At 38.7% G+C, this 50601-nt stretch overlaps 2 pseudogenes across 2 annotated transcripts; both read left to right on the top strand.

Annotated features, from left to right (window-relative positions):
- The first annotated feature begins 2642 nt into the window (after positions 1-2642).
- On the top strand, positions 2643-45170 carry LOC148110972 (NADH-ubiquinone oxidoreductase chain 2 pseudogene; annotated as a pseudogene). Its single transcript, XR_015730953.1, has 2 exons — positions 2643-2784; positions 5269-45170. The product of XR_015730953.1 is annotated as an NADH-ubiquinone oxidoreductase chain 2 pseudogene (transcript).
- On the top strand, positions 19825-45170 carry LOC148110971 (NADH-ubiquinone oxidoreductase chain 2 pseudogene; annotated as a pseudogene). Its single transcript, XR_015730952.1, has 2 exons — positions 19825-19966; positions 22451-45170. The product of XR_015730952.1 is annotated as an NADH-ubiquinone oxidoreductase chain 2 pseudogene (transcript).
- Positions 45171-50601: the final 5431 nt, after the last annotated feature.

Raw genomic sequence — 50601 nt, 5'->3', positions numbered from 1 at the left:
CTCGTTCCACCCCTGGTTGTCCTTTTTTTCTCTACCTTTCATCTGACACTCACTTGCCCGTTACCGTTCCCCTCACCGGGGCGTAGACCATCTAGTCCGGGTGGAGCTATATTCTTGGCCTGGCACATTCCCTACCCGTGGATATACTTTTCATGTTTGTTAGACATATTTTTTCCTTGACCACAAATCATTATTAATCGATTATTATAGGTTTGTCCCAATAAATTATTTTTCAAAATTCAATTTTTAAAAGTTGAAAAAAAAACATGCGACAAAAATATAATATTCCATCCTGTCCCAAAATTCCATAGAGTTATTTTTACACCAACCTCACCCCCCCTCTCACGCCCCGTGAAAATTATTTACTATGAAAATACCAAACACAATTTTTTAATCCGAGATTTTAACTTATTTTCTCGGAGAAAAATTTCAAACGTGAAATTCTCCCCCTTTCAAACATAGTCATTTCCGGGTTAATTTTAAAAATCTCCCGTATTTTTATATTAAATGTTATCATAGCTTATCTAAAGCATAGCACTGAAAATGCTAAGACGGTTCTACCTGATCACACAAGGTCTTGGTCTTAAACCCCCTATTACTTCATCCCCTAATTATACATGCAAGCCTCACCATTACAGTGAAATAGCCCACCACACCATTGGCCGGAGCAGGTATCAGGCACAAGCCCACAACGCCAAGCAAAATAAGCCACGCCCCCACGGGTCAGCAGCAGTAGATAATATTAGGCCATAAGCGCAAGCTTGACCTAGCAAGAGGATATCAGGGCCGGTTAATATCCGTGCCAGCGACCGCGGTTATACGACAGACCCAAAATAATACTAATCGGCGTAAAGCACGACTAATAGCATGTCTAAACATTAGGAACGAAGCTAAACTGGGCTGTAAAAAGCCATAAGTCACACTAACCACGCCCTAATAACAAACAACTTCCACTCGTGAAAGCTAGGACACAAACTAAGATTAGATACCTTACTATGCCCAGCCTTAACACAACAATTAAATTACCCATTGTTCGCCAAATAACTACGAGTAAAAACTTAAAATTTAAAAGACTTGACGGTATCTCAAAACAACCTAGAGGAGCCTGTCTAATAACCGATACTCCACGATCACCCAACCCGCCCTAGCCTAACAGTCTATATACCGCCGTCGCCAGCCTACCTTGTGAAAGAAACAAAGTGAGCAAAATAGTCATACACTAATACGACAGGTCGAGGTGTAACTTATGGGCGGGCCAAAGATGGGCTACATTTTCTTAATCAGAAAACACGGATAAATCTATGAAATAGAAACTGAAGGCGGATTTAGCAGTACAGTGGGAATAACATACCCAATAGAAACTAACGCAATGAGATGCGTACACACCGCCCGTCATCCCTGCCAACACAACCAAAAAATTCATAAACACAAACAACCACCCAAAGCAGGGCAAGTCGTAACATGGTAAGCGTACTGGAAAGTGCGCTTAGAAACAAAAAGTAGCTTACTTAAAGCATTCGACCTACAACCGAACGACATTATAATAATCTTTTTGAGCCTATATAAATTTACCCGAATATATCAAACCAATAAAACAAAACATTTGACCTACTAAGTAGATGTGATCGAAAAGTAAATTATCCCATTAGTACCGCAAGGGAAACTATTAAGCAACAAACAGCAAAGATTAACTCTTGTACCTTTCGCATCATGGTCTAGCAAGAAACACAAGACAAGAAGAATCATAGCCTACACCCCGAAACCAGATGAGCTACTTTAAAGCAGCCAAAAGGGCACACCCTTCTCTGTAGCAAAAGAGTGGGAAGACTTAAAAGTAGATGTGAAACGCTTATCGAATCTGGAGATAGCTGGCTACCTAAAAAAGAATATAAGTTCAACCTTAAACCTAAAAAATAACTATTTATTACATAAGGGCAATCAATAGGGGTACAGCCCTATTGAAACAGGATACAACCTGAATTTGAGAGAAAAGCTTACACCCCAAAACCAGTAGGCTTTAAAGCTGCCAACTAACAAAATATCGTTAAAGAATTCTAAACAAAATTCAAATATTTAACATAAACTCCAAACCAACTAAGGGTAAACCCATATCAATGGGTACTATTATGCTAGAACTAATAATAAGATAACCTCTCTATATGCACCTATCCACTAGACCCGGATAAACCACTAGTCATTAACAGACCACAATAGGCATTAAATCAACCACTACACATCTTAAAACTAACTGTGAACCCAACACAGGCGCATTATAAAGAAAGATCAACTATTATAAAAGGAACTCGGCAAACAAAGATCCCAACTGTTTAACAAAAACATAACCTTTAGCTAAACAAATATTAAAGGCAACGCCTGCCCAGTGAACAATTAAACGGCCGCGGTATCCTAACCGTGCAAAGGTAGCATAATCATTTGTCTACTAATTATAGACCTGTATGAAAGGCAAAATGAGGGTCCAACTGTCTCTTATAATAAATCAATTAAACTGATCTCCTAGTAAAAAAGCTAGAATAACAACATAAGACCAGAAGACCCTGTGAAGCTTAAACTAAACTATTAAACCATATAATAAATACTTTCGGTTGGGGCGACCTTGGAAAAAAAAAGAACTTCCAAATAACATGATTATACCTCATACTATAAAACAGGCCAACAAGCCAATAAATGACCCAGCACAGCTGATAATTGAACCAAGTTACTCCAGGGATAACAGCGCAATCTTCTTCAAGAGCCCATATCAAAAAGAAGGTTTACGACCTCGATGTTGGATCAGGACATCCTAATGGTGCAGCCGCTATTAAGGGTTCGTTTGTTCAACGATTAACAGTCCTACGTGATCTGAGTTCAGACCGGAGCAATCCAGGTCGGTTTCTATCTATGAATATGCTCTATCCAGTACGAAAGGACCGATAAAGCAAAGCCAATACTACAAGCACGCTTTAATAACAATTAAACACCAACACATAAATTACAGCACTAAACCAAGATAAGGTTAATTAAGGACACCCTTAACAACACCCATGACCACACTAAACATCATCAACTCCCTACTATACATTCTATCAATTCTTATTGCCGTAGCATTTCTAACCTTGCTAGAACGAAAACTCCTAGGATACATACAACACCGAAAAGGGCCTAATCTAGTAGGCCCAATTGGCCTACTCCAACCAATCGCAGACGGCCTAAAACTAATTACTAAAGAAGCAACAAAACCCACTATATCATCACCCATCCTATTTACGCTATCACCAATCATAGCACTAACCCTAGCCCTCTCATCCTGAGCACCAATACCAATACCCTCCACACTAACTAACATAAACCTGGGGTTGCTATTTATTATAGCCATATCCGGCATATTCACCTACACCATCCTATGATCTGGCTGATCCTCAAACTCAAAATACCCACTAATAGGGGCTATACGCGCTGTAGCGCAAATCATCTCCTACGAAGTTACCCTAGGACTAATCATCATCTCAATAGCTGTAATATCCGGAGGATATTCACTAATACTATTCATAGAAACACAAAACCACACATGACTATTATTCTCTTCATGACCACTAGCTATAATATGATTCACATCTACACTAGCCGAAACTAACCGATCACCGTTTGACTTAACAGAAGGAGAATCTGAATTAGTATCGGGCTTCAACGTAGAATTCTCAGCCGGCCCATTTGCACTACTATTTTTAGCAGAATACACCAATATTCTGCTAATAAACACCCTATCTGCCACAATATTCATAAACCCGGGAACAATAAACCCCCAACTATTTACCATCAACCTTATAACCAAAACAATAATACTAACAATCCTATTCCTATGAATTCGAGCCTCATACCCACGATTCCGCTATGACCAACTAATACACCTCCTATGAAAACAATACCTCCCCCTAACCCTAGCCATATGCCTACTTAATACCTCCACCAGCATAGCATTCCTAGGTACACCCCCACAATGGGAGCGTGCCCGAGCAGGGACTACCTTGATAGAGTAGACACGGAGCCAACAATCTCCCGCCCCCCAAAGCCAGTATTTTACTTAAACTACTCTTTGCAAAAAAATAAATAACTCTCCTAGGACCCCCCCCCTACCCCCCCCCAATGTTTAATCCCGAATTCGACTATATGTACCCCTTAGCTTATAGTCTTTATTTCACTATGTATAATTATACATTAATGATTTGCCTCACGCCTAATAAACGGGAATTATACTATAATTATTTGTATAAAAAATCTGTTATCAAACATGAAATTTACCTCCTCATTACCCTAACTTTCCATGTTATCTTCGGCTATCCATTCTTAGTAACCATGACTATCCTGTTCCGAATGGTGTCCCATGATGTAACCCAGCCCGTGAAACCCTCTATCCTTCCACTTAAAGTACACAGTCCCGCTTTTCACGTCCATATATTGTAACTCCTCCCTTGGTGTTCTTTCCAAGACCGCTGGTTACACTCTCAAGGTCATCTTAATGGCCCGGAACCATCCCTCCCTACTTGCTTTTTAAGAGGCATTTGGTCGCACCCTTTATACTGGTACATTCACCCTCATGTTCTTATCAGCTATGCTCGTTCCACCCCTGGTTGTCCTTTTTTTCTCTACCTTTCATCTGACACTCACTTGCCCGTTACCGTTCCCCTCACCGGGGCGTAGACCATCTAGTCCGGGTGGAGCTATATTCTTGGCCTGGCACATTCCCTACCCGTGGATATACTTTTCATGTTTGTTAGACATATTTTTTCCTTGACCACAAATCATTATTAATCGATTATTATAGGTTTGTCCCAATAAATTATTTTTCAAAATTCAATTTTTAAAAGTTGAAAAAAAAACATGCGACAAAAATATAATATTCCATCCTGTCCCAAAATTCCATAGAGTTATTTTTACACCAACCTCACCCCCCCCTCTCACGCCCCGTGAAAATTATTTACTATGAAAATACCAAACACAATTTTTTAATCCGAGATTTTAACTTATTTTCTCGGAGAAAAATTTCAAACGTGAAATTCTCCCCCTTTCAAACATAGTCATTTCCGGGTTAATTTTAAAAATCTCCCGTATTTTTATATTATTAAGGTAGCAAAGCTAGGCCATGCAAAAGGCTTAAAACCTCCACACAGATGTTCAAATCATCTCCTTAATAACCTAGAAAGCTAAGACTCGAACTTAGACTAGAAAGCCCAAAACTTTCTATACTACCAATATACTACTTCCTACAGTAAGGTCAGCTAATCAAGCTATCGGGCCCATACCCCGAAAATGCCACACGGCCCCTACTAATTAACCCAATATCCTGATTAATCATCACAACAAGCATCATCTTAAGTACTACAATAATCACATCAACAACACACTGACTAATAACCTGGGTCTGTTTAGAAATTAACACTCTCTCCATAATCCCACTTATCTCAAAACCAAACCATCCACGAGCAACCGAAGCAGCAACAAAATATTACCTAATCCAAACCATAGCCTCAACAGCCATCCTATTCGCAGCCACAATAAACGCCATTAACACCTCAAACTGAGACATCCACCTTACAACAGAACCTACAGCAACAACTATAATCACCTTGGCCCTAATAATAAAAATAGCAGCCGCCCCCTTCCACTTCTGACTTCCAGATGTATCACAAGGCACAACAACACTAATTACCCTAACCATCTTAACCTGACAAAAAATTGCCCCCCTAACAATCTTATTAACAACACACGATAAAACCAATATCACACTTATACTACTATCTGCAATACTATCTATCACTGCTGGCGGTCTTGGAAGCCTAAATCAAACCCAATTACGAAAACTAATAGCCTTCTCATCAATTGCCCACACCGGGTGAATTCTAGCAACTATAACAATAGCACCAAATATTTCTATAATTACCTTCATAATCTACATCCTAACTACAACCCCGGTATTCTTACTAATAAACACCACAACCTCAACAACTATCAAAGACATGGGGGTTATATGAACCAAATCACCATACATTATAATAGCCCTATCAACAACGATCCTTTCAATAGGAGGACTACCTCCCCTATTAGGGTTTATACCAAAATGGTTAATTCTTAATAACATAGTATCCAACAGCATAATTACAGAAGCTACTTTAATAGCTATAACATCCTTACTCAGCTTATACGTATACATACGACTAATATATGTATCATCAATAATCCTACCACCACACACTACACTTATATCATTAAAATGACGAACATCAAACAAAAAACACCCAACAATAACTTCAATCATAACATTAATAACAGCCTTTCTATTACCCATATCACCAAACATATAGAAACTTAAGTTATATAAAACTAGGAGCCTTCAAAGCCCCCAAAAAAGAACACTTTAGTTTCTGCTAGAGCATGCAAAAATCACATCTCCTGCTTGCAAAGCAGATATTTTAATTAAACTAAAGCTCTCCTGGATCAGTGGGCCTCGATCCCACATAAAGCTAATTAACAGATAGCTGTCCAAACCGGCGGACTTTAACCCAGCTTCTCCGTTTTTGTCACGGTATAGAAAAACGGAGAAACCCCGGGCAGCTGCCAACTTCAGATCTGCAGTCTGACATGTTCGTACACCACGGGGTCTGGTAGCAAGGAATATCCTATACATAATTTTACAAATTACCGCTTTAATCAGCCATACTACCTGTGTTCATCACTCGTTGATTATTCTCAACAAACCACAAAGACATTGGAACCCTATACCTTCTATTTGGCGCATGATCAGGATTAATCGGGGCCTGCCTAAGCATCCTAATACGAATAGAACTCACCCAACCAGGGTCACTACTAGGCAGTGACCAGATTTTTAACGTCTTAGTTACAGCCCACGCGTTTATCATAATTTTCTTTATAGTAATACCAATTATGATCGGGGGATTTGGCAACTGACTAATTCCACTAATAATCGGAGCCCCCGATATAGCCTTTCCACGTATAAATAATATAAGCTTCTGGCTCCTACCCCCGGCACTACTTCTTCTACTATCTTCCTCCTATGTTGAAGCTGGGGCTGGCACAGGGTGGACCGTCTACCCCCCACTATCAGGAAACCTGGTACATTCAGGCCCATCAGTAGACTTAGCAATCTTCTCCTTACACCTGGCAGGCGCCTCATCCATCCTGGGGGCAATCAACTTTATTACAACATGTATTAACATAAAACCTAAATCTATACCAATATTTAACATTCCATTATTTGTCTGATCCGTGCTTATCACCGCCATTATACTGCTATTGGCCCTACCTGTGTTAGCAGCAGCTATCACCATACTTTTAACTGATCGAAATCTAAATACTTCTTTCTTTGACCCCTGCGGAGGAGGGGACCCAGTACTATTTCAACACCTATTTTGATTCTTTGGCCACCCAGAAGTATATATTCTAATCTTACCGGGGTTTGGCATCGTTTCAAGTATTATTACATTCTATACTGGAAAAAAAAACACATTTGGATACACAAGTATGATTTGAGCAATAATATCCATTGCAATCTTAGGCTTTGTGGTTTGAGCACATCACATATTTACTGTGGGCCTAGATATTGATAGTCGAGCCTATTTTACAGCAGCAACTATAATCATTGCGATTCCAACCGGAATTAAAGTGTTTGGATGACTAGCCACTCTAGCCGGAGGCCAAATTAAATGACACACCCCAATTTACTGAGCATTGGGGTTTATTTTCCTGTTCACTGTCGGCGGAATAACCGGGATTATCCTAGCAAACTCATCACTAGATATTGTACTACATGACACCTATTACGTCGTAGCACACTTCCACTACGTACTTTCAATAGGCGCAGTATTCGCTATCATAGGAGGACTTACTCATTGATTTCCACTATTTACAGGGTACACCTTAAATCAAACTATAACAAAAACCCAATTCTGAGTTATATTTACGGGGGTTAATATAACATTTTTTCCACAGCACTTTCTAGGACTATCAGGAATACCCCGACGATACTCAGACTTTCCAGATGCCTTTACCCTATGAAACACACTATCCTCTATTGGGTCGACCATTTCAATAGTAGCAGTACTTATATCTCTATTTATTGTATGAGAAGCATTAACATGCAAACGAGAAATCAATATACCACTAGGAAAAAAAACACATGTGGAATGATTCTTCGGATCTCCACCACCACACCACACACACACAGAACCCACATTTATACTAAATAACACCTACGCTCCTATTCGTAACCTTATTTCCTACATAGAATGACCTTGACCCGAGAAAAGACAGGTTTAATCTGCCATCTGTTAATTTCAAGTTAACCGCATATTATGCTTTCTTCCCGAGAACCTAGTAAACACAATTACATAGCTTTGTCATGGCTAAATCACAGCACCTGTGGTCCTCATATGCCATATGCAGGACAACTGTCACTACAAGAAGCCATAGGACCAACCATAGAAGAAGTAATTTTCCTACACGATCACGTCCTCCTACTTACCTGCTTAATAACCATAGTAATTACAATATTCACACTAACCGCAACCACAACAGCCCTTACACATAATGACCCAACAGAAGAAGTAGAACAATTAGAGGCAGCTTGAACAGCTGCCCCAATTATAATCCTAATTCTTACAGCCCTACCATCAGTTCGATCTCTATATTTAATAGAAGAAGTGTTTAACCCCTACCTAACCATCAAAGCAACAGGACACCAATGATACTGAAACTATGAGTACTCAGATGAGACTCAAATTTCATTTGACTCATACATAATTCAAACAAAAGACCTACAGAACGGCTCACCACGACTACTAGAAGTAGACCACCGCATAATTATGCCGGCAGGCCTACAAACTCGTATTGTCGTTACTGCAGAAGATGTCCTTCATTCATGAACAGTCCCCTCGCTTGGAGTAAAAGTAGATGCAGTACCAGGACGATTAAATCAACTTCCACTAGCCACATCACGAGTTGGATTATTCTTTGGCCAATGCTCAGAAATCTGCGGAGCAAATCACAGCTTTATACCTATCGCAGTAGAAGCAACCCCACTACACTATTTCGAACAATGGCTGACCTCAGAACAATCACTGAGAAGCTTTATACAGCATCAGCCTTTTAAGTTGAAGAAGAAACACTGCTTTCCTCAGTGACATGCCACAACTCGACACAGTCTATATTCTTATAATCTACCTATGAACTTGAACGATACTATATCTAATAACACAAAAAATTAAAACCATCTTAATAACAACAAATCCAACAACCTACTCCGCACCTAAAACATCAACATCTACACTATCATGACTATAAATATATTCGAACAATTTATAAGCCCAGAACTTCTAATAATTCCAACAGCCACACTATCAATATTAATCCCAATCCTACTTATCCACCATAAACCAAAACTTCTTGGAAATCGCACAACAACTGCAATCACCCTATTTCTAAAAATAGTCATAGTAAACATAACCAACCAGCTAACCCTAAGCGGACAAAAATGATGTAAAGTACTAATAAGCTTGCTAATTATAATCCTGCTATCAAATCTGCTTGGCCTACTACCATACACCTTCACATCAACCTCCCAACTATCGATAAACATAGCCATAGCCATTCCACTCTGAATAGCCACAATTATTACAGGAATAACTAAAAAATCATCAACCACATTAGCCCACATACTTCCAGAGGGCTCTCCAACCCCATTAATCCCATTCATAATCATTATTGAAACAATCAGCCTACTAATACGACCACTAGCACTAGGTGTGCGACTTACGGCTAATATCACAGCCGGCCACCTTCTTATAACCATAGTAGGCACGGCCACACTAAACTTTATCAGCACCCACATTACCATAGGAATCATAACATGACTACTACTATTTTTACTTTCCATCCTAGAACTAGCAGTAGCCTGCATCCAAGCATACGTATTTGTACTATTAATTATCCTATACCTACAAGAAAACACATAATGACCCACCAACTTCATCAATATCATCTAGTAGACCCCAGCCCATGACCACTAACAGGAGCTATGGGATCATTACTTCTAGCTTCAGGACTAGCCCTTTGGTTTCATACAAATACGACCATAGTACTAAAAATAGGACTACTCACCCTCCTACTCACAATGTACCAGTGATGACGAGATGTGGTACGAGAAAGCACCTACCAAGGACATCACACAAAAGGCGTACAAAAAAATATACGATACGGTATAATCCTATTTATTACATCAGAGGTGTTCTTCTTTCTTGGGTTTTTCTGAGCGCTATACCATGTAAGCCTGGTCCCCACCCCAGAACTAGGGGCAGAATGACCACCAACTGGAATTACCCCACTAAACCCAACAGAAGTACCACTATTAAACACAGCAGTGCTCCTCTCATCAGGAGCAACCATTACATGATCACATCACACAATAATGAGCGGTAATAAAAAAGAATCCACTTACGCCCTTATCATCACCATCATACTAGGAATTTATTTTACAGCACTACAAGCATCAGAATATATAGAAACTCCCTTCACCATCTCAGACAGTGTATACGGATCACTGTTCTTTGTAGCTACTGGATTTCACGGACTTCATGTTATAATCGGAACCACCTTTCTAATAATCTGCATAATCCGCCTTATAAAACACCACTTTACAATCACCCACCACTTCGGATACGAAGCAGCTATTTGATACTGACACTTTGTTGATATTGTATGACTATTCCTATACATCTCCGTCTACTGATGGGGGTCTTATTTCTTTAGTATAATAGTACAAGTGCCCTCCAAGCATTAAGCCCCATTAGGGAAGAAATAATGAATCTCACTACCCTTATTATAATAGCCATAATAACAGCAATAGCGCTATACACAGTCAATATCCACATTATTATAAAACCCGATATTAATAAACTATCACCATATGAGTGCGGCTTTGACCCACTAGGAAATGCTCGAACCCCTATTTCTATCCAATTCTTCTTAATTGCAATTTTATTCATTCTATTCGACCTAGAAATCGTACTTCTACTTCCCATCCCTTGAAGCATAAACACTAACCCGCCTACAACAACTATTACACTAACCATAGTACTACTAATAATCCTTACACTAGGACTGTTGTATGAATGACTACAGGGCGGGCTGGAATGAACAGAATACTACGGTAGTCTAATAGATATTTGATTTCGACTCAAAAGAACTTACCATCATAAGCCATAGTAATGGAATTAATAAAAACCACTATATACCTAACATTTATGGTTACTATAACCGCCCTATCACTACAACACAAACATCTAATACTAGCCCTAATGTGCGTAGAGACAATAATACTTATTGTATTTACAATACTAGTTATGTTTACCTCCACCTCATTAACCATGTCACAAATCCCAATACCAATTATCTTACTGACAATTTCAGTCTGCGGAGCAGCCATCGGACTAAGCCTAGTAGTTGCAATTACACGAACTCACGGAAATGACTTCTTAAAAAACTTAAATCTTTTATAATGCTAAAAATTATCTATACTACTATAATACTTATCCCAATAATTCTAATATTAAAACCAAAAATAATTTACCAAACTACAACATCATACTCATTCATTATCGCTCTGTTTAGTCTCAGCCTATTAAAACCAAACTCCAATATATACCTACACCTTGACTCCACATCAGCCCCATTATTATCACTATCATACTGACTCCTGCCAATAACAATTTTAGCTAGCCAACACACAATAATTAAAGAACCCCTACAACGACAACGAACATTCCTCACAACACTTATCATACTACAACTATTTATCTCACTAACATTTATAGCCTCTAATCTAACTCTTATATATGTTATATTTGAAGCTACCCTGATTCCAACCCTTATTATTATTACACGATGAGGACAACAAACTGAACGCCTAACCGCAGGCACATACTTCATACTATACACACTAATAACCTCAATACCACTATTAATAACCATTCTATTCTTAAACAACACAACAAACACCCCAACCTTATTTATACAAATAATACAGCCAACTAGCCCCTGGACGGAACTAACACTATGAGTAGCCTGTCTGGGGGCTTTTTTAGCAAAAATACCAATCTACGGCCTCCATCTATGATTACCAAAAGCCCACGTAGAAGCCCCAATTGCTGGCTCCATAGTACTAGCCGCAATTCTACTAAAACTAGGAGGATACGGCATTATCCGAATAATACAAATCCTGCCAACAATAAAAACAGATCTATTCCTACCATTCATTGTCCTCGCCCTATGGGGGGCAACACTAGCAAATCTAACTTGCCTACAACAAACAGACCTAAAATCCCTCATCGCATACTCATCCATTAGCCATATGGGGTTAGTAATTGCTGCAATCATAATTCAAACACAATGAAGCCTATCAGGAGCCATAGCCCTAATAATTGCCCATGGTTTTACCTCCTCCGCACTATTCTGTCTAGCCAACACCACTTATGAACGAACTAAAACCCGAATTATAGTCCTCACACGTGGGTTTCATAATATCCTACCAATACTTACAACCTGGTGATTACTAATTAACCTAATAAACATTGCAACCCCACCAACTATGAATTTCACAGGAGAACTGCTAATTGCATCCTCATTATTCAATTGATGCCCAACAACAATCATTATATTTGGATTATCAATACTTATCACAGCATCATACTCCCTGCATATATTTCTATCAACACAAACAGGCACACCACTATTAAATACATCAACGCATCCAACACACACACGAGAACACCTCCTTATAATTCTTCACATCATCCCATTAATACTAATCTCTCTTAAACCAGAACTGGTTATTTAAGTGTATGTAATTTAAAAAAAATATCAAACTGTGACTTTGACATTAGGAACAACCCTCATACATCGAGGGTGCCATAAGACCTGCTAACTCTTTAATCTGGGACTAAACACCAGCCCCCTCTACCAAAGGATAATAGCATTCCACTGGTCTTAGGCACCAAAATCCTTGGTGCAAATCCAAGTGGTAGAAATGAGCTCAATTACCCCAACAATCATCATAACCATTTTCCTATCTCTTACCATATCCATCTTAAAACCACATAACGCCAAAAAGAATCTCATATTATTATTCCTAATTAGCCTAATCCCAATTAACCAACTATCAAACAACAGTGAGCTTACACTATCACTAACACCATTAATCATTACACCAACAGAAAACATTAATATTTCCATTAACATAGACACCTTATCATTAACATTTATACCAATCACCCTATTTATCACATGATCCATCACAGAATTTTCCAGCTGGTATATAACAACCGACCCCAACAACAACAAATTTACAAAATACCTTCTATTATTCCTAATTACAATACTAGTAATTATCACAGCAAACAATATATATCAACTCTTCATTGGCTGAGAGGGTGTTGGAATCATATCCTTTCTTCTAATCGGATGATGGCACGGCCGTCAAGACGCCAACACAGCAGCCCTACAAGCAATTATCTACAATCGCATCGGAGACATCGGCCTCATTATAACAACTGCATGACTAATAACCTCATCATCAATCAACATACAAGAACTCATAGCCCAACATGAAACAATCAACATTCTCCCAATAATGGGACTATTAGCAGCAGCTACAGGAAAATCTGCACAATTCAGCCTCCACCCATGACTACCCTCAGCCATAGAAGGCCCAACACCAGTATCAGCCCTATTACACTCAAGTACAATAGTAGTAGCCGGAGTATTTCTTCTAATCCGATTACACCCAATTCTACATAACAACAACACTATAATAACCATCTGCTTACTACTAGGAGCAACAACAACAACATTTGCTGCTGCAGCAGCAACCACCCACCTAGATATTAAAAAAATCATTGCACTATCTACTACAAGCCAACTAGGCCTAATAATAACAATAGTCGGACTAAACCAACCAACCCTAGCATTCCTACACATAATCACCCACTCCTTCTTCAAGGCTATATTATTCCTATGCTCAGGCTCCTATATCCACAACCTAAACAACGAACAAGATATTCGAATAATGGGCGGACTACTAAAAACTTTACCAATAACCTCATCATTCCTAACCATCGCTAATCTATCACTTATAGGTATACCATTTTTATCCGGCTTTTACTCAAAAGACACTATTATTGAAACATTAATTAACTCACACACCAACTCCTGAGTAATTATAATTACTGTAATCGCAACCATCCTGTCAGCCTGCTACAGTACACAAATTATATTAACTACTATAACAGGATACCCACGAACTCATCATTACACCCACAAAGAAACAAAAACCACTATTAACCCATTAACCCGCCTAATACTAGCATCAATCCTAATAGGCACACTAACAAAAATCTCAACCCTACAAACCACCACAACAATTACAATACCAAAATCAATCAAACTCATAGCACTGATAGCCACCCTTATAGGCATCATTTTATCAAAAGATTTATCATACACAACCTACCACATAAAACCAAAAAAACTCAATAAACAAAACCTATTCTTTAACCAATTGGCCTTTTTTAACATTCCCCATCGAGCCATTACAATCAGCACATTAAAAATCAGCCAACAAATATCTACCGAACTAATAGATCTTTGAGCCATAGAAAACTGAGGGCCAAAAGGCCTAACAAATACAATCAAACCCTCTATTCATCTTTCAACACAACAAAAAAATATAATCAAAAACTATATAACTATATTCACCTCTAGTCTAATATTAATCCTGTTAATTATCACCGTCTAAAATGGACGAAAACCCCCAAGCCGAGACCAACCCAAAATTACCAAAATAGAAAATAACACAACTAACAACCCCCAAGAACACACAATCAAACCAACCCCCCCACTAAAATAAAAAACACTACCCCCATTTACCTCTAAACAAACTAAATCCTCCCAATTAGTATAAACCAATAAACCACCAACCCCACCTACCAGCAACCATAAAATAACAAATAATACAAAAATAAGAATAACAAAACTCTTAACCCCACTAATCTTTAAAACAACACTATCCTTCTCCACACTCACACAATACCCAAAAATAACCACCAACCCCCCTAAATACACAATATACATTACTAATGCCGCAAACGTACGACCCAGAGCAACCATAAAAATACAACAAAAAAAAGAAACCCCTATCAAAGCAATCACCCCCTGATAAGGCACAGAAATCACACTCAAAGCCACAACACTTAAAACCAAAAACAACAAAATCAAACCAAAAAAGTAATTCATTATAATCATAATTCTTGCTCAACCGAGACCTGCGGTATGAAAAACCACTGTTGTAAATCAACTACAAAAATGTCCAACCAACATATACTCATACTATTTAACCTCCTACCAGTAGGATCTAATATTTCAACTTGATGAAACTTCGGGTCTATACTACTAACCTGCTTAGCCCTACAAACCATAACCGGCTTCTTCCTAGCAATCCACTATACAGCTAATATTAACCTAGCCTTTTCATCCATTGTACACATTACACGAGATGTGCCCTACGGATGAATCATACAAAATCTCCATGCAATTGGAGCTTCTATATTTTTCATCTGTATCTATATCCACATCGCTCGTGGACTATACTACGGGTCTTTCCTAAATAAAAATGTCTGACTTTCAGGGACAATACTACTAATCATTCTCATAGCAACAGCCTTCTTTGGCTATGTATTACCATGAGGACAAATATCATTCTGAGCAGCAACAGTAATCACAAATCTATTAACAGCCGTACCATATATTGGTACAACACTAACCAATTGACTCTGAGGCGGATTTTCAATTAATGATCCAACTCTAACACGATTCTTTGCTCTACACTTCATCCTCCCATTTGCTATTATATCAATATCTTCAATTCACATCATACTGTTACACACAGAAGGCTCCAGCAACCCATTAGGAACAAACTCAGACATTGACAAAATTCCATTCCACCCATACCACTCCCACAAGGATATACTAATACTCGCTGTTATAATAACAACACTATTTATCATTATATCCTTCACCCCAAATATCTTTAACGACCCAGAAAACTTCTCAAAAGCCAACCCACTAGTAACACCACAACACATTAAACCAGAATGATACTTTCTATTTGCCTACGGCATTCTACGATCAATCCCAAACAAACTAGGAGGAACTGTAGCCCTTGTACTATCAGTAGCCATCCTGCTAACAATACCATTTACACACACCTCACATATACGATCTATAACCTTCCGCCCACTAATACAACTAGTATTCTGAACTTTAGTAGCCACATTTATCACAATTACATGAGCAGCTACTAAACCTGTAGAACCACCATTTACAACCATCGGCCAAGTAACCGCTATTCTATATTTCACGTTCTTTATTATAAACCCCCTACTTGGCTGACTAGAAAACAAAATCTCAATTACTAGTACATGCTCCAGTAGCTTATTATTAAAAGCATTGCCCTTGTAAGACAAAGCTGGGTCTACCCCTAGAGCATCAAAGAGAGATTATCCATCTCTAGCCCCCAAAGCCAGTATTTTACTTAAACTACTCTTTGCAAAAAAATAAATAACTCTCCTAGGACCCCCCCCCTACCCCCCCCTAATGTTTAATCCCGAATTCGACTATATGTACCCCTTAGCTTATAGTCTTTATTTCACTATGTATAATTATACATTAATGATTTGCCTCACGCCTAATAAACGGGAATTATACTATAATTATTTGTATAAAAAATCTGTTATCAAACATGAAATTTACCTCCTCATTACCCTAACTTTCCATGTTATCTTCGGCTATCCATTCTTAGTAACCATGACTATCCTGTTCCGAATGGTGTCCCATGATGTAACCCAGCCCGTGAAACCCTCTATCCTTCCACTTAAAGTACACAGTCCCGCTTTTCACGTCCATATATTGTAACTCCTCCCTTGGTGTTCTTTCCAAGACCGCTGGTTACACTCTCAAGGTCATCTTAATGGCCCGGAACCATCCCTCCCTACTTGCTTTTTAAGAGGCATTTGGTCGCACCCTTTATACTGGTACATTCACCCTCATGTTCTTATCAGCTATGCTCGTTCCACCCCTGGTTGTCCTTTTTTTCTCTACCTTTCATCTGACACTCACTTGCCCGTTACCGTTCCCCTCACCGGGGCGTAGACCATCTAGTCCGGGTGGAGCTATATTCTTGGCCTGGCACATTCCCTACCCGTGGATATACTTTTCATGTTTGTTAGACATATTTTTTCCTTGACCACAAATCATTATTAATCGATTATTATAGGTTTGTCCCAATAAATTATTTTTCAAAATTCAATTTTTAAAAGTTGAAAAAAAAACATGCGACAAAAATATAATATTCCATCCTGTCCCAAAATTCCATAGAGTTATTTTTACACCAACCTCACCCCCCCTCTCACGCCCCGTGAAAATTATTTACTATGAAAATACCAAACACAATTTTTTAATCCGAGATTTTAACTTATTTTCTCGGAGAAAAATTTCAAACGTGAAATTCTCCCCCTTTCAAACATAGTCATTTCCGGGTTAATTTTAAAAATCTCCCGTATTTTTATATTAAATGTTATCATAGCTTATCTAAAGCATAGCACTGAAAATGCTAAGACGGTTCTACCTGATCACACAAGGTCTTGGTCTTAAACCCCCTATTACTTCATCCCCTAATTATACATGCAAGCCTCACCATTACAGTGAAATAGCCCACCACACCATTGGCCGGAGCAGGTATCAGGCACAAGCCCACAACGCCAAGCAAAATAAGCCACGCCCCCACGGGTCAGCAGCAGTAGATAATATTAGGCCATAAGCGCAAGCTTGACCTAGCAAGAGGATATCAGGGCCGGTTAATATCCGTGCCAGCGACCGCGGTTATACGACAGACCCAAAATAATACTAATCGGCGTAAAGCACGACTAATAGCATGTCTAAACATTAGGAACGAAGCTAAACTGGGCTGTAAAAAGCCATAAGTCACACTAACCACGCCCTAATAACAAACAACTTCCACTCGTGAAAGCTAGGACACAAACTAAGATTAGATACCTTACTATGCCCAGCCTTAACACAACAATTAAATTACCCATTGTTCGCCAAATAACTACGAGTAAAAACTTAAAATTTAAAAGACTTGACGGTATCTCAAAACAACCTAGAGGAGCCTGTCTAATAACCGATACTCCACGATCACCCAACCCGCCCTAGCCTAACAGTCTATATACCGCCGTCGCCAGCCTACCTTGTGAAAGAAACAAAGTGAGCAAAATAGTCATACACTAATACGACAGGTCGAGGTGTAACTTATGGGCGGGCCAAAGATGGGCTACATTTTCTTAATCAGAAAACACGGATAAATCTATGAAATAGAAACTGAAGGCGGATTTAGCAGTACAGTGGGAATAACATACCCAATAGAAACTAACGCAATGAGATGCGTACACACCGCCCGTCATCCCTGCCAACACAACCAAAAAATTCATAAACACAAACAACCACCCAAAGCAGGGCAAGTCGTAACATGGTAAGCGTACTGGAAAGTGCGCTTAGAAACAAAAAGTAGCTTACTTAAAGCATTCGACCTACAACCGAACGACATTATAATAATCTTTTTGAGCCTATATAAATTTACCCGAATATATCAAACCAATAAAACAAAACATTTGACCTACTAAGTAGATGTGATCGAAAAGTAAATTATCCCATTAGTACCGCAAGGGAAACTATTAAGCAACAAACAGCAAAGATTAACTCTTGTACCTTTCGCATCATGGTCTAGCAAGAAACACAAGACAAGAAGAATCATAGCCTACACCCCGAAACCAGATGAGCTACTTTAAAGCAGCCAAAAGGGCACACCCTTCTCTGTAGCAAAAGAGTGGGAAGACTTAAAAGTAGATGTGAAACGCTTATCGAATCTGGAGATAGCTGGCTACCTAAAAAAGAATATAAGTTCAACCTTAAACCTAAAAAATAACTATTTATTACATAAGGGCAATCAATAGGGGTACAGCCCTATTGAAACAGGATACAACCTGAATTTGAGAGAAAAGCTTACACCCCAAAACCAGTAGGCTTTAAAGCTGCCAACTAACAAAATATCGTTAAAGAATTCTAAACAAAATTCAAATATTTAACATAAACTCCAAACCAACTAAGGGTAAACCCATATCAATGGGTACTATTATGCTAGAACTAATAATAAGATAACCTCTCTATATGCACCTATCCACTAGACCCGGATAAACCACTAGTCATTAACAGACCACAATAGGCATTAAATCAACCACTACACATCTTAAAACTAACTGTGAACCCAACACAGGCGCATTATAAAGAAAGATCAACTATTATAAAAGGAACTCGGCAAACAAAGATCCCAACTGTTTAACAAAAACATAACCTTTAGCTAAACAAATATTAAAGGCAACGCCTGCCCAGTGAACAATTAAACGGCCGCGGTATCCTAACCGTGCAAAGGTAGCATAATCATTTGTCTACTAATTATAGACCTGTATGAAAGGCAAAATGAGGGTCCAACTGTCTCTTATAATAAATCAATTAAACTGATCTCCTAGTAAAAAAGCTAGAATAACAACATAAGACCAGAAGACCCTGTGAAGCTTAAACTAAACTATTAAACCATATAATAAATACTTTCGGTTGGGGCGACCTTGGAAAAAAAAAGAACTTCCAAATAACATGATTATACCTCATACTATAAAACAGGCCAACAAGCCAATAAATGACCCAGCACAGCTGATAATTGAACCAAGTTACTCCAGGGATAACAGCGCAATCTTCTTCAAGAGCCCATATCAAAAAGAAGGTTTACGACCTCGATGTTGGATCAGGACATCCTAATGGTGCAGCCGCTATTAAGGGTTCGTTTGTTCAACGATTAACAGTCCTACGTGATCTGAGTTCAGACCGGAGCAATCCAGGTCGGTTTCTATCTATGAATATGCTCTATCCAGTACGAAAGGACCGATAAAGCAAAGCCAATACTACAAGCACGCTTTAATAACAATTAAACACCAACACATAAATTACAGCACTAAACCAAGATAAGGTTAATTAAGGACACCCTTAACAACACCCATGACCACACTAAACATCATCAACTCCCTACTATACATTCTATCAATTCTTATTGCCGTAGCATTTCTAACCTTGCTAGAACGAAAACTCCTAGGATACATACAACACCGAAAAGGGCCTAATCTAGTAGGCCCAATTGGCCTACTCCAACCAATCGCAGACGGCCTAAAACTAATTACTAAAGAAGCAACAAAACCCACTATATCATCACCCATCCTATTTACGCTATCACCAATCATAGCACTAACCCTAGCCCTCTCATCCTGAGCACCAATACCAATACCCTCCACACTAACTAACATAAACCTGGGGTTGCTATTTATTATAGCCATATCCGGCATATTCACCTACACCATCCTATGATCTGGCTGATCCTCAAACTCAAAATACCCACTAATAGGGGCTATACGCGCTGTAGCGCAAATCATCTCCTACGAAGTTACCCTAGGACTAATCATCATCTCAATAGCTGTAATATCCGGAGGATATTCACTAATACTATTCATAGAAACACAAAACCACACATGACTATTATTCTCTTCATGACCACTAGCTATAATATGATTCACATCTACACTAGCCGAAACTAACCGATCACCGTTTGACTTAACAGAAGGAGAATCTGAATTAGTATCGGGCTTCAACGTAGAATTCTCAGCCGGCCCATTTGCACTACTATTTTTAGCAGAATACACCAATATTCTGCTAATAAACACCCTATCTGCCACAATATTCATAAACCCGGGAACAATAAACCCCCAACTATTTACCATCAACCTTATAACCAAAACAATAATACTAACAATCCTATTCCTATGAATTCGAGCCTCATACCCACGATTCCGCTATGACCAACTAATACACCTCCTATGAAAACAATACCTCCCCCTAACCCTAGCCATATGCCTACTTAATACCTCCACCAGCATAGCATTCCTAGGTACACCCCCACAATGGGAGCGTGCCCGAGCAGGGACTACCTTGATAGAGTAGACACGGAGCCAACAATCTCCCGCCCCCCAAAGCCAGTATTTTACTTAAACTACTCTTTGCAAAAAAATAAATAACTCTCCTAGGACCCCCCCCCTACCCCCCCCCAATGTTTAATCCCGAATTCGACTATATGTACCCCTTAGCTTATAGTCTTTATTTCACTATGTATAATTATACATTAATGATTTGCCTCACGCCTAATAAACGGGAATTATACTATAATTATTTGTATAAAAAATCTGTTATCAAACATGAAATTTACCTCCTCATTACCCTAACTTTCCATGTTATCTTCGGCTATCCATTCTTAGTAACCATGACTATCCTGTTCCGAATGGTGTCCCATGATGTAACCCAGCCCGTGAAACCCTCTATCCTTCCACTTAAAGTACACAGTCCCGCTTTTCACGTCCATATATTGTAACTCCTCCCTTGGTGTTCTTTCCAAGACCGCTGGTTACACTCTCAAGGTCATCTTAATGGCCCGGAACCATCCCTCCCTACTTGCTTTTTAAGAGGCATTTGGTCGCACCCTTTATACTGGTACATTCACCCTCATGTTCTTATCAGCTATGCTCGTTCCACCCCTGGTTGTCCTTTTTTTCTCTACCTTTCATCTGACACTCACTTGCCCGTTACCGTTCCCCTCACCGGGGCGTAGACCATCTAGTCCGGGTGGAGCTATATTCTTGGCCTGGCACATTCCCTACCCGTGGATATACTTTTCATGTTTGTTAGACATATTTTTTCCTTGACCACAAATCATTATTAATCGATTATTATAGGTTTGTCCCAATAAATTATTTTTCAAAATTCAATTTTTAAAAGTTGAAAAAAAAACATGCGACAAAAATATAATATTCCATCCTGTCCCAAAATTCCATAGAGTTATTTTTACACCAACCTCACCCCCCCCTCTCACGCCCCGTGAAAATTATTTACTATGAAAATACCAAACACAATTTTTTAATCCGAGATTTTAACTTATTTTCTCGGAGAAAAATTTCAAACGTGAAATTCTCCCCCTTTCAAACATAGTCATTTCCGGGTTAATTTTAAAAATCTCCCGTATTTTTATATTATTAAGGTAGCAAAGCTAGGCCATGCAAAAGGCTTAAAACCTCCACACAGATGTTCAAATCATCTCCTTAATAACCTAGAAAGCTAAGACTCGAACTTAGACTAGAAAGCCCAAAACTTTCTATACTACCAATATACTACTTCCTACAGTAAGGTCAGCTAATCAAGCTATCGGGCCCATACCCCGAAAATGCCACACGGCCCCTACTAATTAACCCAATATCCTGATTAATCATCACAACAAGCATCATCTTAAGTACTACAATAATCACATCAACAACACACTGACTAATAACCTGGGTCTGTTTAGAAATTAACACTCTCTCCATAATCCCACTTATCTCAAAACCAAACCATCCACGAGCAACCGAAGCAGCAACAAAATATTACCTAATCCAAACCATAGCCTCAACAGCCATCCTATTCGCAGCCACAATAAACGCCATTAACACCTCAAACTGAGACATCCACCTTACAACAGAACCTACAGCAACAACTATAATCACCTTGGCCCTAATAATAAAAATAGCAGCCGCCCCCTTCCACTTCTGACTTCCAGATGTATCACAAGGCACAACAACACTAATTACCCTAACCATCTTAACCTGACAAAAAATTGCCCCCCTAACAATCTTATTAACAACACACGATAAAACCAATATCACACTTATACTACTATCTGCAATACTATCTATCACTGCTGGCGGTCTTGGAAGCCTAAATCAAACCCAATTACGAAAACTAATAGCCTTCTCATCAATTGCCCACACCGGGTGAATTCTAGCAACTATAACAATAGCACCAAATATTTCTATAATTACCTTCATAATCTACATCCTAACTACAACCCCGGTATTCTTACTAATAAACACCACAACCTCAACAACTATCAAAGACATGGGGGTTATATGAACCAAATCACCATACATTATAATAGCCCTATCAACAACGATCCTTTCAATAGGAGGACTACCTCCCCTATTAGGGTTTATACCAAAATGGTTAATTCTTAATAACATAGTATCCAACAGCATAATTACAGAAGCTACTTTAATAGCTATAACATCCTTACTCAGCTTATACGTATACATACGACTAATATATGTATCATCAATAATCCTACCACCACACACTACACTTATATCATTAAAATGACGAACATCAAACAAAAAACACCCAACAATAACTTCAATCATAACATTAATAACAGCCTTTCTATTACCCATATCACCAAACATATAGAAACTTAAGTTATATAAAACTAGGAGCCTTCAAAGCCCCCAAAAAAGAACACTTTAGTTTCTGCTAGAGCATGCAAAAATCACATCTCCTGCTTGCAAAGCAGATATTTTAATTAAACTAAAGCTCTCCTGGATCAGTGGGCCTCGATCCCACATAAAGCTAATTAACAGATAGCTGTCCAAACCGGCGGACTTTAACCCAGCTTCTCCGTTTTTGTCACGGTATAGAAAAACGGAGAAACCCCGGGCAGCTGCCAACTTCAGATCTGCAGTCTGACATGTTCGTACACCACGGGGTCTGGTAGCAAGGAATATCCTATACATAATTTTACAAATTACCGCTTTAATCAGCCATACTACCTGTGTTCATCACTCGTTGATTATTCTCAACAAACCACAAAGACATTGGAACCCTATACCTTCTATTTGGCGCATGATCAGGATTAATCGGGGCCTGCCTAAGCATCCTAATACGAATAGAACTCACCCAACCAGGGTCACTACTAGGCAGTGACCAGATTTTTAACGTCTTAGTTACAGCCCACGCGTTTATCATAATTTTCTTTATAGTAATACCAATTATGATCGGGGGATTTGGCAACTGACTAATTCCACTAATAATCGGAGCCCCCGATATAGCCTTTCCACGTATAAATAATATAAGCTTCTGGCTCCTACCCCCGGCACTACTTCTTCTACTATCTTCCTCCTATGTTGAAGCTGGGGCTGGCACAGGGTGGACCGTCTACCCCCCACTATCAGGAAACCTGGTACATTCAGGCCCATCAGTAGACTTAGCAATCTTCTCCTTACACCTGGCAGGCGCCTCATCCATCCTGGGGGCAATCAACTTTATTACAACATGTATTAACATAAAACCTAAATCTATACCAATATTTAACATTCCATTATTTGTCTGATCCGTGCTTATCACCGCCATTATACTGCTATTGGCCCTACCTGTGTTAGCAGCAGCTATCACCATACTTTTAACTGATCGAAATCTAAATACTTCTTTCTTTGACCCCTGCGGAGGAGGGGACCCAGTACTATTTCAACACCTATTTTGATTCTTTGGCCACCCAGAAGTATATATTCTAATCTTACCGGGGTTTGGCATCGTTTCAAGTATTATTACATTCTATACTGGAAAAAAAAACACATTTGGATACACAAGTATGATTTGAGCAATAATATCCATTGCAATCTTAGGCTTTGTGGTTTGAGCACATCACATATTTACTGTGGGCCTAGATATTGATAGTCGAGCCTATTTTACAGCAGCAACTATAATCATTGCGATTCCAACCGGAATTAAAGTGTTTGGATGACTAGCCACTCTAGCCGGAGGCCAAATTAAATGACACACCCCAATTTACTGAGCATTGGGGTTTATTTTCCTGTTCACTGTCGGCGGAATAACCGGGATTATCCTAGCAAACTCATCACTAGATATTGTACTACATGACACCTATTACGTCGTAGCACACTTCCACTACGTACTTTCAATAGGCGCAGTATTCGCTATCATAGGAGGACTTACTCATTGATTTCCACTATTTACAGGGTACACCTTAAATCAAACTATAACAAAAACCCAATTCTGAGTTATATTTACGGGGGTTAATATAACATTTTTTCCACAGCACTTTCTAGGACTATCAGGAATACCCCGACGATACTCAGACTTTCCAGATGCCTTTACCCTATGAAACACACTATCCTCTATTGGGTCGACCATTTCAATAGTAGCAGTACTTATATCTCTATTTATTGTATGAGAAGCATTAACATGCAAACGAGAAATCAATATACCACTAGGAAAAAAAACACATGTGGAATGATTCTTCGGATCTCCACCACCACACCACACACACACAGAACCCACATTTATACTAAATAACACCTACGCTCCTATTCGTAACCTTATTTCCTACATAGAATGACCTTGACCCGAGAAAAGACAGGTTTAATCTGCCATCTGTTAATTTCAAGTTAACCGCATATTATGCTTTCTTCCCGAGAACCTAGTAAACACAATTACATAGCTTTGTCATGGCTAAATCACAGCACCTGTGGTCCTCATATGCCATATGCAGGACAACTGTCACTACAAGAAGCCATAGGACCAACCATAGAAGAAGTAATTTTCCTACACGATCACGTCCTCCTACTTACCTGCTTAATAACCATAGTAATTACAATATTCACACTAACCGCAACCACAACAGCCCTTACACATAATGACCCAACAGAAGAAGTAGAACAATTAGAGGCAGCTTGAACAGCTGCCCCAATTATAATCCTAATTCTTACAGCCCTACCATCAGTTCGATCTCTATATTTAATAGAAGAAGTGTTTAACCCCTACCTAACCATCAAAGCAACAGGACACCAATGATACTGAAACTATGAGTACTCAGATGAGACTCAAATTTCATTTGACTCATACATAATTCAAACAAAAGACCTACAGAACGGCTCACCACGACTACTAGAAGTAGACCACCGCATAATTATGCCGGCAGGCCTACAAACTCGTATTGTCGTTACTGCAGAAGATGTCCTTCATTCATGAACAGTCCCCTCGCTTGGAGTAAAAGTAGATGCAGTACCAGGACGATTAAATCAACTTCCACTAGCCACATCACGAGTTGGATTATTCTTTGGCCAATGCTCAGAAATCTGCGGAGCAAATCACAGCTTTATACCTATCGCAGTAGAAGCAACCCCACTACACTATTTCGAACAATGGCTGACCTCAGAACAATCACTGAGAAGCTTTATACAGCATCAGCCTTTTAAGTTGAAGAAGAAACACTGCTTTCCTCAGTGACATGCCACAACTCGACACAGTCTATATTCTTATAATCTACCTATGAACTTGAACGATACTATATCTAATAACACAAAAAATTAAAACCATCTTAATAACAACAAATCCAACAACCTACTCCGCACCTAAAACATCAACATCTACACTATCATGACTATAAATATATTCGAACAATTTATAAGCCCAGAACTTCTAATAATTCCAACAGCCACACTATCAATATTAATCCCAATCCTACTTATCCACCATAAACCAAAACTTCTTGGAAATCGCACAACAACTGCAATCACCCTATTTCTAAAAATAGTCATAGTAAACATAACCAACCAGCTAACCCTAAGCGGACAAAAATGATGTAAAGTACTAACAAGCTTGCTAATTATAATCCTGCTATCAAATCTGCTTGGCCTACTACCATACACCTTCACATCAACCTCCCAACTATCGATAAACATAGCCATAGCCATTCCACTCTGAATAGCCACAATTATTACAGGAATAACTAAAAAATCATCAACCACATTAGCCCACATACTTCCAGAGGGCTCTCCAACCCCATTAATCCCATTCATAATCATTATTGAAACAATCAGCCTACTAATACGACCACTAGCACTAGGTGTGCGACTTACGGCTAATATCACAGCCGGCCACCTTCTTATAACCATAGTAGGCACGGCCACACTAAACTTTATCAGCACCCACATTACCATAGGAATCATAACATGACTACTACTATTTTTACTTTCCATCCTAGAACTAGCAGTAGCCTGCATCCAAGCATACGTATTTGTACTATTAATTATCCTATACCTACAAGAAAACACATAATGACCCACCAACTTCATCAATATCATCTAGTAGACCCCAGCCCATGACCACTAACAGGAGCTATGGGATCATTACTTCTAGCTTCAGGACTAGCCCTTTGGTTTCATACAAATACGACCATAGTACTAAAAATAGGACTACTCACCCTCCTACTCACAATGTACCAGTGATGACGAGATGTGGTACGAGAAAGCACCTACCAAGGACATCACACAAAAGGCGTACAAAAAAATATACGATACGGTATAATCCTATTTATTACATCAGAGGTGTTCTTCTTTCTTGGGTTTTTCTGAGCGCTATACCATGTAAGCCTGGTCCCCACCCCAGAACTAGGGGCAGAATGACCACCAACTGGAATTACCCCACTAAACCCAACAGAAGTACCACTATTAAACACAGCAGTGCTCCTCTCATCAGGAGCAACCATTACATGATCACATCACACAATAATGAGCGGTAATAAAAAAGAATCCACTTACGCCCTTATCATCACCATCATACTAGGAATTTATTTTACAGCACTACAAGCATCAGAATATATAGAAACTCCCTTCACCATCTCAGACAGTGTATACGGATCACTGTTCTTTGTAGCTACTGGATTTCACGGACTTCATGTTATAATCGGAACCACCTTTCTAATAATCTGCATAATCCGCCTTATAAAACACCACTTTACAATCACCCACCACTTCGGATACGAAGCAGCTATTTGATACTGACACTTTGTTGATATTGTATGACTATTCCTATACATCTCCGTCTACTGATGGGGGTCTTATTTCTTTAGTATAATAGTACAAGTGCCCTCCAAGCATTAAGCCCCATTAGGGAAGAAATAATGAATCTCACTACCCTTATTATAATAGCCATAATAACAGCAATAGCGCTATACACAGTCAATATCCACATTATTATAAAACCCGATATTAATAAACTATCACCATATGAGTGCGGCTTTGACCCACTAGGAAATGCTCGAACCCCTATTTCTATCCAATTCTTCTTAATTGCAATTTTATTCATTCTATTCGACCTAGAAATCGTACTTCTACTTCCCATCCCTTGAAGCATAAACACTAACCCGCCTACAACAACTATTACACTAACCATAGTACTACTAATAATCCTTACACTAGGACTGTTGTATGAATGACTACAGGGCGGGCTGGAATGAACAGAATACTACGGTAGTCTAATAGATATTTGATTTCGACTCAAAAGAACTTACCATCATAAGCCATAGTAATGGAATTAATAAAAACCACTATATACCTAACATTTATGGTTACTATAACCGCCCTATCACTACAACACAAACATCTAATACTAGCCCTAATGTGCGTAGAGACAATAATACTTATTGTATTTACAATACTAGTTATGTTTACCTCCACCTCATTAACCATGTCACAAATCCCAATACCAATTATCTTACTGACAATTTCAGTCTGCGGAGCAGCCATCGGACTAAGCCTAGTAGTTGCAATTACACGAACTCACGGAAATGACTTCTTAAAAAACTTAAATCTTTTATAATGCTAAAAATTATCTATACTACTATAATACTTATCCCAATAATTCTAATATTAAAACCAAAAATAATTTACCAAACTACAACATCATACTCATTCATTATCGCTCTGTTTAGTCTCAGCCTATTAAAACCAAACTCCAATATATACCTACACCTTGACTCCACATCAGCCCCATTATTATCACTATCATACTGACTCCTGCCAATAACAATTTTAGCTAGCCAACACACAATAATTAAAGAACCCCTACAACGACAACGAACATTCCTCACAACACTTATCATACTACAACTATTTATCTCACTAACATTTATAGCCTCTAATCTAACTCTTATATATGTTATATTTGAAGCTACCCTGATTCCAACCCTTATTATTATTACACGATGAGGACAACAAACTGAACGCCTAACCGCAGGCACATACTTCATACTATACACACTAATAACCTCAATACCACTATTAATAACCATTCTATTCTTAAACAACACAACAAACACCCCAACCTTATTTATACAAATAATACAGCCAACTAGCCCCTGGACGGAACTAACACTATGAGTAGCCTGTCTGGGGGCTTTTTTAGCAAAAATACCAATCTACGGCCTCCATCTATGATTACCAAAAGCCCACGTAGAAGCCCCAATTGCTGGCTCCATAGTACTAGCCGCAATTCTACTAAAACTAGGAGGATACGGCATTATCCGAATAATACAAATCCTGCCAACAATAAAAACAGATCTATTCCTACCATTCATTGTCCTCGCCCTATGGGGGGCAACACTAGCAAATCTAACTTGCCTACAACAAACAGACCTAAAATCCCTCATCGCATACTCATCCATTAGCCATATGGGGTTAGTAATTGCTGCAATCATAATTCAAACACAATGAAGCCTATCAGGAGCCATAGCCCTAATAATTGCCCATGGTTTTACCTCCTCCGCACTATTCTGTCTAGCCAACACCACTTATGAACGAACTAAAACCCGAATTATAGTCCTCACACGTGGGTTTCATAATATCCTACCAATACTTACAACCTGGTGATTACTAATTAACCTAATAAACATTGCAACCCCACCAACTATGAATTTCACAGGAGAACTGCTAATTGCATCCTCATTATTCAATTGATGCCCAACAACAATCATTATATTTGGATTATCAATACTTATCACAGCATCATACTCCCTGCATATATTTCTATCAACACAAACAGGCACACCACTATTAAATACATCAACGCATCCAACACACACACGAGAACACCTCCTTATAATTCTTCACATCATCCCATTAATACTAATCTCTCTTAAACCAGAACTGGTTATTTAAGTGTATGTAATTTAAAAAAAATATCAAACTGTGACTTTGACATTAGGAACAACCCTCATACATCGAGGGTGCCATAAGACCTGCTAACTCTTTAATCTGGGACTAAACACCAGCCCCCTCTACCAAAGGATAATAGCATTCCACTGGTCTTAGGCACCAAAATCCTTGGTGCAAATCCAAGTGGTAGAAATGAGCTCAATTACCCCAACAATCATCATAACCATTTTCCTATCTCTTACCATATCCATCTTAAAACCACATAACGCCAAAAAGAATCTCATATTATTATTCCTAATTAGCCTAATCCCAATTAACCAACTATCAAACAACAGTGAGCTTACACTATCACTAACACCATTAATCATTACACCAACAGAAAACATTAATATTTCCATTAACATAGACACCTTATCATTAACATTTATACCAATCACCCTATTTATCACATGATCCATCACAGAATTTTCCAGCTGGTATATAACAACCGACCCCAACAACAACAAATTTACAAAATACCTTCTATTATTCCTAATTACAATACTAGTAATTATCACAGCAAACAATATATATCAACTCTTCATTGGCTGAGAGGGTGTTGGAATCATATCCTTTCTTCTAATCGGATGATGGCACGGCCGTCAAGACGCCAACACAGCAGCCCTACAAGCAATTATCTACAATCGCATCGGAGACATCGGCCTCATTATAACAACTGCATGACTAATAACCTCATCATCAATCAACATACAAGAACTCATAGCCCAACATGAAACAATCAACATTCTCCCAATAATGGGACTATTAGCAGCAGCTACAGGAAAATCTGCACAATTCAGCCTCCACCCATGACTACCCTCAGCCATAGAAGGCCCAACACCAGTATCAGCCCTATTACACTCAAGTACAATAGTAGTAGCCGGAGTATTTCTTCTAATCCGATTACACCCAATTCTACATAACAACAACACTATAATAACCATCTGCTTACTACTAGGAGCAACAACAACAACATTTGCTGCTGCAGCAGCAACCACCCACCTAGATATTAAAAAAATCATTGCACTATCTACTACAAGCCAACTAGGCCTAATAATAACAATAGTCGGACTAAACCAACCAACCCTAGCATTCCTACACATAATCACCCACTCCTTCTTCAAGGCTATATTATTCCTATGCTCAGGCTCCTATATCCACAACCTAAACAACGAACAAGATATTCGAATAATGGGCGGACTACTAAAAACTTTACCAATAACCTCATCATTCCTAACCATCGCTAATCTATCACTTATAGGTATACCATTTTTATCCGGCTTTTACTCAAAAGACACTATTATTGAAACATTAATTAACTCACACACCAACTCCTGAGTAATTATAATTACTGTAATCGCAACCATCCTGTCAGCCTGCTACAGTACACAAATTATATTAACTACTATAACAGGATACCCACGAACTCATCATTACACCCACAAAGAAACAAAAACCACTATTAACCCATTAACCCGCCTAATACTAGCATCAATCCTAATAGGCACACTAACAAAAATCTCAACCCTACAAACCACCACAACAATTACAATACCAAAATCAATCAAACTCATAGCACTGATAGCCACCCTTATAGGCATCATTTTATCAAAAGATTTATCATACACAACCTACCACATAAAACCAAAAAAACTCAATAAACAAAACCTATTCTTTAACCAATTGGCCTTTTTTAACATTCCCCATCGAGCCATTACAATCAGCACATTAAAAATCAGCCAACAAATATCTACCGAACTAATAGATCTTTGAGCCATAGAAAACTGAGGGCCAAAAGGCCTAACAAATACAATCAAACCCTCTATTCATCTTTCAACACAACAAAAAAATATAATCAAAAACTATATAACTATATTCACCTCTAGTCTAATATTAATCCTGTTAATTATCACCGTCTAAAATGGACGAAAACCCCCAAGCCGAGACCAACCCAAAATTACCAAAATAGAAAATAACACAACTAACAACCCCCAAGAACACACAATCAAACCAACCCCCCCACTAAAATAAAAAACACTACCCCCATTTACCTCTAAACAAACTAAATCCTCCCAATTAGTATAAACCAATAAACCACCAACCCCACCTACCAGCAACCATAAAATAACAAATAATACAAAAATAAGAATAACAAAACTCTTAACCCCACTAATCTTTAAAACAACACTATCCTTCTCCACACTCACACAATACCCAAAAATAACCACCAACCCCCCTAAATACACAATATACATTACTAATGCCGCAAACGTACGACCCAGAGCAACCATAAAAATACAACAAAAAAAAGAAACCCCTATCAAAGCAATCACCCCCTGATAAGGCACAGAAATCACACTCAAAGCCACAACACTTAAAACCAAAAACAACAAAATCAAACCAAAAAAGTAATTCATTATAATCATAATTCTTGCTCAACCGAGACCTGCGGTATGAAAAACCACTGTTGTAAATCAACTACAAAAATGTCCAACCAACATATACTCATACTATTTAACCTCCTACCAGTAGGATCTAATATTTCAACTTGATGAAACTTCGGGTCTATACTACTAACCTGCTTAGCCCTACAAACCATAACCGGCTTCTTCCTAGCAATCCACTATACAGCTAATATTAACCTAGCCTTTTCATCCATTGTACACATTACACGAGATGTGCCCTACGGATGAATCATACAAAATCTCCATGCAATTGGAGCTTCTATATTTTTCATCTGTATCTATATCCACATCGCTCGTGGACTATACTACGGGTCTTTCCTAAATAAAAATGTCTGACTTTCAGGGACAATACTACTAATCATTCTCATAGCAACAGCCTTCTTTGGCTATGTATTACCATGAGGACAAATATCATTCTGAGCAGCAACAGTAATCACAAATCTATTAACAGCCGTACCATATATTGGTACAACACTAACCAATTGACTCTGAGGCGGATTTTCAATTAATGATCCAACTCTAACACGATTCTTTGCTCTACACTTCATCCTCCCATTTGCTATTATATCAATATCTTCAATTCACATCATACTGTTACACACAGAAGGCTCCAGCAACCCATTAGGAACAAACTCAGACATTGACAAAATTCCATTCCACCCATACCACTCCCACAAGGATATACTAATACTCGCTGTTATAATAACAACACTATTTATCATTATATCCTTCACCCCAAATATCTTTAACGACCCAGAAAACTTCTCAAAAGCCAACCCACTAGTAACACCACAACACATTAAACCAGAATGATACTTTCTATTTGCCTACGGCATTCTACGATCAATCCCAAACAAACTAGGAGGAACTGTAGCCCTTGTACTATCAGTAGCCATCCTGCTAACAATACCATTTACACACACCTCACATATACGATCTATAACCTTCCGCCCACTAATACAACTAGTATTCTGAACTTTAGTAGCCACATTTATCACAATTACATGAGCAGCTACTAAACCTGTAGAACCACCATTTACAACCATCGGCCAAGTAACCGCTATTCTATATTTCACGTTCTTTATTATAAACCCCCTACTTGGCTGACTAGAAAACAAAATCTCAATTACTAGTACATGCTCCAGTAGCTTATTATTAAAAGCATTGCCCTTGTAAGACAAAGCTGGGTCTACCCCTAGAGCATCAAAGAGAGATTATCCATCTCTAGCCCCCAAAGCCAGTATTTTACTTAAACTACTCTTTGCAAAAAAATAAATAACTCTCCTAGGACCCCCCCCCTACCCCCCCCTAATGTTTAATCCCGAATTCGACTATATGTACCCCTTAGCTTATAGTCTTTATTTCACTATGTATAATTATACATTAATGATTTGCCTCACGCCTAATAAACGGGAATTATACTATAATTATTTGTATAAAAAATCTGTTATCAAACATGAAATTTACCTCCTCATTACCCTAACTTTCCATGTTATCTTCGGCTATCCATTCTTAGTAACCATGACTATCCTGTTCCGAATGGTGTCCCATGATGTAACCCAGCCCGTGAAACCCTCTATCCTTCCACTTAAAGTACACAGTCCCGCTTTTCACGTCCATATATTGTAACTCCTCCCTTGGTGTTCTTTCCAAGACCGCTGGTTACACTCTCAAGGTCATCTTAATGGCCCGGAACCATCCCTCCCTACTTGCTTTTTAAGAGGCATTTGGTCGCACCCTTTATACTGGTACATTCACCCTCATGTTCTTATCAGCTATGCTCGTTCCACCCCTGGTTGTCCTTTTTTTCTCTACCTTTCATCTGACACTCACTTGCCCGTTACCGTTCCCCTCACCGGGGCGTAGACCATCTAGTCCGGGTGGAGCTATATTCTTGGCCTGGCACATTCCCTACCCGTGGATATACTTTTCATGTTTGTTAGACATATTTTTTCCTTGACCACAAATCATTATTAATCGATTATTATAGGTTTGTCCCAATAAATTATTTTTCAAAATTCAATTTTTAAAAGTTGAAAAAAAAACATGCGACAAAAATATAATATTCCATCCTGTCCCAAAATTCCATAGAGTTATTTTTACACCAACCTCACCCCCCCTCTCACGCCCCGTGAAAATTATTTACTATGAAAATACCAAACACAATTTTTTAATCCGAGATTTTAACTTATTTTCTCGGAGAAAAATTTCAAACGTGAAATTCTCCCCCTTTCAAACATAGTCATTTCCGGGTTAATTTTAAAAATCTCCCGTATTTTTATATTAAATGTTATCATAGCTTATCTAAAGCATAGCACTGAAAATGCTAAGACGGTTCTACCTGATCACACAAGGTCTTGGTCTTAAACCCCCTATTACTTCATCCCCTAATTATACATGCAAGCCTCACCATTACAGTGAAATAGCCCACCACACCATTGGCCGGAGCAGGTATCAGGCACAAGCCCACAACGCCAAGCAAAATAAGCCACGCCCCCACGGGTCAGCAGCAGTAGATAATATTAGGCCATAAGCGCAAGCTTGACCTAGCAAGAGGATATCAGGGCCGGTTAATATCCGTGCCAGCGACCGCGGTTATACGACAGACCCAAAATAATACTAATCGGCGTAAAGCACGACTAATAGCATGTCTAAACATTAGGAACGAAGCTAAACTGGGCTGTAAAAAGCCATAAGTCACACTAACCACGCCCTAATAACAAACAACTTCCACTCGTGAAAGCTAGGACACAAACTAAGATTAGATACCTTACTATGCCCAGCCTTAACACAACAATTAAATTACCCATTGTTCGCCAAATAACTACGAGTAAAAACTTAAAATTTAAAAGACTTGACGGTATCTCAAAACAACCTAGAGGAGCCTGTCTAATAACCGATACTCCACGATCACCCAACCCGCCCTAGCCTAACAGTCTATATACCGCCGTCGCCAGCCTACCTTGTGAAAGAAACAAAGTGAGCAAAATAGTCATACACTAATACGACAGGTCGAGGTGTAACTTATGGGCGGGCCAAAGATGGGCTACATTTTCTTAATCAGAAAACACGGATAAATCTATGAAATAGAAACTGAAGGCGGATTTAGCAGTACAGTGGGAATAACATACCCAATAGAAACTAACGCAATGAGATGCGTACACACCGCCCGTCATCCCTGCCAACACAACCAAAAAATTCATAAACACAAACAACCACCCAAAGCAGGGCAAGTCGTAACATGGTAAGCGTACTGGAAAGTGCGCTTAGAAACAAAAAGTAGCTTACTTAAAGCATTCGACCTACAACCGAACGACATTATAATAATCTTTTTGAGCCTATATAAATTTACCCGAATATATCAAACCAATAAAACAAAACATTTGACCTACTAAGTAGATGTGATCGAAAAGTAAATTATCCCATTAGTACCGCAAGGGAAACTATTAAGCAACAAACAGCAAAGATTAACTCTTGTACCTTTCGCATCATGGTCTAGCAAGAAACACAAGACAAGAAGAATCATAGCCTACACCCCGAAACCAGATGAGCTACTTTAAAGCAGCCAAAAGGGCACACCCTTCTCTGTAGCAAAAGAGTGGGAAGACTTAAAAGTAGATGTGAAACGCTTATCGAATCTGGAGATAGCTGGCTACCTAAAAAAGAATATAAGTTCAACCTTAAACCTAAAAAATAACTATTTATTACATAAGGGCAATCAATAGGGGTACAGCCCTATTGAAACAGGATACAACCTGAATTTGAGAGAAAAGCTTACACCCCAAAACCAGTAGGCTTTAAAGCTGCCAACTAACAAAATATCGTTAAAGAATTCTAAACAAAATTCAAATATTTAACATAAACTCCAAACCAACTAAGGGTAAACCCATATCAATGGGTACTATTATGCTAGAACTAATAATAAGATAACCTCTCTATATGCACCTATCCACTAGACCCGGATAAACCACTAGTCATTAACAGACCACAATAGGCATTAAATCAACCACTACACATCTTAAAACTAACTGTGAACCCAACACAGGCGCATTATAAAGAAAGATCAACTATTATAAAAGGAACTCGGCAAACAAAGATCCCAACTGTTTAACAAAAACATAACCTTTAGCTAAACAAATATTAAAGGCAACGCCTGCCCAGTGAACAATTAAACGGCCGCGGTATCCTAACCGTGCAAAGGTAGCATAATCATTTGTCTACTAATTATAGACCTGTATGAAAGGCAAAATGAGGGTCCAACTGTCTCTTATAATAAATCAATTAAACTGATCTCCTAGTAAAAAAGCTAGAATAACAACATAAGACCAGAAGACCCTGTGAAGCTTAAACTAAACTATTAAACCATATAATAAATACTTTCGGTTGGGGCGACCTTGGAAAAAAAAAGAACTTCCAAATAACATGATTATACCTCATACTATAAAACAGGCCAACAAGCCAATAAATGACCCAGCACAGCTGATAATTGAACCAAGTTACTCCAGGGATAACAGCGCAATCTTCTTCAAGAGCCCATATCAAAAAGAAGGTTTACGACCTCGATGTTGGATCAGGACATCCTAATGGTGCAGCCGCTATTAAGGGTTCGTTTGTTCAACGATTAACAGTCCTACGTGATCTGAGTTCAGACCGGAGCAATCCAGGTCGGTTTCTATCTATGAATATGCTCTATCCAGTACGAAAGGACCGATAAAGCAAAGCCAATACTACAAGCACGCTTTAATAACAATTAAACACCAACACATAAATTACAGCACTAAACCAAGATAAGGTTAATTAAGGACACCCTTAACAACACCCATGACCACACTAAACATCATCAACTCCCTACTATACATTCTATCAATTCTTATTGCCGTAGCATTTCTAACCTTGCTAGAACGAAAACTCCTAGGATACATACAACACCGAAAAGGGCCTAATCTAGTAGGCCCAATTGGCCTACTCCAACCAATCGCAGACGGCCTAAAACTAATTACTAAAGAAGCAACAAAACCCACTATATCATCACCCATCCTATTTACGCTATCACCAATCATAGCACTAACCCTAGCCCTCTCATCCTGAGCACCAATACCAATACCCTCCACACTAACTAACATAAACCTGGGGTTGCTATTTATTATAGCCATATCCGGCATATTCACCTACACCATCCTATGATCTGGCTGATCCTCAAACTCAAAATACCCACTAATAGGGGCTATACGCGCTGTAGCGCAAATCATCTCCTACGAAGTTACCCTAGGACTAATCATCATCTCAATAGCTGTAATATCCGGAGGATATTCACTAATACTATTCATAGAAACACAAAACCACACATGACTATTATTCTCTTCATGACCACTAGCTATAATATGATTCACATCTACACTAGCCGAAACTAACCGATCACCGTTTGACTTAACAGAAGGAGAATCTGAATTAGTATCGGGCTTCAACGTAGAATTCTCAGCCGGCCCATTTGCACTACTATTTTTAGCAGAATACACCAATATTCTGCTAATAAACACCCTATCTGCCACAATATTCATAAACCCGGGAACAATAAACCCCCAACTATTTACCATCAACCTTATAACCAAAACAATAATACTAACAATCCTATTCCTATGAATTCGAGCCTCATACCCACGATTCCGCTATGACCAACTAATACACCTCCTATGAAAACAATACCTCCCCCTAACCCTAGCCATATGCCTACTTAATACCTCCACCAGCATAGCATTCCTAGGTACACCCCCACAATGGGAGCGTGCCCGAGCAGGGACTACCTTGATAGAGTAGACACGGAGCCAACAATCTCCCGCCCCCCAAAGCCAGTATTTTACTTAAACTACTCTTTGCAAAAAAATAAATAACTCTCCTAGGACCCCCCCCCTACCCCCCCCCAATGTTTAATCCCGAATTCGACTATATGTACCCCTTAGCTTATAGTCTTTATTTCACTATGTATAATTATACATTAATGATTTGCCTCACGCCTAATAAACGGGAATTATACTATAATTATTTGTATAAAAAATCTGTTATCAAACATGAAATTTACCTCCTCATTACCCTAACTTTCCATGTTATCTTCGGCTATCCATTCTTAGTAACCATGACTATCCTGTTCCGAATGGTGTCCCATGATGTAACCCAGCCCGTGAAACCCTCTATCCTTCCACTTAAAGTACACAGTCCCGCTTTTCACGTCCATATATTGTAACTCCTCCCTTGGTGTTCTTTCCAAGACCGCTGGTTACACTCTCAAGGTCATCTTAATGGCCCGGAACCATCCCTCCCTACTTGCTTTTTAAGAGGCATTTGGTCGCACCCTTTATACTGGTACATTCACCCTCATGTTCTTATCAGCTATGCTCGTTCCACCCCTGGTTGTCCTTTTTTTCTCTACCTTTCATCTGACACTCACTTGCCCGTTACCGTTCCCCTCACCGGGGCGTAGACCATCTAGTCCGGGTGGAGCTATATTCTTGGCCTGGCACATTCCCTACCCGTGGATATACTTTTCATGTTTGTTAGACATATTTTTTCCTTGACCACAAATCATTATTAATCGATTATTATAGGTTTGTCCCAATAAATTATTTTTCAAAATTCAATTTTTAAAAGTTGAAAAAAAAACATGCGACAAAAATATAATATTCCATCCTGTCCCAAAATTCCATAGAGTTATTTTTACACCAACCTCACCCCCCCCTCTCACGCCCCGTGAAAATTATTTACTATGAAAATACCAAACACAATTTTTTAATCCGAGATTTTAACTTATTTTCTCGGAGAAAAATTTCAAACGTGAAATTCTCCCCCTTTCAAACATAGTCATTTCCGGGTTAATTTTAAAAATCTCCCGTATTTTTATATTATTAAGGTAGCAAAGCTAGGCCATGCAAAAGGCTTAAAACCTCCACACAGATGTTCAAATCATCTCCTTAATAACCTAGAAAGCTAAGACTCGAACTTAGACTAGAAAGCCCAAAACTTTCTATACTACCAATATACTACTTCCTACAGTAAGGTCAGCTAATCAAGCTATCGGGCCCATACCCCGAAAATGCCACACGGCCCCTACTAATTAACCCAATATCCTGATTAATCATCACAACAAGCATCATCTTAAGTACTACAATAATCACATCAACAACACACTGACTAATAACCTGGGTCTGTTTAGAAATTAACACTCTCTCCATAATCCCACTTATCTCAAAACCAAACCATCCACGAGCAACCGAAGCAGCAACAAAATATTACCTAATCCAAACCATAGCCTCAACAGCCATCCTATTCGCAGCCACAATAAACGCCATTAACACCTCAAACTGAGACATCCACCTTACAACAGAACCTACAGCAACAACTATAATCACCTTGGCCCTAATAATAAAAATAGCAGCCGCCCCCTTCCACTTCTGACTTCCAGATGTATCACAAGGCACAACAACACTAATTACCCTAACCATCTTAACCTGACAAAAAATTGCCCCCCTAACAATCTTATTAACAACACACGATAAAACCAATATCACACTTATACTACTATCTGCAATACTATCTATCACTGCTGGCGGTCTTGGAAGCCTAAATCAAACCCAATTACGAAAACTAATAGCCTTCTCATCAATTGCCCACACCGGGTGAATTCTAGCAACTATAACAATAGCACCAAATATTTCTATAATTACCTTCATAATCTACATCCTAACTACAACCCCGGTATTCTTACTAATAAACACCACAACCTCAACAACTATCAAAGACATGGGGGTTATATGAACCAAATCACCATACATTATAATAGCCCTATCAACAACGATCCTTTCAATAGGAGGACTACCTCCCCTATTAGGGTTTATACCAAAATGGTTAATTCTTAATAACATAGTATCCAACAGCATAATTACAGAAGCTACTTTAATAGCTATAACATCCTTACTCAGCTTATACGTATACATACGACTAATATATGTATCATCAATAATCCTACCACCACACACTACACTTATATCATTAAAATGACGAACATCAAACAAAAAACACCCAACAATAACTTCAATCATAACATTAATAACAGCCTTTCTATTACCCATATCACCAAACATATAGAAACTTAAGTTATATAAAACTAGGAGCCTTCAAAGCCCCCAAAAAAGAACACTTTAGTTTCTGCTAGAGCATGCAAAAATCACATCTCCTGCTTGCAAAGCAGATATTTTAATTAAACTAAAGCTCTCCTGGATCAGTGGGCCTCGATCCCACATAAAGCTAATTAACAGATAGCTGTCCAAACCGGCGGACTTTAACCCAGCTTCTCCGTTTTTGTCACGGTATAGAAAAACGGAGAAACCCCGGGCAGCTGCCAACTTCAGATCTGCAGTCTGACATGTTCGTACACCACGGGGTCTGGTAGCAAGGAATATCCTATACATAATTTTACAAATTACCGCTTTAATCAGCCATACTACCTGTGTTCATCACTCGTTGATTATTCTCAACAAACCACAAAGACATTGGAACCCTATACCTTCTATTTGGCGCATGATCAGGATTAATCGGGGCCTGCCTAAGCATCCTAATACGAATAGAACTCACCCAACCAGGGTCACTACTAGGCAGTGACCAGATTTTTAACGTCTTAGTTACAGCCCACGCGTTTATCATAATTTTCTTTATAGTAATACCAATTATGATCGGGGGATTTGGCAACTGACTAATTCCACTAATAATCGGAGCCCCCGATATAGCCTTTCCACGTATAAATAATATAAGCTTCTGGCTCCTACCCCCGGCACTACTTCTTCTACTATCTTCCTCCTATGTTGAAGCTGGGGCTGGCACAGGGTGGACCGTCTACCCCCCACTATCAGGAAACCTGGTACATTCAGGCCCATCAGTAGACTTAGCAATCTTCTCCTTACACCTGGCAGGCGCCTCATCCATCCTGGGGGCAATCAACTTTATTACAACATGTATTAACATAAAACCTAAATCTATACCAATATTTAACATTCCATTATTTGTCTGATCCGTGCTTATCACCGCCATTATACTGCTATTGGCCCTACCTGTGTTAGCAGCAGCTATCACCATACTTTTAACTGATCGAAATCTAAATACTTCTTTCTTTGACCCCTGCGGAGGAGGGGACCCAGTACTATTTCAACACCTATTTTGATTCTTTGGCCACCCAGAAGTATATATTCTAATCTTACCGGGGTTTGGCATCGTTTCAAGTATTATTACATTCTATACTGGAAAAAAAAACACATTTGGATACACAAGTATGATTTGAGCAATAATATCCATTGCAATCTTAGGCTTTGTGGTTTGAGCACATCACATATTTACTGTGGGCCTAGATATTGATAGTCGAGCCTATTTTACAGCAGCAACTATAATCATTGCGATTCCAACCGGAATTAAAGTGTTTGGATGACTAGCCACTCTAGCCGGAGGCCAAATTAAATGACACACCCCAATTTACTGAGCATTGGGGTTTATTTTCCTGTTCACTGTCGGCGGAATAACCGGGATTATCCTAGCAAACTCATCACTAGATATTGTACTACATGACACCTATTACGTCGTAGCACACTTCCACTACGTACTTTCAATAGGCGCAGTATTCGCTATCATAGGAGGACTTACTCATTGATTTCCACTATTTACAGGGTACACCTTAAATCAAACTATAACAAAAACCCAATTCTGAGTTATATTTACGGGGGTTAATATAACATTTTTTCCACAGCACTTTCTAGGACTATCAGGAATACCCCGACGATACTCAGACTTTCCAGATGCCTTTACCCTATGAAACACACTATCCTCTATTGGGTCGACCATTTCAATAGTAGCAGTACTTATATCTCTATTTATTGTATGAGAAGCATTAACATGCAAACGAGAAATCAATATACCACTAGGAAAAAAAACACATGTGGAATGATTCTTCGGATCTCCACCACCACACCACACACACACAGAACCCACATTTATACTAAATAACACCTACGCTCCTATTCGTAACCTTATTTCCTACATAGAATGACCTTGACCCGAGAAAAGACAGGTTTAATCTGCCATCTGTTAATTTCAAGTTAACCGCATATTATGCTTTCTTCCCGAGAACCTAGTAAACACAATTACATAGCTTTGTCATGGCTAAATCACAGCACCTGTGGTCCTCATATGCCATATGCAGGACAACTGTCACTACAAGAAGCCATAGGACCAACCATAGAAGAAGTAATTTTCCTACACGATCACGTCCTCCTACTTACCTGCTTAATAACCATAGTAATTACAATATTCACACTAACCGCAACCACAACAGCCCTTACACATAATGACCCAACAGAAGAAGTAGAACAATTAGAGGCAGCTTGAACAGCTGCCCCAATTATAATCCTAATTCTTACAGCCCTACCATCAGTTCGATCTCTATATTTAATAGAAGAAGTGTTTAACCCCTACCTAACCATCAAAGCAACAGGACACCAATGATACTGAAACTATGAGTACTCAGATGAGACTCAAATTTCATTTGACTCATACATAATTCAAACAAAAGACCTACAGAACGGCTCACCACGACTACTAGAAGTAGACCACCGCATAATTATGCCGGCAGGCCTACAAACTCGTATTGTCGTTACTGCAGAAGATGTCCTTCATTCATGAACAGTCCCCTCGCTTGGAGTAAAAGTAGATGCAGTACCAGGACGATTAAATCAACTTCCACTAGCCACATCACGAGTTGGATTATTCTTTGGCCAATGCTCAGAAATCTGCGGAGCAAATCACAGCTTTATACCTATCGCAGTAGAAGCAACCCCACTACACTATTTCGAACAATGGCTGACCTCAGAACAATCACTGAGAAGCTTTATACAGCATCAGCCTTTTAAGTTGAAGAAGAAACACTGCTTTCCTCAGTGACATGCCACAACTCGACACAGTCTATATTCTTATAATCTACCTATGAACTTGAACGATACTATATCTAATAACACAAAAAATTAAAACCATCTTAATAACAACAAATCCAACAACCTACTCCGCACCTAAAACATCAACATCTACACTATCATGACTATAAATATATTCGAACAATTTATAAGCCCAGAACTTCTAATAATTCCAACAGCCACACTATCAATATTAATCCCAATCCTACTTATCCACCATAAACCAAAACTTCTTGGAAATCGCACAACAACTGCAATCACCCTATTTCTAAAAATAGTCATAGTAAACATAACCAACCAGCTAACCCTAAGCGGACAAAAATGATGTAAAGTACTAATAAGCTTGCTAATTATAATCCTGCTATCAAATCTGCTTGGCCTACTACCATACACCTTCACATCAACCTCCCAACTATCGATAAACATAGCCATAGCCATTCCACTCTGAATAGCCACAATTATTACAGGAATAACTAAAAAATCATCAACCACATTAGCCCACATACTTCCAGAGGGCTCTCCAACCCCATTAATCCCATTCATAATCATTATTGAAACAATCAGCCTACTAATACGACCACTAGCACTAGGTGTGCGACTTACGGCTAATATCACAGCCGGCCACCTTCTTATAACCATAGTAGGCACGGCCACACTAAACTTTATCAGCACCCACATTACCATAGGAATCATAACATGACTACTACTATTTTTACTTTCCATCCTAGAACTAGCAGTAGCCTGCATCCAAGCATACGTATTTGTACTATTAATTATCCTATACCTACAAGAAAACACATAATGACCCACCAACTTCATCAATATCATCTAGTAGACCCCAGCCCATGACCACTAACAGGAGCTATGGGATCATTACTTCTAGCTTCAGGACTAGCCCTTTGGTTTCATACAAATACGACCATAGTACTAAAAATAGGACTACTCACCCTCCTACTCACAATGTACCAGTGATGACGAGATGTGGTACGAGAAAGCACCTACCAAGGACATCACACAAAAGGCGTACAAAAAAATATACGATACGGTATAATCCTATTTATTACATCAGAGGTGTTCTTCTTTCTTGGGTTTTTCTGAGCGCTATACCATGTAAGCCTGGTCCCCACCCCAGAACTAGGGGCAGAATGACCACCAACTGGAATTACCCCACTAAACCCAACAGAAGTACCACTATTAAACACAGCAGTGCTCCTCTCATCAGGAGCAACCATTACATGATCACATCACACAATAATGAGCGGTAATAAAAAAGAATCCACTTACGCCCTTATCATCACCATCATACTAGGAATTTATTTTACAGCACTACAAGCATCAGAATATATAGAAACTCCCTTCACCATCTCAGACAGTGTATACGGATCACTGTTCTTTGTAGCTACTGGATTTCACGGACTTCATGTTATAATCGGAACCACCTTTCTAATAATCTGCATAATCCGCCTTATAAAACACCACTTTACAATCACCCACCACTTCGGATACGAAGCAGCTATTTGATACTGACACTTTGTTGATATTGTATGACTATTCCTATACATCTCCGTCTACTGATGGGGGTCTTATTTCTTTAGTATAATAGTACAAGTGCCCTCCAAGCATTAAGCCCCATTAGGGAAGAAATAATGAATCTCACTACCCTTATTATAATAGCCATAATAACAGCAATAGCGCTATACACAGTCAATATCCACATTATTATAAAACCCGATATTAATAAACTATCACCATATGAGTGCGGCTTTGACCCACTAGGAAATGCTCGAACCCCTATTTCTATCCAATTCTTCTTAATTGCAATTTTATTCATTCTATTCGACCTAGAAATCGTACTTCTACTTCCCATCCCTTGAAGCATAAACACTAACCCGCCTACAACAACTATTACACTAACCATAGTACTACTAATAATCCTTACACTAGGACTGTTGTATGAATGACTACAGGGCGGGCTGGAATGAACAGAATACTACGGTAGTCTAATAGATATTTGATTTCGACTCAAAAGAACTTACCATCATAAGCCATAGTAATGGAATTAATAAAAACCACTATATACCTAACATTTATGGTTACTATAACCGCCCTATCACTACAACACAAACATCTAATACTAGCCCTAATGTGCGTAGAGACAATAATACTTATTGTATTTACAATACTAGTTATGTTTACCTCCACCTCATTAACCATGTCACAAATCCCAATACCAATTATCTTACTGACAATTTCAGTCTGCGGAGCAGCCATCGGACTAAGCCTAGTAGTTGCAATTACACGAACTCACGGAAATGACTTCTTAAAAAACTTAAATCTTTTATAATGCTAAAAATTATCTATACTACTATAATACTTATCCCAATAATTCTAATATTAAAACCAAAAATAATTTACCAAACTACAACATCATACTCATTCATTATCGCTCTGTTTAGTCTCAGCCTATTAAAACCAAACTCCAATATATACCTACACCTTGACTCCACATCAGCCCCATTATTATCACTATCATACTGACTCCTGCCAATAACAATTTTAGCTAGCCAACACACAATAATTAAAGAACCCCTACAACGACAACGAACATTCCTCACAACACTTATCATACTACAACTATTTATCTCACTAACATTTATAGCCTCTAATCTAACTCTTATATATGTTATATTTGAAGCTACCCTGATTCCAACCCTTATTATTATTACACGATGAGGACAACAAACTGAACGCCTAACCGCAGGCACATACTTCATACTATACACACTAATAACCTCAATACCACTATTAATAACCATTCTATTCTTAAACAACACAACAAACACCCCAACCTTATTTATACAAATAATACAGCCAACTAGCCCCTGGACGGAACTAACACTATGAGTAGCCTGTCTGGGGGCTTTTTTAGCAAAAATACCAATCTACGGCCTCCATCTATGATTACCAAAAGCCCACGTAGAAGCCCCAATTGCTGGCTCCATAGTACTAGCCGCAATTCTACTAAAACTAGGAGGATACGGCATTATCCGAATAATACAAATCCTGCCAACAATAAAAACAGATCTATTCCTACCATTCATTGTCCTCGCCCTATGGGGGGCAACACTAGCAAATCTAACTTGCCTACAACAAACAGACCTAAAATCCCTCATCGCATACTCATCCATTAGCCATATGGGGTTAGTAATTGCTGCAATCATAATTCAAACACAATGAAGCCTATCAGGAGCCATAGCCCTAATAATTGCCCATGGTTTTACCTCCTCCGCACTATTCTGTCTAGCCAACACCACTTATGAACGAACTAAAACCCGAATTATAGTCCTCACACGTGGGTTTCATAATATCCTACCAATACTTACAACCTGGTGATTACTAATTAACCTAATAAACATTGCAACCCCACCAACTATGAATTTCACAGGAGAACTGCTAATTGCATCCTCATTATTCAATTGATGCCCAACAACAATCATTATATTTGGATTATCAATACTTATCACAGCATCATACTCCCTGCATATATTTCTATCAACACAAACAGGCACACCACTATTAAATACATCAACGCATCCAACACACACACGAGAACACCTCCTTATAATTCTTCACATCATCCCATTAATACTAATCTCTCTTAAACCAGAACTGGTTATTTAAGTGTATGTAATTTAAAAAAAATATCAAACTGTGACTTTGACATTAGGAACAACCCTCATACATCGAGGGTGCCATAAGACCTGCTAACTCTTTAATCTGGGACTAAACACCAGCCCCCTCTACCAAAGGATAATAGCATTCCACTGGTCTTAGGCACCAAAATCCTTGGTGCAAATCCAAGTGGTAGAAATGAGCTCAATTACCCCAACAATCATCATAACCATTTTCCTATCTCTTACCATATCCATCTTAAAACCACATAACGCCAAAAAGAATCTCATATTATTATTCCTAATTAGCCTAATCCCAATTAACCAACTATCAAACAACAGTGAGCTTACACTATCACTAACACCATTAATCATTACACCAACAGAAAACATTAATATTTCCATTAACATAGACACCTTATCATTAACATTTATACCAATCACCCTATTTATCACATGATCCATCACAGAATTTTCCAGCTGGTATATAACAACCGACCCCAACAACAACAAATTTACAAAATACCTTCTATTATTCCTAATTACAATACTAGTAATTATCACAGCAAACAATATATATCAACTCTTCATTGGCTGAGAGGGTGTTGGAATCATATCCTTTCTTCTAATCGGATGATGGCACGGCCGTCAAGACGCCAACACAGCAGCCCTACAAGCAATTATCTACAATCGCATCGGAGACATCGGCCTCATTATAACAACTGCATGACTAATAACCTCATCATCAATCAACATACAAGAACTCATAGCCCAACATGAAACAATCAACATTCTCCCAATAATGGGACTATTAGCAGCAGCTACAGGAAAATCTGCACAATTCAGCCTCCACCCATGACTACCCTCAGCCATAGAAGGCCCAACACCAGTATCAGCCCTATTACACTCAAGTACAATAGTAGTAGCCGGAGTATTTCTTCTAATCCGATTACACCCAATTCTACATAACAACAACACTATAATAACCATCTGCTTACTACTAGGAGCAACAACAACAACATTTGCTGCTGCAGCAGCAACCACCCACCTAGATATTAAAAAAATCATTGCACTATCTACTACAAGCCAACTAGGCCTAATAATAACAATAGTCGGACTAAACCAACCAACCCTAGCATTCCTACACATAATCACCCACTCCTTCTTCAAGGCTATATTATTCCTATGCTCAGGCTCCTATATCCACAACCTAAACAACGAACAAGATATTCGAATAATGGGCGGACTACTAAAAACTTTACCAATAACCTCATCATTCCTAACCATCGCTAATCTATCACTTATAGGTATACCATTTTTATCCGGCTTTTACTCAAAAGACACTATTATTGAAACATTAATTAACTCACACACCAACTCCTGAGTAATTATAATTACTGTAATCGCAACCATCCTGTCAGCCTGCTACAGTACACAAATTATATTAACTACTATAACAGGATACCCACGAACTCATCATTACACCCACAAAGAAACAAAAACCACTATTAACCCATTAACCCGCCTAATACTAGCATCAATCCTAATAGGCACACTAACAAAAATCTCAACCCTACAAACCACCACAACAATTACAATACCAAAATCAATCAAACTCATAGCACTGATAGCCACCCTTATAGGCATCATTTTATCAAAAGATTTATCATACACAACCTACCACATAAAACCAAAAAAACTCAATAAACAAAACCTATTCTTTAACCAATTGGCCTTTTTTAACATTCCCCATCGAGCCATTACAATCAGCACATTAAAAATCAGCCAACAAATATCTACCGAACTAATAGATCTTTGAGCCATAGAAAACTGAGGGCCAAAAGGCCTAACAAATACAATCAAACCCTCTATTCATCTTTCAACACAACAAAAAAATATAATCAAAAACTATATAACTATATTCACCTCTAGTCTAATATTAATCCTGTTAATTATCACCGTCTAAAATGGACGAAAACCCCCAAGCCGAGACCAACCCAAAATTACCAAAATAGAAAATAACACAACTAACAACCCCCAAGAACACACAATCAAACCAACCCCCCCACTAAAATAAAAAACACTACCCCCATTTACCTCTAAACAAACTAAATCCTCCCAATTAGTATAAACCAATAAACCACCAACCCCACCTACCAGCAACCATAAAATAACAAATAATACAAAAATAAGAATAACAAAACTCTTAACCCCACTAATCTTTAAAACAACACTATCCTTCTCCACACTCACACAATACCCAAAAATAACCACCAACCCCCCTAAATACACAATATACATTACTAATGCCGCAAACGTACGACCCAGAGCAACCATAAAAATACAACAAAAAAAAGAAACCCCTATCAAAGCAATCACCCCCTGATAAGGCACAGAAATCACACTCAAAGCCACAACACTTAAAACCAAAAACAACAAAATCAAACCAAAAAAGTAATTCATTATAATCATAATTCTTGCTCAACCGAGACCTGCGGTATGAAAAACCACTGTTGTAAATCAACTACAAAAATGTCCAACCAACATATACTCATACTATTTAACCTCCTACCAGTAGGATCTAATATTTCAACTTGATGAAACTTCGGGTCTATACTACTAACCTGCTTAGCCCTACAAACCATAACCGGCTTCTTCCTAGCAATCCACTATACAGCTAATATTAACCTAGCCTTTTCATCCATTGTACACATTACACGAGATGTGCCCTACGGATGAATCATACAAAATCTCCATGCAATTGGAGCTTCTATATTTTTCATCTGTATCTATATCCACATCGCTCGTGGACTATACTACGGGTCTTTCCTAAATAAAAATGTCTGACTTTCAGGGACAATACTACTAATCATTCTCATAGCAACAGCCTTCTTTGGCTATGTATTACCATGAGGACAAATATCATTCTGAGCAGCAACAGTAATCACAAATCTATTAACAGCCGTACCATATATTGGTACAACACTAACCAATTGACTCTGAGGCGGATTTTCAATTAATGATCCAACTCTAACACGATTCTTTGCTCTACACTTCATCCTCCCATTTGCTATTATATCAATATCTTCAATTCACATCATACTGTTACACACAGAAGGCTCCAGCAACCCATTAGGAACAAACTCAGACATTGACAAAATTCCATTCCACCCATACCACTCCCACAAGGATATACTAATACTCGCTGTTATAATAACAACACTATTTATCATTATATCCTTCACCCCAAATATCTTTAACGACCCAGAAAACTTCTCAAAAGCCAACCCACTAGTAACACCACAACACATTAAACCAGAATGATACTTTCTATTTGCCTACGGCA

The sequence above is a fragment of the Pantherophis guttatus genome, unplaced genomic scaffold (genome assembly GCF_059756535.1).
Source record: "Pantherophis guttatus breed Tessera unplaced genomic scaffold, ASM5975653v1 scaffold_39, whole genome shotgun sequence".
Lineage (NCBI taxonomy): Eukaryota > Metazoa > Chordata > Lepidosauria > Squamata > Colubridae > Pantherophis > Pantherophis guttatus.
Note: the sequence above shows the minus strand (reverse complement) of the source record. Positions and strands in the feature narration are given on the sequence as shown.